Source organism: Pelodiscus sinensis, unplaced genomic scaffold, assembly GCF_049634645.1.
Source record: "Pelodiscus sinensis isolate JC-2024 unplaced genomic scaffold, ASM4963464v1 ctg47, whole genome shotgun sequence".
NCBI lineage: Eukaryota > Metazoa > Chordata > Testudines > Trionychidae > Pelodiscus > Pelodiscus sinensis.
The window spans coordinates 902,933-974,148 of NW_027465886.1; the positions used below are offsets into that span (position 1 = coordinate 902,933).

General features: G+C 49.6%; 2 long non-coding RNA genes across 6 annotated transcripts in view; both read right to left on the reverse strand.

The window, feature by feature from the left end:
• Positions 1-28,982: 28,982 nt before the first annotated feature.
• Positions 28,983-39,736, reverse strand: LOC142824246 (uncharacterized). 2 transcript variants are annotated; one of them, XR_012899169.1, is made up of 3 exons: positions 39,528-39,736; positions 34,267-34,482; positions 28,983-29,651 (listed from the first exon to the last, which is right to left on the reverse strand). It is a non-coding gene; the product is annotated as an uncharacterized LOC142824246 (long non-coding RNA). The 2 variants fall into 2 exon arrangements; XR_012899168.1 differs by having other exon boundaries at positions 39,497-39,736.
• Positions 39,737-53,820: 14,084 nt separating this feature from the next.
• Positions 53,821-71,216, reverse strand: part of LOC142824247 (uncharacterized) — a 19,528-nt gene continuing 2,132 nt past the window's right edge. For 3 of the 4 annotated variants that reach the window (XR_012899172.1, XR_012899171.1, XR_012899170.1), the window contains 2 exons: positions 66,884-67,099; positions 53,821-54,489 (listed from right to left, as the gene is read on the reverse strand). This is a non-coding gene — a long non-coding RNA (uncharacterized LOC142824247). The remainder of the gene's footprint in view (positions 54,490-66,883; positions 67,100-71,216) is intronic. The other variant, XR_012899173.1, reaches the window with a different exon arrangement.

Here is a 71,216-nt window from a genome sequence, read left to right on the forward strand (position 1 = left end):
AAAGTAATGGAAATTGGTCGAATTTGCATTAAAACACTATCTACCTGCATACATTTAGGTCAACATTCCCCTATGTCAGTTTTGGTTACAATTCGGTTTTTCCTCCCTCCAATCAGTAAGACAGGATTTCCCTTTACAGAAACCATGTTGACTTTTTTAAATATTGGTGTCACGTTGGCTACCTTCCAGTCATTAGGCACGGAAGCCAATTTAAAGGATAGGTTACAAACCACAGACAATAGCCCAGCAATTTCCCATTTGAGTTCTTTTAGAACCCTTGGATGAATGCCATCCGGTCCCGGAGATTTGTTAACATTAAGCTTTTCTATTTGTTCCAAAACCTCCTCTAATGACACTTCAATCTGGGACAGTTCCTCAGATTCATCCCCCACAAAGGACAGTGCAGATGTGGGAATCTCCCCAACGTCCTCAGCCATGAAGACTGAAGCAAAGAAATCATTTAGTTTCTCCGCAATGGCTTTATCGTCCTTGATTTCTCCTTTTATAGTTCGATCATCTAGGGGACCCACAGGTTTTGTAGCAGGATTCCTGCTCCTAATCTACTTAAAAAACATTTTGTTATTTCTTTTTGAGTTTTTGGCTAGCTGTTCCTCAAAATCTTTTTTTGCTTTTCTTATTACATTTTTACACTTGATTTGACAGTGTTTATGTTCCTTTCTATTTATCTCACTAGGATTGGACTTCCACTTCTTAAAAGATACCTTTTTGTCCCTCACTGCTTCTTTTATGGGGGGAAAAAGCTGAAATACTGGACCGTCCAGTTCAAAGCCGGTCACCTGGCAACCATAAGCAGAGCGGTGCCTTGTCGGAGCGGTTGCAGCCTCCATAGCCGCTCGGTTACGGTCTCTGGTGTCCCTCCTCAGATCCCCCCGTACCACAGGAGCTGGGGGGTTACACTGGCTGCACCGCCGCAGGAAACCTCCGACCCCAGTCGCTGTCCCAGCCAGGCACCCCGAGTCTGAACCCGTCCCGCCTGGCCCCGTGTCTCCCTCTGCCTGTCACTTGCAGACCCGGTGCCAGCTGAGCGCTCGCCGGAGCCAATCGACTCCGAGCCCTGTTCCCGGGGGGACGCGATTGGGGCACGTACCTGGGCACCTTCCGGTCACGGTTCCCAGTCGGTTGCTGTCAGGCCGTGGACCGAGCAAACATCACTTCCGGTCCGTGGGACGGGGCGTGGGCGTCCACCCCGCGAGGGATGCGAGACGCACAGCTCCTGCCTCGTGCCAGAACGCGCCACGGGAGTTCCAATCCCCCCGCCTACATCAATGCATCATGGGAGACCGAGTGGGGTTCCCATGTGTGAACTGTCAAAACAAGAGACCCCCTGAGAGGGCGTGTGTCCGTCTCAGTGTCTGCCAGCTCCCGCTGCAGTCACGGGTGGGGCCCTGAGCCCGAGTCCCTGTCCCGCCTGCCTCTTCCCTCTGGCCCTCTCAGACTGTCTGGGCCATTGCAGGCTCCGGCTGGGGAGGGCAGGGGTGTTGCTCTCCAGGAGTGGGACCCCAGTATCCGCCTGGCACTGCTGCCATGGCTCCGTCTGACTGTCACGCCCCCTCTCTGCACACTCCTCAGGCACAGGCAGCAGCGTGGGCAGGCAGGCAGGCAGCTCTGCCAAGCCAGCACCAGCTCCTGCCTCCCCCTCTTGCCTCTAGAAGAGGCAGCAAGGGGATTGACAGGTGGGTCCATGAAGCCACCACACACAGTGCTCATGCATATCAGTTCCTGCCTGCCTCCTCCCACCATACTGCTTCCTCTGTATCAGAGGCAGCAGCACAGAGGTGGGGGAACAGGCCGATCCAATGCTTGTGGGGCGCTGATCAACTGTACAACCGCGCCCTCTTGTGACAAGCTGACTTCAAAGCTGGCTTCCCACAGGTATCAGCTCACGCCTCCTCCCTCCTTGCTGCCTCTGACAGAGACAGCGGGTGAGAGGGGAGAATGCGTGTAATCCACAGGATTGACCAATAAGTTGAGGCTTATTGGTTAATCGTGTAGTCCTCTGTACATTGACATTCCTAGAGAAAGCCACTAAATCTGGTGTGGTGAGCTTAGCCCCTAACCAGCCAGCAGCGAGCAATACCTCTGAGCTGATAAGTGCTGGGAACAGAACAGCTAAAAAGTCAGTGATAACATCTAACTCTAAAATGATGAGCAATAAATTAAAACAGAAGCTCTTAAATATGAATAAACTGCAACACCCGTGCAAAAGAATATGAACAGAACACTAGGCATTTAGATTTATTTCAAAATTAAAAGGTTTGTGTATTACTAGGGTAAAACATACATAAAAATGCGATGTTAAACTCATGTAAGCGATTGCTGGAACATGGATTACAGCAGGGGTTCTCAAAATTCGTGATACCACTACCCCCCAAAATGCTAAACGAATTTGTGTGGCCACCCACCCTCACTGCCCTGGGTCGCTTCCTCCCCCCTTCTCACCAGACTCCTTGCCCTCCTGGGGTTCCTTCATGGCATGTGCAGTCCTTAACGCCCTCCCCCCTGCAGGCTCCTTTCCCCCATCTCTTTCTCCTCTGTGCCTCTTTTCTGCTCCGCATCCCACTCTCCAGCTGCCTTGCTCCTGGAGTCCCATGGCCCCGGCCACGCTGTGCGGCTTGCTGGCAGCGGCCTTCCGCCGCCCTGCCGCTCTTCACAGCCCGGGGAAGAGGGGTCGCAAGTGAAAAAGCCAATCCAGCTGCAACCCCCCCCCCCCAAGTTGCTCACAACCCCCCAAATAGGATAGTCAGGGCTCCCTGAAACAACCAGTTTCCTATGCCAGAGAAATTGGACAAGTTACTTAGCCATTTCCACAGGGAACTTGGCTCTTCGTGGGGAAGGTACGCAATCTGTTCCAAGTGGCTAGCGCGATCTATTACATCATTGGTGTTGTCAGGTATATATACACAACGTTCTTTGCCAATGAGAGCTCAGGTCCCTCCTTTTGCTGCCAGAACTATATCCAATGCCTGACGGTTTTGGAGGGCCAGCTGTCAGATCGCTCCTGTTTCTTTGGCCAGGGCCCTTAAACTTTCTCTAGTTTCATTTGCCATGATTTCAACTACTGCTTGTAACCTCACAAGCCTTTTTGCATGATGTATTACTCCCCCAAATGGGATAAAGGAACCACCAATAGTCTCTTCCCAAGTTAAGGGGCTTATGTGATTCACATACCATTGGGCATCTGACAAGTCCCTTCTTTTTCGCCTCAAATGACGGAGGCGTTCTCGTGGGAAGGAATTGTGGGAAGAGTTAGGCCGGATAACAGATACCCGACCAGTTAACTGGTAACGCAGTATAGGCTTTTGTCCCGCAGACCCACTGTGACGTAGGGGGGGTACTTGCTGGGCTGTGGTGACCCCTGCTGTCTGGAGCAAGACCCAGCAGGGAAAACCTCGCTAGGCAGAGGTAAGGCCAAACTTGTTGAACCAGTGGCCAGACACCCCCCATGGAGAGGAACAAAGGAAGGTGGAATGCTGCCCTGACTGCGGGGGCAGGGCTGCAAGGGAATTTAGTTAGTTACTGTGGGAGAGCATGGAGGAGAGCCTAGGAGAAGGGGCTGGAGTTTAGGGGCCCAGTCTCCCCCATCTCAAGGGGGCCTGAGGCATCCTAGCCCAGCTCTGGGACCAGACGACATCTGTGCTGTGCTGTATCCTGGAGAGGCAATAAACTTCCTCTATTCCACCGGCTGGTGAAGTCTGTTTGTGCCCTTTCGGGGTGCAGGAGACGGGGAACCCCCAACACGCCGTCACACTGGTGTCACAAGTGGGATGCACTGCACCCCGTGGATGGAGCTTCCAGCGGCAAGCGACAAGGCGCAGTAGAAGCAAGAGCCCTGGAGCCAGGCGTGCTGGAGACAGAGCGAAGCGGTTCCTGGGAATCGTGGGGCGCTGCAGCACTAGACTGGTGAGTCTGCACCAAGGGGACCAGCGGGCAGATGGCCTACGCCCAACTCTTGAAGGCAGAGCTGGTGGGGCTGTGCAGAGAGAGGGGCTGGGCTGTGCAGAAAGCAACCAAGGCCCAGCTGATTACCCAGCTGGAAGAGAATGACCAGCCACAGGGCCAGGATCTTGTCCCCAGGGGAAGCAGCCAGACCCCCCCTGAGAGTGTGTCAGGCTCAGAGAGGGGGAGGAGCGCTGGAACCCAACGGAGAGATGAGACAGCGTCTCCCGGGAGGCCTGCAAGCCGTAGCCCATCTAGGGCAGGGGCCAACCCAGCGGAGCTGCGGCGGCTGGAGATCCAGCTGCGGATCAGGGAATTGGAAGTAGAGGACCGAGAGAAGGACCGCCAGGACCGAGAGAGGGAGCGCCAAGACCGAGAGAAGGAGCACCAAGATCGAGAAAGGGACCGCCAAGATCGAGAGAGGCAGCGACAGCATGAGCTGGCCATGGCAGAGCGGAGAACCGGCGTGGCACTGGCTGCGCCAAGTGCGGATGAGCCCCAAGGTCCCAGGACTGCCAGACGCTTGGAGAGGCTCGTGGTGGCCCAATTGAAGGACATGGGTGACATAGACGGGTTCCTCAGTGCCTTTGAGAGGGCCTGTGGACTGCAACGGGTCCCCCCGGCTGACTGGCTGCAGGAGCTCGTCCCCGCACTGAACCAGGAGGCGGCTGGAGTGCTCAGTCAGCTGGAGAACCTACAGCCAGGGGATTACAACCGAGTCAAGGAGGCCCTGCTGCACAAGTTCGGGCTGACCCCCGAGATGTACAGGAAGAAGTTCCGGGGGGTACAGAAAGGGCCACGGGAGACCTATGTGGATCTGGCCTCCCGCCTGGCGCAATACTGCCGCAAGTGGGTGTCTGGAGTCGGAGCCCAGACCGCAGAGGAGCTGCTCAAGCTGGTCATGATGGAGCAGTTCTATGAAGTGTGCCCACCCAAACTGAAGCAAAATGCAGGACAATGTAGCACTTTAAAGACTAACAAGATGGTTTATTAGATGATGAGCTTTCGTGGGCCAGACCCACTTCCTCAGATCAAATAGTGGAAGAAAGTAGTCACAACCATATATACCAAAGGATACAATTTAAAAAAATGAACAAATATGAAAAGGACAAATCACATTGCAGAACAGAAGGGGGATGCGGGGGGGTGGGAAGGGGGAGGAAGGAAGGTAAGTGTCTGTGAATTGCTGATATTAAAGGTAGGGAGAGTGGGATGTTTGTGAGTTAATGGTATTACAGGTGATAATTGGGGAAACTGTCTTGGTAATGGGTGAGAAAGTTCAAAGTCTTGTTAAGTCCTTGTTGGTAAGTGTCGAATTTTAACATGAATGACAGTTCAGAGGATTCCCTTTCAAGTGCAGATGTAAAAGGTCTTTGTAGCAGAATGCAGGTGGCTAAGTCATTTAGAGAGTGTCCTTTCTGGTTAAAGTGGCAAGAAACTGTTTTCTCTTTGTGATCTTGTCTGATATCTGTTTTGTGGGCATTAATCCTTTGGCGAAGTGTCTGAGATGTTTGTCCAATGTACATAGCAGACGGACACTTTCGGCACATGATAGCGTAGATTATATTTCTGGATGCGCAGGAATATGTGTTCTTGATCTTATAACTCACTTGGTTAGGTCCAATAATGGTATCAGCAGAATGAATATGTGGACAAAGCTGGCAACGGGGTTGGTATTAGTGTGGTATGTCCTGTGGTGGTTGGTAAGAATCATCTTGAGGTTAGGTGGTTGTCTATAGGAGACTATGGGTCTGTCTCCCAGAGCCTCTTTGAGTATGGTATCCTGTTCCAATATAGGCTGTAGTTTATTGATAATGTGTTGGACAGGTTTAAGTTGGGGGTTGTAGGTGATGACAAGTGGTGTTCTATTGTTGGTTTTCTTGGGTCTGTCTTGAAGTAGATGGTTTCTAGGTATTCGTCTGGCTCTTTCAATTTGCTTTTTTGTTTCTCTGGGTGGGTAGTTGAGATTTATAAATGCTTGGTAGAGATCCTGAAGCTTCTGGTCTCTGTCAGTGGGGTTAGAGCAGATGCGGTTGTATCGAAGGGCTTGGCTATAGACGATGGATCGTGTGGTGTGTTCTGGATGGGAGCTGGATGCATGTAGGTAACTGTATGAGTCAGTGGGTTTTCTGTAGAGAGTGGTGTCTAATTTTCCATTGTTGATTTGTACGGTGGTGTCCAGGAAGTGGATCTCTCGTGTAGAATGGTCCAGGCTGAGGTTGATGGTGGGGTGTAGGTTGTTGAAATCTCTGTGGAATATCTCCAGTGTTTCTTGGCCATGTGTCCAGATCATAAAGATGTCATCGATGTACCGTAGGTAGAGGAGGGGTGAAAGGGGACGGGAGTTGAGGAAACGTTCTAGGTCAGCCATAAAGATGTTAGCATACTGTGGGGCCATGCGTGTACCCATGGCTGTGCCGCTGATCTGGAGGTATAAGTTGTTCTCAAACCGGAAATAATTGTGGGTGAGAACAAAGTTACATAGGTCTGCTATCAGGTTGGCAGTAGTGTCCTCTGGGATAGTGTTTCTAATTGCTTGTAATCCGTCTTCATGTGGGATGTTGGTATATAGAGCTTCTACATCCATGGTGGCAAGGATGGTATTATTGGGGAGGTTATCGATGTTTTGTAGTTTCCTTAGGAAGTCAGTAGTGTCTCGGAGATAGCTGGGGGTATTGGTTACGAAGGGTTTGAGAAGAGTGTCTACATAGCTGGATAGACCAGTAGTGAGCGTGCCAATACCAGAGATGATGGGACGTCCGGGGTGCCCAGGTTTATGGATCTTGGGAAGTAGATAGAACAATCCTGGTCGGGGGTCAGAAGGTGATTCTGTGAGGATTTGTTCCCGAGTAGCTGTGGGGAGGCTTTTAAGGAGACAGTGTAGTTTCTTTTGGTAGTCCAAGGTGGGATCAGAGGGGAGAGGTTTGTAAAATGTGGTGTTCGAGAGTTGTCTGGTTGCCTCCTGGTTATAGTCGGCCTTATTCATAATGACCACAGCACCTCCTTTGTCAGCTGGTTTGATTACAATGTCCAGGTTGTTTTTGAGACTCTGGATGGCATGGTGTTCAGCGCGGCTAAGATTGTGTGTCGCTTGTTGTCGTTTGCGAATAATGTCAGTCTGTGCGTTGTTGCGGAAGCTGTGTATATAGAAATCCAGATTGTAATTCCGACCGTCAGGGGGAGTCCACATAGAATTATTTTTCCTTTGGTGTTGGTAGGGGGGATCTGGTAGGTCAGATTGATGTTCAGTGGTGGTTTGGAAATATTCTCGGAGACGGAGGCGGCGAAAAAAAGCCTCAAGGTCACCACAAAATTGTATCCAGTTTGTGGGGGACTTTGGGCAGAAAGAGAGACCCCGGGACAAGACAGACTCTTCTGCTGGATTGAGTTTGTAGCTGGAGAGGTTAACAATTATCCGGTGGTTTGAGGCAGTTGCTGTAGTAGCCAGTGGTATGGAGCAGGTTAGAAAATTTATTGTCTTTTCTTTGTTGTAGGGAATAGAAGTGTGTATAGTAGATTTCTTGTCTGGTGGAACAAAAGTCTTGCAAGGTGTCAGTCGGTGTGGATGTTTGTCTTGAGATGAGACGATCTAAGTTAGAAATGTCAAACTGACATTGTCAAATTGTCAAACTGACAATGTCAAAACCCAAACTGAGGCTGTGGCTCAAGGACCGGAGACCAGAGAACCCCCAGGAGGCCGGGAGACTGGCGGACGAGTTCACGGAGAGCCGGTCCGGGTGTGAACGGGAGTCCCGGAGAGAGAGGGAACCGCGCAGAGACCGGATCTCGGCTGAGCGACGGAGGGAGTCAACTACGGGGCGAGACCAAGGAACAGGTCGTCTGCGCCCCAGAGAACCAGCCAGGGCCTGGACAGAGACAGCCCAAAGCCTAACTTGCCATCGCTGTGGGCAAAAAGGCCACAAGAGGGCTCAGTGCACCAGGTCCCAGGACCGGGGACTTTCCAGGGTTAACTGGCTGGGGCGGGAGGAAGGGCAGGCTGCCCCAGAGGCAGGGGCTGGCAGGCAAACCTCAGCTCAGAGAGAGGGGAAGGATGCTCAGTGCACCTCCCCTGGGAGGTCTGACCCTCGGGAGGCGGATTTCTCCGTGTACCGGGTGGGGGCAGGACGGCCCCTGCGGAGCGAGTGCCTCATACCCCTGGAGGTGGATGGTAGGAAGGTGACGGGCTTCTGGGACACGGGGGCGGAGGTGACTCTGGCCCGATCCGACATAGTGGCCCCGGAGCGGATACTACCCCACGCGCAGCTGACCCTGAAGGGCATAGACGGGTCCCCGTTTAAGGTGCCTGTAGCCAGGGTGCATCTGAAATGGGGGGCCAAGGAGGGCCTCAAGGAAGTGGGGGTGCACCCGCACTTGCCCACCGAGGTGCTGATGGGGAATGACCTAGAGGAGTGGCCCCATGAATCCCAGCGGGCTCTAGTCACTACCCGGAGCCAGAGCCAGCGGGGGGCTGACAACGTGGGTCCAGGGAAGGACTCCTGGCAGCGTCCTCAGGGTCCCATCCCAGTGGACACGGGGTCCAGCCAGGCTGGGACTCCGGACCTAGGCAGAGGTGGGGGACAGGTCCCGATCCCTGCCTCAGCAGCTGAATTCCAGGCTGAGGTGCAGGCAGACCCCTCCTTGCAGAGGCTGAGGGACCAGGCTGGCCTCCGTGCAGCTCAGCCCCGGGGGAGAGGTGGCCAGGAGAGATTCCTGCGGGAGCGTGGGCTCCTGTTCCGTGAGTGGCTCCCCCCCAGGAAGGCGAGGGCATGGGGGGTCCAGTGGCAGCTGGTCGTCCCCCGAAAGTATCGCCTCAAGCTGCTGTATTTGGCCCACGATGTCCCCGTTGGGGGCCACCGGGGGATCCGGAGCACCCGGCTGAAGCTGCTCCAGCACTTCTATTGGCCGGGAATCTTTACAGCCGTGCAGCGGTACTGCCGGTCCTGTGACTCCTGCCAGAGGGGCGGGAAGGCCCAAGACAGGAGGAAAGCGGCTTGGGGGTCTCTACCCCAGATAGAGGACCCTCTGGGCTTGCTGAGAGAGTTATGGGAGGGGAAGACCTCCCTGGATGGAGCATCGGGGATGGAAGCTGCCCTGGCTGTCCAGAGAAGGCTCGCTGGGCTCATGGCCCCGGCCCGAGAGACCCTGGCCAGAGATCAAGGCCAGCGGAAGGGTGGGTGTGACCCCCGAGGACAGGCCTGCGCCAGTCGCCCTGGAGCGGGGCGGCGAGTGGACAGAGGGAAGCCAGCTCATGTGGGGCCTTGCCACGGCCGGCCTGAGTCAAGGGGAGCACCCATGTCCCTGGGGCGGGTTCCCACGCAGAGGACCCGAACTTCCCTAGGTCACGAGCGGAGTGACCCTGCTCAGTTTGCTCTCGGAGGGGGGAGAACTGTGACGTAGGGGGGGTACTTGCTGGGCTGTGGTGACCCCTGCTGTCTGGAGCAAGACCCAGCAGGGAAAACCTCGCTAGGCAGAGGTAAGGCCAAACTTGTTGAACCAGTGGCCAGACACCCCCCATGGAGAGGAACAAAGGAAGGTGGAATGCTGCCCTGACTGCGGGGGCAGGGCTGCAAGGGAATTTAGTTAGTTACTGTGGGAGAGCATGGAGGAGAGCCTAGGAGAAGGGGCTGGAGTTTAGGGGCCCAGTCTCCCCCATCTCAAGGGGGCCTGAGGCATCCTAGCCCAGCTCTGGGACCAGACTACATCTGTGCTGTGCTGTATCCTGGAGAGGCAATAAACTTCCTCTATTCCACCGGCTGGTGAAGTCTGTTTGTGCCCTTTCGGGGTGCAGGAGACGGGGAACCCCCAACGCGCCGTCACACCCACTGAGGCCCTATCAAAGCTGGGAAGGGTCGGTTGCACCCCTTTGCCATATAGGTGTCTACAAAGGAGGAGTAATATCCCCCGAAGGGCACACGGTGATTCTCCTTACGGGGAGTGGTGTTATTTGCATGGCATTGAAAGATTGTACTGTTCTCACTAGGGTGGCTGTAGGGGGAGCATGAGAGTGATTTCATTCTCCAATCTTAGACAACTGCTCCTCCCCAGATTCAGCCCCGTCCCATTCCACACCCAACACCAGTGACCTTTTCCCTCCTCCACACTTATCCATTTAGATACATTGATTCCCACTACTTCCCAAGTGTCGTTACTGTTCCATGTCTTGTTAAACGGATGAGGTCCTCCGGTGAGGCCTGGGGAATTAAGTGGGATTGCCAAGACAGGAACCAGCTTGTGAGTGGGCTGGGATGTGGCTGCAGACCCAGCAATTAGAGATATTAAGGGTCTGAGCGATCCATACTTGCTGGTGGATAAAAGAATTGTCATTGTGGATTCCCCAGACCTTAAGACACCAGTGGCCAAGGAACAGGCCCCACCAGAGGCACATGTTGGAGGCAAGACCCTTTTGGTTCTGGCAACCTCAGCTGAGGGAACCGCAGTCACGGTTTTATGTCCACCAGGCAGCAGGCGCTAGGCTCACTACTGCTTCTTCTTGGGCCTTCCTTTTGGTCCTCGTCTGCTTCAGGCAACCCTTACGCGAACGTAGGTTGTAAGGTATCGCAGGCTGTTCCTCTACGTCTTCTTCTGGAGTCAAAATTGACTCTGCGTGGTCCTGAGGCGATGATTGGTCCGCAGGGGGTGGTGCCTTCTTACTCTGCGAAGCCTGTATCCATGCTGCGATGCCGGATAGCTTAACAGCCGTCTGGGTAGAGAGCAGCACCTGATGCGGGCCCTTCCACCGGGGTTCCAAGGCGTGTTTGATGGTGGTGTCGTACGTAGACCCAATCATCTGTCTCGAGAGCGTGGCAGGCATCAGAGGCGGGTTCCGTCGGAGGCATCAGAGGTGGGAACCTGTGAATGGAAGGGACTTACAGCTTCCATTAGTCCCTTGCAGTACTGAAGGAGTATACTGTGAGTCAAGTTCAAGTCTGAGACTGGAGTAATGGTAGCCATTGTTCTCAATTTCAAAAGGACTTAATTTATGTCTTTGGGATGGGGTGGATTGAATTTCCATAAAGGCCAATGGTAAGGCTGCTGGCCAGCTTAACCCTGTAGAGTCACAACATTTTTTGCAAGCTTATTTTTTTTATCACACCATTTCATTTTTCAACTGCACCTGCGCTCTGTGGGTGGTAGGGACAGTGCAGCAGGTGTGTGACATGTCACACACGAGCCAGGTGCTGAACAAGTTGTCCAGTAAAATGTGTACCCCGGTCACTGGACAGAGTGGCAGGAATTCCTTTGGCAGGCATAATATGATTTAACAAACATTTGGCAACAGACAGTGAATCAGCTTTGCGACAAGGAAAGGCTTCAATCCATCCTGAAAATAAGCATACCATAACCAAAATAAATTCATATCGTTGACACTTAGGCATTTGTACAAAATCAAGCTGCCAATGCAAGAACGGTGCTTGGGGCAGGCCCCAGAACCCGTGAGCTACCTTTACAGGTTTGCCAACATTGTAGCTTTGGCAAGTGGCATAGGCGGTAAAGTGGCGGGCTGCAAAACAGCTGAAATGTGGGGCTCACCATCCTGCCTTAGTTACAGCAGAGACCATCCCCTCCTTTCCGACATGCGAAACATCGTGAAGGGGGGTAGAGTGAAAAGGGGGCCACAAAGGTACCAGTAGGCGAGCACCGACGGGAATCGGGGTATAGAGAGCAACCCTGGGTGACCCAGGAGTCTTTTTCTGCTTCTGGGACAGAGTCTTGGAGCAGGATGAGGTCAGAAAGGTGGTACAGAAACAGAAAGGGAACCGAGAAACGCACCTGGGGAAGGTTCTAGGGCAGTATTACACCTAGCAACATCAGTATCTGCTGTGGAGTGGCCAGGGCACTTAACAATAGCTAATGCAGATGGGAGTAAAACTGCATACAGGAGAGCAGCAATGTAGGGGCCATTCTTGATAGGGGCACCAGCAGAGGTAAGGAAACCCCGAGCTTGCCAGAGGGTGCCAAAGTCACGTACAACCTGTAGAAGCTATGTTTAGCTAGAAGCCATTTTGTGTATTAGAAACCATTTTAGCTTTTTTTTTTTAAGCACGTAAACCAGAGTGAATTTTTTTACCCCGTGAGAAGAGGCCTACAGGATGGGGCCTATTGGTATGTGTTAATTGGGCTGGTTGGGACAGGAGATGTACTCCCTCGTACCTGTCCGCCATCTTGTTGATAAGGCTTTGTTTTTCCAAATTTAATTAAGAATTTCTGTAATTGGATGCCCTGACGTCAGACTGTTTGGCTAAGGGTATAAAAATACTAGGATTAATTGTATTAGCAGCTTTACTGGGCCCGGCTTTGCTGGGACCACGTTTGGCTCACTTTGCTTTACTAATCAATAAAGCAATCAGTTGTTAGCCGCCTAAACAGAGAGGAGCGTGTTTTTGCTTCGACAGGAATCTCGGTGGAACCTCCAAATTAACGCGCCACTTGCCTGTATGGATGGACCGGCACTCCACTTCCAAACCTCTCAGAGCGCTCAATAAAAGGAAAAGGGAATACCTGTTACGAAATCTCCTGGTGAGGGCTTGGGATTTGGAGTGACGGCCGGCCATCGGGGTAAGGGGAGCTACGAAATTCAAATTTTGTGAAGCGGCTAACATTTTTGTCTGTCAGTGTCTGTCTTTGTCTATTAGGCCTGTCTTATGCGTCACAGTTCCAAAAGGGCACACCGGTGTCTCTAGTAAGGCAGCCATGCGCTGGATCCTCTGTGTTCGGACGCTAAAAGCTGGTGTGGTGCCAGTACTCTCTCTCGGCACACGGAAGCTTTGCTGTCTCTCTCTGTTATTTGTGGGCGTAGTACTGACCTCTGAGGCTAACCCCAGGCCATAGTACCCCATTCCGCCAGGCTGTCTCCAGGCGCCAGGACGTGGTGTTCTGCCGGGCTGGGGCAGGTGCCGGAAACCCTGCGAGCCAGGTGCACTTTAAGTCCAGTGCCTCGCAACCAAAAGGGGGGGGGGGGGGGGACCAGTGCGAGCAGGTAAATTCTTAATTCGGTGACTCGCAGAGCGAGCAGGCAGATTCTGATTCAGTGACTCGCAGAGCAAGCAGGCGAATTCTAATTCGGTGACTCGCAGAGCGAGCAGGCGGATTCTGATTCGGTAACTTGCAAAAGAAGGTGTAAGCAGGCGGACTTTTAGTTCGGTGCCTTACAAAATTAAGCGCGCGCAGAAAATGGGGGTAGGTCAGTCTACAGGAATTCCAGTGTCTTGATAATAAAAGCCTTCTGGTATAGGATCCTAATAAAGCCTGATATTATGTGCCGGATGTCTTAGGGCAGCGCCACTTAATAGAAACACCCATAAGAATTGAACAATACAAAAAAATGCATCTAAATGTGGAAACTGTAGGAAAAATGTAAAAAAAGGAAACAAAAATTGTAAAAAATAAAGAAAAAGTGTGTAAAAAATAAGTATAAATGTAATAAGTGAAAAATAAATGCCTCTGCATAGGTCTAAGACTTAAGCTAATCCCAGCTGCACCAGGGCTCTCCCACAAGGGAGCTCTGAACGCAAGGGGGGGAGGTCAGCAGAACCTCAAGACTCAACGAATATGTGAGAACATAAGAACGGCCGTACTGGGTCAGACCAAAGGTCCATCTAGCCCAGTATCCTGTCTACCGACAGGACACCATTTTAACCCCTGGCTAATAGCCTTTTATGGACCTAACCTCCATGAAATTATCTAGCTTCTCTTTAAACTCTATTATTGTCCTAGCCTTCACAGCCTCCTCTGGCAAGGAGTTCCACAGGTTGACTACACGCTGTGTGAAGAAGAACTTTCTTTTATTACTTTTAAACCTGCTACCCATTAATTTCATTTGGTGTCCTCTAGTTCTTCTATTTAGGGACCTAATAAATAATTTTTCTTTATCAGCCCTCTCCACACCACTCATGATTTTATAGACCTCTATCATATCCCCCCTCAGTCTCCTCTTTTCTAAACTGAAAAGTCCCAGTCGCTTTAACCTCTCCTCATATGGGACCCGTTCCAAACCCCTAATCATTTTAGTTGCCCTTTTCTGAACCCTTTCCAAGGCCAAAATATCTTTTTTGAGATGAGGAGACCACATCTGTACACATTATTCAAGATGTGGGCGTACCATAGTTTTATACAGGGGCAGTAAGATATTCTGGGTCTTATTTTCTATCCCTTTCTTAATAATTCCCGGCATCCTATTTGCCTTTTTGACCGCTGCTGCACACTGCGTGGAAGATTGCAGAGAACTGTCCATGATAACTCCAAGATCCCTTTCCTGATTTGTCGTAGCCAAATTAGCCCCCATCATACTGTACGTATAGTTGGGGTTATTTTTCCCGATGTGCATTACTTTACATTTATCCACATTAAATTTCATTTGCCAACTCCCCTTATTTCATAAGCTGCTAAGGTCTAACACTCTAGACCCGGCAGACTCTCTCTTTGGAGTGTGTAAAGTTAGTTTAAGTGGGGATTAGTCTAAACACCCCCCACTCTGCCAAAAGGCTCCCCTGTGTACTACATGTACGTGCATAATGGTCCAAGGACCTGTAAGCATTTAACAAATTGAAAAAGAGGAAAAATTCAAGCCCTGAGGAATAAAAGTAAAGCTCAGAAAAGCAAAAAAACCTCCCTGCAGTAAAATAGGTAACTTAAAAGTTGCTGCAGCACCTCTGTGACAAAATAATGCACAAAAAGTAAAAAAAAAAAAATCTCAGTTGGCACACCCATATCAACCAAGCTTGGGGGGAAAATGTGGTACAACATCACCCCTCTTGCAGCCTCTTTATAACGCATACACAGGTAAAAAAAAATCATAAAAAAATAACTAAAAGAAATTAGCTCTTCCCTTTAAAAACATGGGCTCCTGTAACAAACTTGCCCAATCCAAAGCAAAACACAAAGTTTAAAATAAGTTTAACAGTTTAAAAAAAGTGTTTCTCCAAATCCTAAGGGGGAGGGAAAAAAAAAACTGCTTTAAAAAATAACTCCTTGTTTCTTGCAGCCTCTTTTAATCATCTTAGCAATAAAACAGTCAAGTTAAACATTTGGCTACAAACACTTTGTTAAATCTATTGAAAAAAATAAAAAATTCTACTAAACCTTAATTGGTTAACCGCATAAAAAAATAAAATCTATACATTGTAAATTTGTAAAACCTGCACCCTAAGGGTTAAATGTGTCTTCCAAGAAACCTAATTATTGTTTAAAAAATCCAAGCCCAAAAACTTCACAGTGTTTCTGTTCAAGGCTAAGCTAATAGCACTTTTGGCTTGCTTTCAAATCCAAGGTCATGTGTGTCTGCAAACTGCCTGTCTGTTCTGGAAGGGGGGGAGCACTTTCCCCTATAAGTAAGTCTGTAACATTGCATGTAATTCTTTTCAGAAAAAAAAAACTTTTTTTGCTTGCTGGAATAGTAACTAGCAACCACCTTGTTCTAAAAAAGTTTCTGTGGCAGTAAAAAAATAAAAAATAAAAAAAAATAAAAAGCCTGGTCTGCAGTACAAGAGGGAAACTAAGGCATGCCACCTTTAACTTAATAATTAAACAATAAAGTAAGTTACTCAAACGCTCTAAAGCTAGTGTTCAAAATAAAAGCATACCATTGGGTAACAGCAGGCTGATCAAAAAGTAGCAAAAAGCTGTAAAAAAAAAAGTGTTCTAAAATATAATGCACCACCCCAACATGGGTAAAAAATGTTTTCTTTGTCTTTCAAATCATCAAGAAGCGCTAATATCATCTAAAAGTTAACTAAAAAAACCCCACGGTTCTGTGTCATAACATAATAATTTTGTGTTCTGTGTTCTGTCCAAATTTGTCTTGTGTGTGTCTTAATTGTAATATATGTATTTCTAACATTGTTGTGTGTACAATATTGTTGTTTTAATAAAAAAATAATTTAAGTCCCTTAAATAATCTTAACTTCGTGCTTTACACAGATGGCTTTTTTGCTTTTATAATTTTAGTAAAGTTTTAGTAGCAGGCTATGCAGTTTGTATTGTCTAAAATGTAGTAAAATCTGCTCCTCTACCTGCTGTTTTTCCCTTCTCTCCTACCATCGCCAGCTCCTTTGCCGTCTCTGTCAGAACTGGCCCTCCTGCAACACCAAGCCCCAGAATCGGAAAAGCAAAAGTAAAAACCGGCAGGGTGCACATTGCACCCAAACCACTTGTGGTGCAGCTCTAATGGCCACATTGTTGGCCCAGTGGTCTTGCTAACTCACCTTGCCCCCGTGCTCCATAAACTTTCGCACGTTGGCAAAGGGGGTAGCAATCCTTAAAACAAAATTGGTTTGCTCCCAAATTCTCCCAAGCAGCCAAAGATTACTGTCTGGCTTGCCCTGTCTGCCAAGCCCACAACGTGGGTAAACCTGTAAAAACAGTTCCGGCAACCAGACCTCCGCCTTTGGGACCATTTCTGAATTTACAAATGGACTTTATTCAATTGCTTAAATGTCAATCTTTTTAATAATGTGCTGGTTATTGTTTGCTTGGTTTTGAGAGGAGTAGAAGCTTATTCCTGCAGGAAAGCTGATGCCATCACAGTGGCAAAGAAACTTCTAAATCATTACATCCCATCATGGGAAATACACCTTGTGATCTCCAGTGATAAAGGTACCCACTTTACTGGGCAAATTGTTCAAAAAAACTGGGAAAGTACTACTCTACCAGACAAGCACTGCACTGTGCACGACACCTGGAGAGCGCAGAAGCAGTAAAAAGATGAAACAGGATTTTAAAGAACGAACTTGCTAAAATATGTAAGAACTCTGGCTTAATATAGACAGTAGCACTCCAGATTGCCCCAATGAGCATGAGAGCCACTCCTAATCAGAAAACTGGACTCAGGCCACATAAAATTGCACGTGGCCGACCTATAAGACTGTTAAGCAGCCCAGAAATTAACCTGGCTGATGCCACACTTGTTAAAGGCAAGAATTGTCAGGAACTTATGAGGTGTGTACAGTCTTATCATTCACAGGTTAAGAACGCCTTCCAGGAGGCCCCGACTGAGCCGTGCCATAAACTACAACCAGGAGACTGGGTTTGCGTGAAAGTTCACAAGCGAAAGACTGCCCTGGAACCCAGGTGAAAGGGGCCCTACCAAGTTCTTCTGACCACTCATACTGCTGTAAAGTGCAAGGAATTGCCCGCCTGGATTCACACCTCCCACTGCAAACCAGTTCCAGCCCCTACAAAGGTTGGCCCCAACAAGGAGCACCGCAGACCTGGTACCAGAGACCCAGGTCCAGAAGCAGATGGGAATCACCACAGACCTGGTACCAAAAACCCAGGTCCAAAAGGAGACAAGGATCAGCGCAGCCTTGGTACCGGCAATCCAGGCCCAAAAGCAAACGAGCCTTAAAAATCCAAGGCTAAGGTACCAGCTGCGGCCCAGAAGAACCTGCCAGCGATAGGTGAAGCAAACTACGAAGTCCTAAAAAACAGCCAGCATAAGGCTGAACAAACAATTCATGTTAAGCTTATGCTTAATCTTGGTTTTAATACCTAGCAGTAATAACCTGTATAGTTTAAATGTGTTTATGCTTTTAATAAACCAAGTTTCCCAAGAATTTAATTCCACAGGTTGCTGGATATGTGCTCACAGTCCTGTACATTCAGAAGGAGGCATCCCAATAATTCCAGTCCCACTAAACAACACTCAAATAAATGGCACACTGTTTAGTAAACTAAGCCAAATAATACTTGGCAGGATAAAGGCTTTACTAACCCAGGGTATATCCGCCTAGCCTTGACCCCAATTGTTAAGTACTGCTGGACATGTAATGGTTCAGAAGCCAGGGTAAAAAAAAGCCAAAACCAAATGGCCCTAAACTATGTCCTAGCTAGTAAGGGCGGGGTTTGTGCCTTAGTAAGAAAAAAATGCTGTGGGTATATTTCTGACACCAGTAAACAAGTAAGAAAAAAGGTCTCAAAATTTTTAAAAAAACTGTGAAACTGTGAAACGCCTAAGGGGGAAGACTGAACCCTCTGGGATTGGTTGGGAGGCTGGTTTGAACATGTGGGAACTTGGATTTTGCAAGGTATAGTTTTAGTATTAGCTATATTCTTTTGTGCCTATTTTTGTTTCTTGCTAATCAATTGCTTTATTTCTTGTATTCTAAAAAACACAAAACAGACCCTTACCAAAGGGAATGTGAAACACGTGATGTTAAAATAGAATAAGCAGAGAAAGGAACAAGAAATTTACATAAATACTTTAATGGAAAATGAAGGTATAAAATGGTTTCAAGGTTAGCCTTTAAAAGGCTAAAAGGGGGGAGTTGTAGAAGCTATTTTATGTTTAGCTAGAAGCCATCTTGTATATCAGAAACCATTTCAGCTTTTCTCTCAAGCACGTAAACCAGAGTGAACTTTCTGTCACCCCGTGAGAAGAGGCCTACAGAATGGGCTATTGGTAAGTGTTATTTGGGCTGGTTGGGACAGGAGATGTACTCCCTCGTACCTGTCCGCCATCTTGTTGATAAGGCTTTGTTTTTCCAAATTTAATTAAGAATTTCTGTAATTGGATGCCCTGACATCAGACTGTTTGGCTAAGGGTATAAAAATACTAGGATTAATTGTATTAGCAGCTTTACTGGGCCCGGCTTTGCTGGGACCACGTTTGGCTCACTTTGCTTTACTAATCAATAAAGCAATCAGTTGTTAGCCGCCTAAACAGAGAGGAGTGTGTTTTTGCTTCGACAAACCCCAAAGGCATAACGAGAATCAGTATAAATGGTGGCGGAGTGCCCGTCAGCCAGAAAGCAAGCGCGGGTTAGGGCAACTAGTTCAGCGACTTGCGCTGTCACAGAAGGTAATGGCACAGCTTCTAGGGTTTCAGAGAGTGATACCGCAGCATATCCTGCAAGGAGACGACCTTGTCTATCCCGAAAGCAGGAACACAAGGTCGGAGTTAGAGAGAGGGACTTCGGAAAGGTCAGGGCGCGGACGGTGACAGCAGAGACAGCTGCAAGGCAGTCGTGGGGTACACCGTCATCAGACAGAGGAAGGAGAGTGGCAGGGTTCAACTGAGAACAGCGCTTTATGGTGATATGCGAAGCCGAAAGCAGGAAAAGTTCGTACCTAGTGAGGTGGGCGGAGGAAAGGTGAGCTGTATTACGTTGTAGCAGGAGAGTTTCTATCGAGCGGGGGACCATGAGAGAAAGAGGAGAGCAGAGGACAAGGGACTCAGCCATTTCGACTAGGCGTGCCGCAGCAGCCACAGCACGCAGGCAGGGGGGTAAACCCTGGGCAACAGGGTCCAAGGTGGCAGAGAAATAGGCCACTGGATGATTTTTGTCACCATGCTCCTGAGTAAGAGCCCCAAGTGCACAACCAGATTGCTCATGGCAGAAAAGAGTAAAAGGCTTACAGTAGTTAGGTAACCCTAAGGTGGGGGGGGGGCAGTGAGAAGCACTAAAGAGTCAGTTTCTGAGGCCGATAATGAAGGGGAACAGAGGAGTAGATCATTTACATATTGGACCAATGTGGACCCAGAGGGGAAGACCAGGTCAGTGAGGTCTCTGGCTAATGCTTGGGAAAAGAAAGACGGGCTTTCTGTATACCCCTAGGGAAGCATGGTCCATGTGTACTGCTGCCCCTTGTAAGAAAAGGCAAAAAGATACTGGGACTTAGGGTGAACCGGGACAGAAAAGAAAGCAGAACACAGATCAACAACAGTAAAAGGAGTTGCATCTGGTTGGATAGGAGCCAGAATAGTTGCTGGGTTAGGGACTACAGGAAAGGTGGGTACAACAATGCAGTTAATGGCTTGAAGATCCTGAACAAACAGCCATGATTTCTCATCAGGCTTTCAAACTGGGAGGATAGGGGCGTTACGGCACTGGAACACGGGACAATAATGTCTTGTTCCCGCAGGGTGAATATGACCGGAGCTGAAACCTCTAAATCCCAAAAACCCAGTCCCACGACCCCTTCTCCGACCTCATCCCCGTTCTTGGTACCCTCCCCGTTCCCGGTACTGTCTGCCCTGCCCTGCCCTGAATAATGCTGTATTTGCAGAGCCATTAACTTTTGTGAGGACTGCTCCTCTTTCCCTTTTAGAGTGCGGTGGCAATGCTCTGCCACTGCTTGCAATTTGTCCATGGTCTTGGCCTCCCATCCAACACTTATTGGCTTTAACATACTGCCAATAGCAGGTAGGAGGCCATTAACAAACGCATGCGCCAGGGCGCCCTGTCCATTTTCACCCGGTCGCTGTATACCAGAATGTTGCAGAAAAAAAGCCCATCGGTCAGTCGGGTGTGATAGTTCCCCGGGTTTTCTCTCTGTTGCTGTTTACAGCAATGTATGGCCGCCCAGTTGGTTTTTGGACTCCATACTTGGGGAATGGCCTCACGCAGGCACTTAGCTTGATTCTTACATTTGTTCCAGTAGGCAGCGTCAGAACCAGTGTCTTGTAAATTAGAAGGATGCTCAGTGGTGGGCCAATTTGCTATCAGGAGCCTTTTGTTTTTCTTGCTCGCTAGGGTTTTTAAGTAGCTTACACAGTTGCAGGAGGTCTGCTTCAGAGGATTCGTAGGCATTGCGCACTAGCAAAAATTCCTCTGCAAATTTGGTAGGGTTTTCCTGGGGCTTTGGAAAACCTTTTACAATTGAGTGGAGCTCCCTGTGGGTCCACGGTTTATAGCTCCAAGTGGGACCGGTCTGAGTCTTCTCGGAGAACGGGGTAAAGGGAAGCGCTTGGTCTGGTGGTGGGAGAGGAGGTTTCCAATAAAGCTTTTCACTTATAATTAGAATTTTTAAGGGAGGCGAGCTTCGATTCAGTCCATCTAAGATTTGCCTCAAAGCAATCTACCTCTCCTCTAGCCAATTCAGCTTTGGGAAGGCCAAGTTTGGCTTTTAAGACGTCCACTTGGTCTTTGTTCCAAGATCCTAACAGTGGCCACTGAGTTTTGGGATCCCCCAGAGTCAATCTAGATCATTTTTCTAGAAATGTACAGGGGTCTGGACCCTTTCTAAAATATATAAACTGAGCCGGGGTCGCTTTAGGGAACTATCCCTGCTTAGACGTCTGCTTACCCATACAGGAGGACTTCATACACCAATCACACAAGGAGGAAATTCGGGTTCGTCAGAGCGGTGCCCAGTGCAACACACAGAAGAAGCCCACAGGCTACTGCCTCAATCGCCCTTGCGTTCACTCCAAGGATTTTATCCAAGGTGCGGTGCGGCTGCGATTGTGCAGATTCCAGTCACACAGACCGCGGGGACAGGAGCCCCTTGGTCAGCCAGTCCCCGGACAGGGATGGCTCCCAGACTCTCTCACACCACAGGGAAGACGGATAGACACAGAGACAAGACAGTCCTCAGTCCGGACAAAACATAGAAATAATTACCTGATCAGAGTCCTGATGTTAGATCCCGGGATCCCTACCAGAACTGAAGCTCTGCCTGCCTACCTGGCCCTGCGCGTGGAACTGGAAGCATTTCCTAGCAGCCTAAATTTGGCCTCCAGGACATCTCTCCTACCCTTCCCTATGTCATTGGTAGGGGACCATGACCACGACCACCGGCTCCTCCCCAGCAGTACACATAAGTCTGTCTAGATGCCTTGAGAGATCCGCAACCTTCGCACCAGGCAGGCAAGTGACCATACGGTTCTCCCGGTCATCACAAACCCAACTATCTATGTTTCTAACGATCGAATCACCCACTACTAACACCTGCCTCTTCCTAACTGGCATTCCCTCCCCCTCAGAGGTATCCTCAGTGCGAGAGGATACCGCAACATCCTCTGGGAGGAGGGTCCCAACTACGGGATGGTTTCCCTCTGCTCCCATTGAATGCTCTTTTCCCTTGAGACTTTCATCCTCCTTAAGAGCACTGGGGCTCTCAGACTGGAGGTGGGACAGTACTACAGTGTCCCAGAAAGTCTCATCAACATAGCTCTCTACCTCCCTTAGCTCCTCCAGTTCAGCCACCCTGGCCTCCAAAGCCCGAACTCGGTCTCTGAGGGTCAGGAGCTCCTTGCAACGGGTGCACACATGCCACCCGCCCACAGGGCAGGTAATCATGCATGTTACACTCGACACAATAAACAGGATAGCCCCCACTCTGCTGCTGGGCTTCTGTCTCCATTTTTCTAATGAATAAGTTTAAGTATAAACTGGGATTCTTTTTACACCTCTGGAATATAGATTATTCTAAGAGTTATGTTTTAAAGAAGGTCAGAAGTCACTAGTGCCCTCTAAACTCCCTCTCCAAACTCTCCTGTTAGCTGTTCCTGGTCGCCGAGTATAGCTCTGGTAGCCCATCCCCCTGACTGAGGCTCAGCCAATTAACAGAGTCGTCTAGATTTCAAACCTTTTAGCCTTCAAACAAACAAACAAACAAACAAACCAGACAAACACAAGCTCAGCACACTTCAAATAACTCCCCCCCCCCCCCCCCCCGACACAAACACACACTCCAGACAGCCACTTACCACAAGGGTCCCGTTGTTCCTCCTCTTTTACCTGGAGAACTCCCTCTCCAAACTCTCCTGTTAGCTGTTCCTGCTCGCGCTCTCCCTGGTCGCCGAGTCACAGAGGCTGGTAGGTCGCAGACCTGGCGAAATAGGGGTGTGCGGGTTGGGAAGGAAGCCAACAGGGAGCTGAGAGGCCCCACGTACGGGGGATGGGAAGGAATAGGGCGGAGGTCGGGGTCAGCTGGGGGGGTGTTGCAGGGAGCAAAATGGGGGAATGGAGAAAGAGGCTAGGGGGGACATGTTGGTTTGGACATTGTGGAGAGGAAGGATAAAAATATGGTTCACGCAAGGGAGGGCCCGCATGGGGAAAAGATTGGCTTGGGGGTGTTGTAATGCACTGGGAAAGTGAGGGAAGGGAGGTGCCGGATTGGCTGCAGCGCAGATAATGGCGGGGGGGGGGGGCGGATTGGGCTGAGGTAGAAGGAGTGGGGGTGCTGTTGGACTGGGGGTGTGATGGATTGGGTGGAGTGAAAGGGGGTGTGGGTTGGGCTGAGGGTGTTGAATGCACTGGGGGCAGATAGGGCTAGGGATGCAGGTTGGACTGGGAAGCGGGGGAACGGGGGTGTACGTTGGACTAGGGGTGCTGAATGGACTGGAGAGTGAGAAGAATGGGGGTGCAGGTTGGGTTGAGGTGTTGAGTGCACAGAGGGTGGGGGAGGGGCTTGCAGGTTGGGTGGGGGGTGTTGAAAGCACTGGGGGGGTAACAGGGGCAGGTTGGGCAGGGGGGTGTTGAATGGAGCGTGGGATTCAGGTCGGGTGGAAGGTGGGGGAGGGGGGTGAAGCTCGGGGGGGCTGTGCAGAGCAGGGGGGGGGGCTGAGGACAGCGGGGGCGGGGGCAGACAGGGGCGGGGCCTGAGTAGCGCAGCGGGGGCGGCCTATGATGCAGTTGGGGCCGGGGAGAGGCTGGAACGCGATGGGCGTGGCTATGATTGGGGCGGGGCGGACGGAGACACGAACCGGGAGGCCGCACTGTAGCAACTACAACTCCCGGGATGCATCGCTCACGCTGGCCAGTGATGTCACTTCCGCTGCGCCCGCCCACACGCTGTGATGTCACTTCCGCTGCGCCCGCCCAGGGAGCTGCGGATTGCGGCACTGAACGTTTCCCACAAGCCACCGCGGCTACTTTCCCTGCTCCCCCCGGACTCTCCCGCCTCAGAAAGCCCCCCCCCCAAACCGCCCATTCGGCTTGTCCTGTGGAATCAGGACTTGCAAACCCCCCCCCCCACTCTGCCCCCCCACCAAAACCCCCTGTAGTCTGCCCCCCAAATCCGCATTCCGCCCCCCCAGCCCCCTCTGCAGTCTGCCTCCCAACCCCCCCACTCTCCTCCCCCCCAGCCCCCTGCAGTCTGCCCCCACAACCCCCCCACTCTGCTACCCCCACCAAACCGCCCTGCAGGCTGCTCCCCCCAACCCCCTACTCTGCTCCTCCCCACCCCCTGCCGCCTGCTCCCCCCAAACCCCCATTCCGCCCCCTTAGCAGTCTGCCCCCCAACCTCCCCACTCTCCTCCCCCCCCACCCCCTGCAGTCTACCCCCACAACCCCCCCACTCTGCTACCCACAAACCCCCCTGTAGTCTGTCCCCCAAACCCCCCACTCTGCTTCCCCCACGAAACCCCCCTGCAGCCTGCTCCCCCATCCCCTCCTGCAGTGTCCCCCAACCCCCCCTCTCTGCTCCCCCCACCAAACCCCACTGCAGCCTGCTCCCCCAAACCTCCACTCTGCTCCTCCCCACCCCCTGCCGCCTGCTCTCCCCAACCCTCCCTCTGCTCCCCCACCCCCTGCAATCTGCTCCCTCCACCCCCCACTCTGCACCCCCCACAAAACCCCCCTGCAGTCTACTCCCGCCTAACCCTCCCACTCTATTCCCCCCACCAAAACCCCCTGCAGTCTGCTCCCCCCAACTCTGCTCCCCCCACCAAAACCCCCTGCAGTCTGCTCCCCCCACAACCCCACTCTGCACCCCCCACCCCACACCAAACTGCCCAGCTGGCTTGTGCGGGACAGGATGTTGCCTTACAAAGTGCAGCGGGGCAACGTGAGGCCGGTTGGGGGGGCTGCCCCGGCTGCTCCCTGTTTGAAAACACTGAGGCTGTGTGTGCGCCAAAACGTCCGCTCTTGCGCAGAAACTTGCTGCCTGTCTACACTGGCCGTGTACAACCAGGGCTTCTGAGCACGAACAAGGATGTTCCTGCTCAGGAAGAAGCCTCTTGCGCAAGAGCCCTTCCAGCACAGGCCAGTGCAGACAGGCACCAGGAATTTCTTGTGCAACAAAGGCCGATGGTTAAAATGTCCGGCAGAGCTTTCTTGCGCAAGAGAGCGTCCACACTGGCATGGATGCTCTTGCGCAAAAACACATGCCAGTGCAGACGCTCTCTTAGAATCCTAGAACCATAGAGTTGGAAGAGACCTCAGAAAGTCATCAAGTCCAGCCCCCTGCGCTAGGCAGGACCAATCCCAACTAAATCAACCCGGCCAGGGCTGTGTCAAGCCGAGACTTAAACACCTCTAGGGATGGAGACTCCACCTCCTCCCTAGGTAACCCATTCCAGTGCTTCCCCACCCTCCTAGTGAAAGAGTTTTTCCTAATATCCAACCCGGACCTCTTCCACCACAACTTGAGACCATTGCTCCTTGTTCTGCCCTCTGTCACCACTGAGAACAGCCTTTCTGCAGCCTCCTTGGAACCTCCCTTCAGGAAGTTGAAGGCTGCTATCAAATCCCCCCTCACTCTTCGCTTCTGCAGACTAAACAGACCCAACTCCCTCGGCCTCTCCACTCCGTCCACATCCTTTTTGTAGTGGGGGGCCGAGAATTGCACACAATACTCCAGATGTGGCCTCACCAGAGCCGAATAAAGGGGAATAATGACATCTCTGGATCTGCTGGCAATGCTCCTCTTAATGCACCCTACTATGCCATTAGCCTTCTTGGCTACCAGAGCACACTGTCGTCTCCTATCCAGCTTCTCATCCCCTGTAGCCCCCAGGTCCTTTCTGCAGAACTACTACTTAGCTGGTTGGTCCCCAGCCTGGAACTCGTCTGGAAGAGCTTATTTTGTTTCCCGAAGAAAAAGCTGAAATACTGGACCGTCCAGTTCAAAGCCGGTCACCTGGCAACCATAAGCAGAGCGGTGCCTTGTCGGAGCGGTTGCAGCCTCCATAGCCGCTCGGTTACGGTCTCTGGTGTCCCTCCTCAGATCCCCCCGTACCACAGGAGCTGGGGGGTTACACTGGCTGCACCGCCGCAGGAAACCTCCGACCCCAGTCGCTGTCCCAGCCAGGCACGCCGAGTCTGAACCCGTCCCGCCTGGCCCCGTGTCTCCCTCTCCCTGTCACTCGCAGACCCGGTGCCAGGTGAGCGCTCGCCGGAGCCAATCAACTCCGAGCCCTGTTCCCGGGGGACGCGATTGGGGCACGTACCTGGGCACCTTCCGGTCACGGTTCCCAGTCGGTTGCTGTCAGGCCGTGGACCGAGCAAACATCACTTCCGGTCCCTGGGACGGGGCGCGGGCGTCCACCCCGCGAGGGATGCGAGACGCACAGCTCCTGCCTCGTGCCAGAACGTGCCACGGGAGTTCCAATCCCCCTGCCTACATCAGTGCATCATGGGAGACCGAGTGGGGTTCCCATGTGTGAACTGTCAAAACAAGAGACCCCCTGAGAGGGCGCGTGTCCGTCTCAGTGTCTGCCAGCTCCCGCTGCAGTCACGGGTGGGGCCCTGAGCCCGAGTCCCTGTCCCGCCTGCCTCTTCCCTCTGGCCCTCTCAGACTGTCTGGGCCATTGCAGGCTCCGGCTGGGGAGGGCAGGGGTGTTGCTCTCCAGGAGTGGGACCCCAGTATCCGCCTGGCACTGCTGCCATGGCTCCGTCTGACTGTCACGCTCCCTCTCTGCACACTCCTCAGGCACAGGCAGCAGCGTGGGCAGGCAGGCGGGCAGGCAGCTCTGCCAAGCCAGCACCAGCTCCTGCCTCCCCCTCTTGCCGCTAGAAGAGGCAGCAAGGGGATTGACAGGTGGGTCCATGAAGCCACCACATACAGTGCTCATGCATATCAGTTCCCGCCTGCCTCCTCCCACCATACTGCTTCCTCTGTATCAGAGGCAGCAGCACAGAGGTGGGGGAACAGGCCGATCCAATGCTTGTGGGGCGCTGATCAACTGTACAACCGCACCCTCTTGTGACAAGCTGACTTCAAAGCTGGCTTCCCACAGGTATCAGCTCACGCCTCCTCCCTCCTTGCTGCCTCTGACAGAGACAGCGGGTGAGAGGGGAGAATGCGTGTAATCCACAGGATTGACCAATAAGTTGAGGCTTATTGGTTAATCGTGTAGTCCTCTGTACATTGACATTCCTAGAGAAAGCCACTAAATCTGGTGTGGTGAGCTTAGCCCCTAACCAGCCAGCAGCGAGCAATACCTCTGAGCTGATAAGTGCTGGGAACAGAACAGCTAAAAAGTCAGTGATAACATCTAACTCTAAAATGGTGAGCAATAAATTAAAACAGAAGCTCTTAAATATGAATAAACTGCAACACCCGTGCAAAAGAATATGAACAGAAGACTAGGCATTTAGATTTCTTTCAAAATTAAAAGGTTTGTGTATTACTAGGGTAAAACATACATAAAAATGCGATGTTAAACTCATGTAAGCGATTGCTGGAACATGGATTACAGCAGGGGTTCTCAAAATTCGTGATACCACTACCCCCTAAAATGCTAAACGCATTTGTGTGGCCACCCACCCTCACTGCCCTGGGTCGCTTCCTCCCCCCCTTCTCACCAGACTCCTTGCCCTCCTGGGGTTCCTTCATGGCATGTGCAGTCCTTAACGCCCTCCCCCCTGCAGGCTCCTTTCCCCCATCTCTTTCTCCTCTGTGCCTCTTTTCTGCTCCGCATCCCACTCTCCAGCTGCCTTGCTCCTGGAGTCCCATGGCCCCGGCCACGCTGTGCGGCTTGCTGGCAGCGGCCTTCCGCCGCCCTGCCGCTCTTCACAGCCCGGGGAAGAGGGATCGCAAGTGAAAAAGCCAATCCAGCTGCAACCCCCCTCCCCCAAGTTGCTCACAACCCCCCAAATAGGATAGTCAGGGCTCCCTGAAACAACCAGTTTCCTATGCCAGAGAAATTGGACAAGTTACTTAGCCATTTCCACAGGGAACTTGGCTCTTCGTGGGGAAGGTACGCAATCTGTTCCAAGTGGCTAGCGCGATCTATTACATCATTGGTGTTGTCAGGTATATATACACAACGTTCTTTGCCAATGAGAGCTCAGGTCCCTCCTTTTGCTGCCAGAACTATATCCAATGCCTGACGGTTTTGGAGGGCCAGCTGTCAGATCGCTCCTGTTTCTTTGGCCAGGGCCCTTAAACTTTCTCTAGTTTCATTTGCCATGATTTCAACTACTGCTTGTAACCTCACAAGCCTTTTTGCATGATGTATTACTCCCCCAAATGGGATAAAGGAACCCAAGTTAAGGGGCTTATGTGATTCACATACCATTGGGCATCTGACAAGTCCCTTCTTTTTCGCCTCAAATGACGGAGGCGTTCTCGTGGGAAGGAATTGTGGGAAGAGTTAGGCCGGATAACAGATACCCGACCAGTTAACTGGTAACGCAGTATAGGCTTTTGTCCCGCAGACCCACTGAGGCCCTATCAAAGCTGGGAAGGGTCGGTTGCACCCCTTTGCCATATAGGTGTCTACAAAGGAGGAGTAATATCCCCCGAAGGGCACACGGTGATTCTCCTTACGGGGAGTGGTGTTATTTGCATGGCATTGAAAGATTGTACTGTTCTCACTAGGGTGGCTGTAGGGGGAGCATGAGAGTGATTTCATTCTCCAATCTTAGACAACTGCTCCTCCCCAGATTCAGCCCCGTCCCATTCCACACCCAACACCAGTGACCTTTTCCCTCCTCCACACTTATCCATTTAGATACATTGATTCCCACTACTTCCCAAGTGTCGTTACTGTTCCATGTCTTGTTAAACGGATGAGGTCCTCCGGTGAGGCCTGGGGAATTAAGTGGGATTGCCAAGACAGGAACCAGCTTGTGAGTGGGCTGGGATGTGGCTGCAGACCCAGCAATTAGAGATATTAAGGGTCTGAGCGATCCATACTTGCTGGTGGATAAAAGAATTGTCATTGTCATAGTGGATTCCCCAGACCTTAAGTAGGCTCACTACTGCTTCTTCTTGGGCCTTCCTTTTGGTCCTCGTCTGCTTCAGGCAACCCTTACGCGAACGTAGGTTGTAAGGTATTGCAGGCTGTTCCTCTACGTCTTCTTCTGGAGTCAAAATTGACTCTGCGTGGTCCTGAGGCGATGATTGGTCCACAGGGGGTGGTGCCTTCTTACACTGCGAAGCCTGTATCCATGCTGCGATGCCGGATAGCTTAACAGCCGTCTGGGTAGAGAGCAGCACCTGATGCGGGCCCTTCCACCGGGGTTCCAAGGCGTGTTTGATGGTGGTGTCGTACGTAGACCCAATCATCTGTCTCGAGAGCGTGGCAGGCATCAGAGGCGGGTTCCGTCGGAGGCATCAGAGGTGGGAACCTGTGAATGGAAGGGACTTACAGCTTCCATTAGTCCCTTGCCGTACTGAAGGAGTATACTGTGAGTCAAGTTCAAGTCTGAGACTGGAGTAATGGTAGCCATTGTTCTCAATTTCAAAAGGACTTAATTTATGTCTTTGGGATGGGGTGGATTGAATTTCCATAAAGGCCAATGGTAAGGCTGCTGGCCAGCTTAACCCTGTAGAGTCACAACATTTTTTGCAAGCTTATTTTTTTTATCACACCATTTCATTTTTCAACTGCACCTGCGCTCTGTGGGTGGTAGGGACAGTGCAGCAGGTGTGTGACATGTAACACACGAGCCAGGTGCTGAACAAGTTGTCCAGTAAAATGTGTACCCCGGTCACTGGACAGAGTGGCAGGAATTCCTTTGGCAGGCTGTGACGGACCGGGCGCTGGGGTGTCGGAGGGGTTTTGCTCGGGAGGCTTCAGGCAGGCAGCTGAAGCGCTCTGTGAGACTGGTTTGTGGCCTGTGTGGAGAGGTCGCCAGTCGGGGGCTGTAAGGAACCCCGGATTTGAGCAATTCGCCCTGAGCGGATGCCCTTAGCTGTGCCCAGACACGGCCCGGTCCGTCACACAGGCATAATATGATTTAACAAACATTTGGCAACAGACAGTGAATCAGCTTTGCGACAAGGAAAGGCTTCAATCCAACCTGAAAATAAGCATACCATAACCAAAATAAATTCATATCGTTGACACTTAGGCATTTGTACAAAATCAAGCTGCCAATGCAAGAACGGTGCTTGGGGCAGGCCCCAGAACCCGTGAGCTACCTTTACAGGTTTGCCAACATTGTAGCTTTGGCAAGTGGCATAGGCGGTAAAGTGGCGGGCTGCAAAACAGCTGAAATGTGGGGCTCACCATCCTGCCTTAGTTACAGCAGAGACCATCCCCTCCTTTCCGACATGCGAAACATCGTGAAGGGGGGTAGAGTGAAAAGGGGGCCACAAAGGTACCAGTAGGCGAGCACCGACGGGAATCGGGGTATAGAGAGCAACCCTGGGTGACCCAGGAGTCTTTTTCTGCTTCTGGGACAGAGTCTTGGAGCAGGATGAGGTCAGAAAGGTGGTACAGAAACAGAAAGGGAACCGAGAAATGCACCTGGGGAAGGTTCTAGGGCAGTATTACGCCTAGCAACATCAGTATCTGCTGTGGAGTGGCCAGGGCACTTAACAATAGCTAATGCAGATGGGAGTAAAACTGCATACAGGAGAGCAGCAATGTAGGGGCCATTCTTGATAGGGGCACCAGCAGAGGTAAGGAAACCTCGAGCTTGCCAGAGGGTGCCAAAGTCACGTACAACCTGTAGAAGCTATGTTTAGCTAGAAGCCATTTTGTGTATTAGAAACCATTTTAGCTTTTTTTTTTAAGCACGTAAACCAGAGTGAATTTTTTTACCCCGTGAGAAGAGGCCTACAGGATGGGGCCTATTGGTATGTGTTAATTGGGCTGGTTGGGACAGGAGATGTACTCCCTCGTACCTGTCCGCCATCTTGTTGATAAGGCTTTGTTTTTCCAAATTTAATTAAGAATTTCTGTAATTGGATGCCCTGACGTCAGACTGTTTGGCTAAGGGTATAAAAATACTAGGATTAATTGTATTAGCAGTTTTACTGGGCGGGCCCGGCTTTGCTGGGACCACGTTTGGCTCACTTTGCTTTACTAATCAATAAAGCAATCAGTTGTTAGCCGCCTAAACAGAGAGGAGCGTGTTTTTGCTTCGACAGGAATCTCGGTGGAACCTCCAAATTAACGCGCCACTTGCCTGTATGGATGGACCGGCACTCCACTTCCAAACCTCTCAGAGCGCTCAATAAAAGGAAAAGGGAATACCTGTTACGAAATCTCCTGGTGAGGGCTTGGGATTTGGAGTGACGGCCGGCCATCGGGGTAAGGGGAGCTACGAAATTCAAATTTTGTGAAGCGGCTAACATTTTTGTCTGTCAGTGTCTGTCTTTGTCTATTAGGCCTGTCTTATGCGTCACAGTTCCAAAAGGGCACACCGGTGTCTCTAGTAAGGCAGCCATGCGCTGGATCCTCTGTGTTCGGACGCTAAAAGCTGGTGTGGTGCCAGTACTCTCTCTCGGCACACGGAAGCTTTGCTGTCTCTCTCTGTTATTTGTGGGCGTAGTACTGACCTCTGAGGCTAACCCCAGGCCATAGTACCCCATTCCGCCAGGCTGTCTCCAGGCGCCAGGACGTGGTGTTCTGCCGGGCTGGGGCAGGTGCCGGAAACCCCTGTGAGCCAGGTGCACTTTAAGTCCAGTGCCTCGCAACCAAAAGGGGGAGGGGGACCAGTGCGAGCAGGTAAATTCTTAATTCGGTGACTCGCAGAGCGAGCAGGCAGATTCTGATTCAGTGACTCGCAGAGCAAGCAGGCGAATTCTAATTCGGTGACTCGCAGAGCGAGCAGGCGGATTCTGTAATTTCTGTAATTGGATGCCCTGACGTCAGACTGTTTGGCTAAGGGTATAAAAATACTAGGATTAATTGTATTAGCAGCTTTACTGGGCCCGGCTTTGCTGGGACCACGTTTGGCTCACTTTGCTTTACTAATCAATAAAGCAATCAGTTGTTAGCCGCCTAAACAGAGAGGAGTGTGTTTTTGCTTCGACAAACCCCAAAGGCATAACGAGAATCAGTATAAATGGTGGCGGAGTGCCCGTCAGCCAGAAAGCAAGCGCGGGTTAGGGCAACTAGTTTAGCGACTTGCGCTGTCACAGAAGGTAATGGCACAGCTTCTAGGGTTTCAGAGAGTGATACCGCAGCATATCCTGCAAGGAGACGACCTTGTCTATCCCGAAAGCAGGAACACAAGGTCGGAGTTAGAGAGAGGGACTTCGGAAAGGTCAGGGCGCGGACGGTGACAGCAGAGACAGCTGCAAGGCAGTCGTGGGGTACACCGTCATCAGACAGAGGAAGGAGAGTGGCAGGGTTCAACTGAGAACAGCGCTTTATGGTGATATGCGAAGCCGAAAGCAGGAAAAGTTCGTACCTAGTGAGGCGGGCGGAGGAAAGGTGAGCTGTATTACATTGTAGCAGGAGAGTTTCTATAGAGCGGGGGACCATGAGAGAAAGAGGAGAGCAGAGGACAAGGGACTCAGCCATTTCGACTAGGCGTGCCGCAGCAGCCACAGCACGCAGGCAGGGGGGTAAACCCTGGGCAACAGGGTCCAAGGTGGCAGAGAAATAGGCCACTGGATGATTTTTGTCACCATGCTCCTGAGTAAGAGCCCCAAGTGCACAACCAGATTGCTCATGGCAGAAAAGAGTAAAAGTCTTACAGTAGTTAGGTAACCCTAAGGTGGGGGGCAGTGAGAAGCACTAAAGAGTCAGTTTCTGAGGCCGATAATGAAGGGGAACAGAGGAGTAGATCATTTACATATTGGACCAATGTGGACCCAGAGGGGAAGACCAGGTCAGTGAGGTATCTGGCTAATGCTTGGGAAAAGAAAGACGGGCTTTCTGTATACCCCTAGGGAAGCATGGTCCATGTGTACTGCTGCCCCTTGTAAGAAAAGGCAAAAAGATACTGGGACTTAGGGTGAACCGGGACAGAAAAGAAAGCAGAACACAGATCAACAACAGTAAAAGGAGTTGCATCTGGTTGGATAGGAGCCAGAATAGTTGCTGGGTTAGGGACTACAGGAAAGATGGGTACAACAATGCAGTTAATGGCTTGAAGATCCTGAACAAACAGCCATGATTTCTCATCAGGCTTTCAAACTGGGAGGATAGGGGCGTTACGGCACTGGAACACGGGACAATAATGTCTTGTTCCCGCAGGGTGAATATGACCGGAGCTGAAACCTCTAAATCCCAAAAACCCAGTCCCACGACCCCTTCTCCGACCTCATCCCCGTTCTTGGTACCCTCCCCGTTCCCGGTACTGTCTGCCCTGCCCTGCCCTGAATAATGCTGTATTTGCAGAGCCATTAACTTTTGTGAGGACTGCTCCTCTTTCCCTTTTAGAGTGCGGTGGCAATGCTCTGCCACTGCTTGCAATTTGTCCATGGTCTTGGCCTCCCATCCAACACTTATTGGCTTTAACATACTGCCAATAGCAGGTAGGAGGCCATTAACAAACGCATGCGCCAGGGCGCCCTGTCCATTTTCACCCGGTCGCTGTATACCAGAATGTTGCAGAAAAAAAGCCCATCGGTCAGTCGGGTGTGATAGTTCCCCGGGTTTTCTCTTTGTTGCTGTTTACAGCAATGTATGGCCGCCCAGTTGGTTTTTGGAGTCCATACTTGGGGAATGGCCTCACGCAGGCACTTAGCTTGATTCTTACATTTGTTCCAGTAGGCAGCGTCAGGACCAGTGTCTTGTAAATTAGAAGGATGCTCAGTGGTGGGCCAATTTGCTATCAGGAGCCTTTTGTTTTTCTTGCTCGCTAGGGTTTTTAAGTAGCTTACACAGTTGCAGGAGGTCTGCTTCAGAGGATTCATCGGCATTGCGCACTAGCAAAAATTCCTCTGCAAATTTGGTAGGGTTTTCCTGGGGCTTTGGAAAACCTTTTACAATTGAGTGGAGCTCCCTGTGGGTCCACGGTTTATAGCTCCAAGTGGGACCGGTCTGAGTCTTCTCGGAGAACGGGGTAAAGGGAAGCGCTTGGTCTGGTGGTGGGAGAGGAGGTTTCCAATAAAGCTTTTCACTTATAATTAGAATTTTTAAGGGAGGCGAGCTTCGATTCAGTCCATCTAAGATTTGCCTCAAAGCAATCTACCTCTCCTCTAGCCAATTCAGCTTTGGGAAGGCCAAGTTTGGCTTTTAAGACGTCCACTTGGTCTTTGTTCCAAGATCCTAACAGTGGCCACTGAGTTTTGGGATCCCCCAGAGTCAATCTAGATCATTTTTCTAGAAATGTACAGGGGTCTGGACCCTTTCTAAAATATATAAACTGAGCCGGGGTCGCTTTAGGGAACTATCCCTGCTTAGACGTCTGCTTACCCATACAGGAGGACTTCATACACCAATCACACAAGGAGGAAATTCGGGTTCGTCAGAGCGGTGCCCAGTGCAACACACAGAAGAAGCCCACAGGCTACTGCCTCAATCGCCCTTGCGTTCACTCTAAGGATTTTATCCAAGGTGCGGTGCGGCTGCGATTGTGCAGATTCCAGTCACACAGACTGCGGGGACAGGAGCCCCTTGGTCAGCCAGTCCCCGGACAGGGATGGCTCCCAGACTCTCTCACACCACAGGGAAGACGGATAGACACAGAGACAAGACAGTCCTCAGTCCGGACAAAACATAGAAATAATTACCTGATCAGAGTCCTGATGTTAGATCCCGGGATCCCTACCAGAACAGAGCGGGAACCAACAGGTTCGATGGAGTAGACTTCGCTGTGGTTGTGCACCTTTCCACTCTGGCAGAGAACCGCTCCGGCCAAATGCCCAGGTGCCGGCTACCACGGTCATCCTGCAAGATAGTCAGGGATCACACAGTTCCAGCGAAGACAGTTGCCATCTCGGTGGAACCTGCAAATTGTCAAAGTCAGAAAGAACTCACAGATTTGTCTGTTTATTAGCAAAGCTGCTCTGCTAAATGCACTCAGAAAATGTGAGTGCCATTCAAGTTTCAAACCCCTTGATTTATACAGTCAAAAGAAAGTCAAAAGTATCGCTGTCCTGGTCAGGTGGTCGGTAATATATCCCTACTGCTAATTTCTTATTATTGGAGCATGGAATTACTATCCATAGCGATTCTACTGAACATATTTTTATTTCATTTGATTCTACATTATCTTTCACATACAGTGCCAGTCCGCCACCCACCCGGCCCGCTCTATCCTTTCTATATATTTTATATCCCGGTATGATTGTGTCCCACAGATTTTCCTCATTCCAGCAGGTTTCAGTGATGCCTATTATGTCAATCTCCTCATTTAATACGTAGTACTCTAGTTCACCCATCTTATTAGTCAGACTCCTAGCATTTGTATACAAGCACTTTCAAAATTTGCCACTGCTTCTTTGTCTGCCCTTCCCTGATGCATTGGATTCCTTTGGATGCGGTTGTTTGTCTGCTCTGGCCCATGGTTTGCCCTCTCCCCTCCTCTCTTTCTGCCTACAGCTTAGAGAATCTCTATCTATGGATTCCCCTCTAAGAGAAGTCTCCCTCCGATTGACGTGCATCTCCGCACCAATCGGCTTTCCCCCATCTCTTAGTTTAAAAACTGCTCTACGGCCTTTTTAATGTTTAGTGCCAGCAGTCTGGTTCCACCCTGGTTTAGGTGGAGCCCATCCTTCCTCTATAGGCTCTCCCTCTCCCAAAAGTGTCCCCAGTCCCTAATAAATCTAAACCCTTCTTCCCTACACCATCGTCTCATCCACACATTGAGACTCTGAAGCTCTGCCTGCCTACCTGGCCCTGCGCATGGAACTGGAAGCATTTCCTAGCAGCCTAAATTTGGCCTCCAGGACATCTCTGCTACCCTTCCCTATGTCATTGGTAGGGGACCATGACCACGACCACCGGCTCCTCCCCAGCAGTACACATAAGTCTGTCTAGATGCCTCGAGAGATCCGCAACCTTCGCACCAGGCAGGCAAGTGACCATACGGTTCTCCCGGTCATCACAAACCCAACTATCTATGTTTCTAACGATCGAATCACCCACTACTAACACCTGCCTCTTCCTAACTGGCATTCCCTCCCCCTCAGAGGTATCCTCAGTGCGAGAGGATACCGCAACATCCTCTGGGAGGAGGGTCCCAACTACGGAATGGTTTCCCTCTGCTCCCATTGAATGCTCTTTTCCCTTGAGTCTGTCATCCTCCTTCATCTCCTTGGCGGAGATGGAGTTCACCTTTCCAGGAGCGGGAAGGCCTTGTTTGGACACAGACTGGCTAACCTTGTGAGGAGGGCTTTAAACTAGGTTCGACGGGGGCAGGTGAGCAAAGCCCACAGGTAAGTGCTGCATGTGCGGGACTGGGAGATGGGTTGGAAATGGGGGGGACTACGGGCTATAATGGCAAGGAGAAAGGAGGGTCAGGGCACAACAGGGAGGCAAGATCAAATCAGTATCTCAGATGCCTATATACAAATGCGAGAAGTATGGGTAATAAGCAGGAAGAACTGGAATTGTTAACCAATAAATACAACTATGATATCATTGGTATTACAGAAACCTGGTGGGATGGGACACATGATTGGAATGTTGGTATGGAAGGGTATGGCTTGCTCAGGAAGGACAGACAGGGAAAAAAGGGAGGAGGGGTTGCCTTGTATATTAAAAATTTACACACTTGGACTGAAGTGGAGATGAACGTAGGAGATAGCTGTGTAGAGAGTCTCTGGGTTAAGCTAAAAGGAGTAAAAAACGAGGGTGATATCATGCTAGGAGTCTACTACAGGCCACCTAGCCAGGTGGAAGAGGTGGATGAGGCCTTTTTTAAACAATTAACAAAACTACCCAAAGCCCAAGATTTGGTGGTGATGGGGGACTTCAACTATCCAGACATATGTTGGGAAACTAACACAGCGAGGCACAGGCTATCCAATAAGTTTCTGGACTGCATTGGAGACAACTTTCTGTTTCAGAAGGTTGAAAAAGCTACCAGAGGAGAAGCTGTTCTGGATTTGGTTTTAACAAATAGGGAGGAACTAGTTGAGAACTTGAAAGTGGAAGACAGCATAGGGGACAGTGATCACGAAATAATAGAGTTCATGATCTTAAGGAAAGGTAGAAGGGAGACCAGCACAATTGAGGTAATGGATTTCAGGAAGGCAGATTTTGATAAGCTCAGAGAACTTGTAGGTAAGGTCCCATGGGAAGCAAGACTGAAGGGAAAAACAACTGAGGAGAGTTGGAAGTATTTCAAAGGGACGTTGTTAAGGGCCCAAAAGCAAACAATTCCGCTGTGTAGGAAAGATAGAAAATATGGCAAAAGACCAGCTTGGCTTAACAAGGAGATCTTGCATGATCTCAAAATAAAAAAGGAGTCATATAAAAAATTCAAACTAGGACAACTAACAAAGGATGAATATAAGCAAGCAACACGGGAATGCAGGGGCAAGATTAGAAAGGCAAAGGCACAAAATGAGATCAAACTAGCTACAGGCATAAAGGGAAACAAGAAGACCTTTTATAAATACATTAAAAGCAAGAGGAAGACCAAGGACAGGGTAGGCCCACTGCTTAGTGAGGAGGGAGAAGCAGTAACAGGGAACTTGGAAATGGCGGAGATGCTCAATGACTTCTTTGTTTCGGTCTTCACCGAGAAGTCTGGAGGTGTGCCTAACGTAGTGAATACAAGCAGAGAGAGGGTAAGTTTAGAAGATAGGATACACAAAGAACAAGTTAAAAATCACTTAGGAAAGTTAGATGTCAGCAAGTCACCAGGTCCTGATGAAATGCATCCCAGGATACTCAAGGAGCTGATAGAGGAGGTATCTGAGCCTTTAGCTATGATCTTTGAAAAATCATGGCAGACAGGGGAGATTCCAGAAGACTGGAAAAGGGCAAATATTGTACCCATCTATAAAAAGGGGAATAAGAACAACCCAGGAAACTACAGACCGGTCAGTTTAACGTCTGTCCCAGGGAAGATAATGGAGCAGGTAATTAAGGAAATCATATGCAAACACTTGGAAGGTAATAAAGTGATAGGGAATAGCCAGCATGGGTTTGTGAAGAACAAGTCATGCCAAACTAATCTGATAGCTTTCTTTGATAAGATAACGAGCCTTGTGGATAAGGGAGAAGCGGTGGATGTCATATACCTAGACTTTAGTAAGGCATTTGATACGGTCTCGCATGATATTCTTATTGATAAACTAGGCAAATATAACTTAGACAGGGCCACGATAAGGTGGGTGCATAATTGGCTGGATAACCGTAGTCAGAGAGTTGTTGTTAATGGTTCTAAATCCTGCTGGAAAGGGATAGCAAGTGGAGTTCCTCAAGGGTCTGTTTTGGGACCCGTACTGTTCAATATCTTCATCAATGATGTAGATATTGGGATAGAGAGTACGCTTATTAAGTTTGCAGATGATACCAAACTGGGTGGGGTTGCAACTTCTTTGGAGGATAGGGACATAATTCAAAATGACCTGAGCAAGTTAGAGAAATGGTCAGAGGTAAACAGGATGAGGTTTAATAAAGAGAAATGCAAAGTGCTCCACTTAGGAAGGAACAATCAGTTCCATACATACAAGATGGGAAGCGACTGTCTAGGAAGGAGCATGGCGGAAAGGGATCTAGGGGTCATAGTGGACCACAAGTTGAATATGAGTCAACAGTGTGATGCTGTTGCAAAAAAAGCAAATATGATTCTAGGTTGTATCAACAGGTGTGTTGTAAGCAAAACTCGTGAAGTCATTCTGCCGCTCTACTCTGCACTAGTTAGGCCTCAGCTGGAGTACTGTGTCCAGTTCTGGGCGCCACATTTCAAGAAAGATGTGGAGAAATTGGAAAGGGTACAGAGAAGAGCGACAAGAATGATTAAAGGTTTAGAGAACATGACCTATGAAGTCAGGCTTCATGAACTGGGCTTGTTTAGTTTGGAAAAAAGAAGATTAAGGGGGGACATGATAGCGGTTTTCAAATATCTAAAAGGGTGTCACAAGGAGGAAGGAGAAAATTTGTTCCTCTTGGTTTCTGAGGACAGGACAAGGAGTAATGGGCTTACAGTGCAGCAGGGGAAGTTTAGATTGGACATTAGGAAAAAATTCCTAACTGTTAGGGTGGTCAAATATTGGAATAAATTGCCAAAGGAGGTGGTGGAATCTCCCTCTCTGGAGATATTTAAGAACAGGTTAGATAGACATCTGTCAGGGATGGTGTAGACGGAGCGTGGTCCTGCCTTGAGGGCGGGGGGCTGGACTCGATGACCTCTTGAGGTCCCTTCCAGTCCTATTATTCTATGATTCTATGATTCTAAGAGCACTGGGGCTCTCAGACTGGAGGTGGGACAGTACTACAGTGTCCCGGAAAGTCTCATCAACATAGCTCTCTACCTCCCTTAGCTCCTCCAGTTCAGCCACCCTGGCCTCCAAAGCCCGAACTCGGTCTCTGAGGGTCAGGAGCTCCTTGCAACGGGTGCACACATATGCCACCCGCCCACAGGGCAGGTAATCATACATGTTACACTCGACACAATAAACAGGATAGCCCCCACTCTGCTGCTGGGCTTCTGTCTCCATTTTTCTAATGAATAAGTTTAAGTATAAACTGGGATTCTTTTTACACCTCTGGAATATAGATTATTCTAAGAGTTATGTTTTAAAGAAGGTCAGAAGTCACTAGTGCCCTCTAAACTCCCTCTCCAAACTCTCCTGTTAGCTGTTCCTGGTCGCCGAGTATAGCTCTGGTAGTCCCTCCCCCTGACTGAGGCTCAGCCAATTAACAGAGTCGTCTAGATTTCAAACCTTTTAGCCTTCAAACAACAAAGCAAACAAACCAACCAACCAACCAGACAAACACAAGCTCAGCACACTTCAAATAACTCCCCCCCCCACACACAAACACACACTCGAGACAGCCACTTACCACAAGGGTCCCGTTGTTCCTCCTCTTTTACCTGGAGAACTCCCTCTCCAAACTCTCCTGTTAGCTGTTCCTGCTCGCGCTCTCCCTGGTCGCCGAGTCACAGAGGCTGGTAGGTCGCAGACCTGGCGAGATAGGGGTGTGCGGGTTGGGAAGGAAGCCAACAGGGAGCTGAGAGGCCCCACGTACGGGGGATGGGAAGGAATAGGGCGCAGGTCGGGGTCAGCTGGGGGGGTGTTGCAGGGAGCAAAATGGGGGAATGGAGAAAGAGGCTAGGGGGGACATGTTGGTTTGGGCATTGTGGAGAGGAAGGATAAAAATATGGTTCATGCAAGGGAGGGCCCGCATGGGTGATGTGTAAAAGGGAAATCAAATCCCCCGGAGCTATTGATTCCCCTATGAGGGGCACGTACAATATGCATACATTGCTAATGCTTAGATATATTTGCTATTTGTATAGGAGTAAGACATGACAAAGGTCAAGGCCTGTCACAGGTAATAACTTATAATAAGGAGACGAGGGGAAGTGAAACCAGTCTTCTGTTAAGTGGAGATATGGATAGATTCCACATCCTTTAAACTTGTGACCGGCTCAAGCAGGAAAGGAAAAAGGGAAGTATGGCTTGCCCATTGTTCAGCAAGTAGGCACTGTATTTAACCTCATTTGGAAAATTAACCTGACCTATAGGAATGCTAAATGTCAAAGATGAAGTAACCTATCATGTTAAGGCACCTAAACCAGGAAAGATGTGAACCCTATAAAAACCCCTGCCTATGAGATGTTGGGGGTCGGCTCTGATTTGAACATTGAGTTCCTTAGCCGTACCCTGGTTGCAACCAATAAACTTGAGTTGGACCCAGCCTGAAAGTGTGACTCTCTTCTTGGGGTAAATCAGACTAGCCTCCAAGGGGACGAAACCTTGCAATTTATGCAACAAATTGGCACCCCAGATGGGACATCCCTTGGACTACTCCGGAGTCGGACGACAAGATTCGCCGTAGGTGACCGTGAAGTGCGCACCGGACTGTTTGAGTCCGTCACGGCACCGAAAGCGTGAGTCGGGACATCCGGAAAGTTAAAGGAGTCTCTATTGAATGAGTCAACTAGGCTGTAAGGTCCGAAGAGAAGGCGCCGGGGCAGAGACAGAGTGAGTATACCGATAATTCCCTGTGTTTTGGGTAGTGTTGGTAATTCGAGAACTGTCCTTCGAGGACAGTAGGAACTTCGAATAAACACGGTGTATCCGGTAGGAAAACACGTATAGGGTAGGCGGGTCGCACCCGAATGGTAAAAGCCTCTGTAAGCCCCAGAAGGAACACCATGAACCCGTGGGTTGCGTGGGGAAGTTATGAGGAGTTAGGAAAACTCCAGTGGATTGCTTTTGTTTTTAGTAGGAGTACTCTTGTTCTTTGTTTTAATGATTTGTTGGAAACCTAAATTGTGAAACCACAGGTTTGTGTGTAAGCATGACTGTCGCTGACCAGGTCTGAGACTTAAGCTGACTCCAGCCGCCCCAAGAATCCTGCAAGGGGAAACCCGATGACCAGGATTTCTTGATTGCAAGGGGGGTCAGCCGAACCTCGTGACCCAGCGAGTCTCCAAGCCCCCTGTTTGTCTATATTTGTTGCTGTCTAATAGGCCCGTCTTAAGTGTCACGGCTCCATAAGGGCACACCGGTGTCTCTAGTGAGGCAGCCAAGCGCTGGACCCCTCTCTGAGTTCGGACGCTAAAAGCTGGTGTGGTGTCATTCCATCGACACACGGAGCCGCGATAAAAGCTTGTTGACTGTGTATGTGTGTGCGCGCGCAATATATATAAATAGATAGATATGGATTCGGGAAGTTCCCGGATAGAAAACTCCGCAACCCCATTGGGATGCATGTTACAGAATTTTAGTAATTTTAAAAGTGACTATAGAGTAAAAATGGCAAAAGATGAGTTAATTAAATTTTGTCAACTTGAGTGGCCTACTTTTGGTGTCAGATGGCCAGATACGGGCTCCTTTGATGTAAACCTGGTATCCCTAACACATAGCGTTGTGACGCGGGATGGACAGTGGGATCACTTCCCATATATTGATTGTTGGTTATTCCACGTCCAGATCGACCAAAATGGATATTAAAATGTAGTATGGGTGTGTGTAAGGTCATGGCTGCAAAGGCAAAGACCTTGGGAGGTAAAAGCCCTGGAATACTGGCTCCCTCTAGTGATGAGGAATTTGAGTCCTATGGAAAAAAAGAGGAAACCCTCTTCTTCTTCAGGAGGGTCTAGCCCTATTAGAGAGAATGAGAATTGTTCCTCTCCTGCCACTTCAGGAGGAAACAGTAACTCTGAAATCATAAGTGAACTTACATCTGAAAAGTTACCCCCCCCCCTTATCAGACTCCTGCTGGTCCTGGATTCACTACAGCCCCCCCTGCAGAGGCTGAAGTGAGGGGGGCTGAGCCAACAGGGTGGACTACTCAATTCGGGCAAAAAAATACTTCTTGCGAAAAGGCCCATCAGATCCGGGATCATCATACCATCAGTACCCCCTTAGAGAAGTAATAGAGGAGGGAAGATAAGAGAGCGCAGAAGCAGATGGCAGTGCTGGCTGCAGCACTCTCCAGCAACCAGAGGCCGGACCATAAGGGGCCCCCTCAGAAAGGAAAGGGACGGGTAGCAGTTGATGGATGTGTGCACTGACGGGAAAAAGGACATTGGAAGAGAGACTGCCCAAAAATAGAAGGCAAAGGGGAAGAAAAGACAACCGGAGAACCGCCAGATGCGGGCAGAATCCTCCGGAGAAGAATCTAGTTGAAGGGGACGGGAATCTAAGGCCACCACCCTACGAGCTAAAGCTTGAAAGGATCCCATGGTAAAAATAAGGGTGGGTGGCAGGGACTATGAGGCTCTGGTGGATATTGGAGCCACGTTCTCTATGATCCCCATAAAACCCCCTTCAGCTAAAGAAAGTGGAAAGCATGTGACGATAGAAGGAATTGAGGGAAAGAGAAGCAGGCTACCCGTATGTAGACCCCTCCTCACGAAGATTAGAAAAAAATTATGTTAGAGCATGCCTTTGTTGTTTCATCTGCATGCCCAGTTGCCCTGCTAGGGCGAGATATGCTAATTAAGCTGCAAGCTAAAATTTTCTTCCGTAATGATCAGAATGTAGTGCAGCTGCCAGTGAAACAGGGCTCAAATTACCAGATGGCCCTCTGTGCAGCTGAGATGCTGTTAGAGACAAAAGGGACTGAGTTCTTAGAAGGAGTCAATCCATGTGTTTAGGCAGATGAGACCCCTGCCCGAGCAAAGTTTGTGACTTCAGTAAGAATTCCTTTCATTAAAGGAGAAGGCTCTGTGGGTGTAAAGCCATATCCCCTGAGAGAGAAAAAAAGAGCCACCTGGATAGGCTTAAAGCCATTAATCGAACAATTCAAAAGATATGGCTAGGTAGTAGAAAGTTCCTCTCCCTTCAACACCCCTATTTTAGGGATGCCAAAACCGGATAGCGTCTCTTATAGACTCGTGCAAGACTTACGGGCAATAAATAAGAAAGTTCTTGTAGACCATCCTATGGTCCCCAACCCACACACTATCTTAACACAAATTCCAGCAGACACAACAGTGTTTATGGTATTAGACTTGAAAGATGCTTTCTTTTCTATACCTTTACACAAAGATAGTTGGAAATTATTTGCTTTTGAATGGGAAGACCCGGACACCCATCACAAAACCCAGCTGTTGTGGACTGTGTTGCCCCAGGGTTTTGTGTCATCCCCCCATATTTTTGGGACGACATTGCAAAAAGACTTAGAAGACTGGAGGGGGCAGCACCCTGAGGTAGCTCTCCTCCAGTATATTGATGATTTGTTGATTACCAGTCCTGATATGCAAAAGGGGAAAAAGGGCAACGGAGCCCCTGATGAATGCCCTAGGGAAGAAGGGATATAAAGTTTCACAAGAGAAGGCCCAAATATACACCTTCCTAAGCTATGAGATTGAAAAGGGAATGCGGGCTTTGAGCAAGGATCGAATCCAAGCAACTTCAGGAAATTCTCAAGCCCTTCTTAGCAAATAGATAATGACAGCCTCTACGGCTAGAAACACAGGCAACCCAAAGATGTTTCACAACATATGAGTGGGGGCCATCCAGAGGAAAAAGAGCCCGGTCTGCAATACGAGAGGGAAACAGAACCATGCCACTGTTGGGGAGGGCTAGCAACTCTAAGGTAATTCAAGGGAGTGGAAGGTCATGAGCACCGATGAAGCGCTCTTGTTCTCAGAAAGTTGCAGCTCACTCGCACATGAAAATGGTAAGGAACTAGCTGTAACCTGTTCCCCTAGCAGATCTTAGGCAGTATTTTAAGTTATAATAGGCCACCCCGATGGGGGGGGAGAAATGTTTTCTTGTCTTTCAGATCATCAGAAAGCGCTGGTGCCAGTTGAAGAAAAACAACAACAAAATGCCATGGTTCTGTGTCATGACATAATGAGTTTGTGTTCTGTCCAAGTTTGTCTTGTGTGTCTTAATTGTAATACGTATTGCAAATGTTGTGAATAGGAAATTGTTTAGGCTAGGAGAATGTTAACAATGTCTCCACAGGTGAACAAAAAGAACTGGAAGGAAGCAAGGAGTACATCACGTGAACAGAAGGATGGGAGACAGTACTAGCTCCTTCCCACCAGACTAGTTTTGCTTTAATGGCCATTGCTAACTTGCCCTCATTTGGATATCATCAACCAGGACTTTAAGGACAAAATAGAGCCTCCCAATTGTGCATCATGCCCTGAACAGGCCTCTGTTCCAGAACCAGGACAACTGTCACTGATCCTTACCTTGATGATGTTCCACACTGGTACAGACCAGCTGTGTGCTAAACTGGCTAATCAAATTGGCAAATGCCTGAGTAGGCAGTGACAAGGCTTAGCAGATACCATCGCAGATTGGTTTGAGCCTGGAAAAATTGTATGAGAATCCAGACTTGTAAATGCAGTAATATCCAGTGCCCGTAAAGGCCTACACACCAGCCAAGCTAATCAATTGATCCTAAATAGTTTGAAGGATCTGTCCAGCTCTGTGTCTACTTCACTAGACCTAACCTGATGTTTGGACCAGAAGCTAATTGGATTGGAAGTGAAATAAAGAAATTAGAAGGCCAGTATTGAAGAATAAGGTAAGCTTTAGCCACTACCACTTAGTTCTTATGGTGGTGAGTCCCCAATCTCCCCTGTGCCTACCCATTGGAGTAGGGAAAGAGAGAATCCATGAGGACCCAAAGGCCCACCTGGACAGGGCATAGTACAACCATTTGTTTTTGGTCCCTCTGAGGATTCCTCACTCAGATCAGATCAGAATGGTAACCTCCCTGCCTGTACCAAAGCAAGAGCATATAAATAGAATAGAAGGCATTGCTTATTCTGAAGGTGTGGGAGCCTCCCTATACCCAGGGATTGTTGTACCCACTTTGATAAGGAAATTTTATGTACCTGCCCATTTAACATCATGACGAATCTGCCTAGGCTTGATGTGGTTGTCATAGAAAAACAAATGAACATCGAGCTGGTCCAAATGAACGGTACCTACTGGTGTTTGACTACCCAGACAGATCACTCCATCCTGCCCCTCTGTATATCCGTCTGTGTGCATAACAGTCCCTCATCAAGCGGCCTAACCGTCAATAGAATGTGGACATATCGCACTTTGGTAGTGGAGATAACTACACATGAGATGCTGAGTGGCACGGCGGAAGTAAGTACCAAGAGGAGGGTTTACTGGCCCTGCAGGCAAAGATCAAGAAGTTGGTGGCCAATGCCCAAAGATATATCGGGGCTGGCCGTCTGAGGTACACACAGATAGGGAAACACCGTGGACCATGCCAAACACCTATCTCTGCAGCACTCAACCAGGCAGTAGAGGTCAAACCTATAATCATGGGCAGTGCCAGTAAGGCGACGAGATATCTTGGGGATAGATTTGAATAGTGTTTGCCAAATTATGTAGAGAGTTTTGATTTTAACATTTATAATAATGATAGTGCTGTACCAGCACTTCCAGAGTAAATTAAAATCCCTTAAATTGTTGTATTTAACCTAGTAGATTAAGAAGAACCCCAAAGTCAAGAGAAAAGAACTATAGGAGTAAACTGAGGCAGTCCATGGTATCTTGCTAAGGACTGACAAACTCAAATCATTAAGTCAGCCTGAGAAGCGTATGCTACAGCAGTAACTGCGACCCTGGTTCCCCTGACAACCACATGCCAAAAAGGCCTCACTTTGATAAGGCCGGTATCAAGCAACCGCGTGGGATTGTTTTTACGGTTTGCTTTATTCCTAGGAAATAACCTTGGTTCCAAAAGAGCTAGCTGGCTTTTGGCTCAGAGAATAAAGACTCTTATGTCCATCAGCGCTGTGAAGTGCCAAGAACTGACTGTTAGCCAATGCTTCCCATTGCAAAATGATCCTACCCCGACTGCTGATAAGCCTCTCTCTTCTGGTCCTGCTTTCCCACCTGTTGGACACCAGAAGAATCGAAATATTACAGGGTGATGTGCTAGTAACCTCTCCCCTGCATGATGCTGAACCACGACTGTTTCAAAGAAAAAGAGGAAAACTCTTGTTGTGCTATGTTGGTACACAATTCTGTTTAGTTTTGTTTTGTTGTGATTATATTATGCTTAATGCCCTGTTTTATACCTTGTATAATTGCCTCTATATGTCGCACTGTATTGACTACTGTCAACCGTGAAATGCTTGTACATTACCAAAGATTAGCCAAAGAAGAAACTGATGAGGTATAAGAAAGAGAAAGCCTCTTGAGGGGGGAATTGATGTGTAAAAGGGAAATCAAATCCCCCGGAACTATTGATTCCCCTATGAGGGGCACGTACAATATGCATACATTGCTAATGCTTAGATATATTTGCTATTTGTATAGGAGTAAGACATGACAAAGGTCAAGGCCTGTCACAGGTAATAACTTATAATAAGGAGACGAGGGGAAGTGAAACCAGTCTTCTGTTAAGTGGAGATATGGATAGATTCCACATCCTTTAAACTTGTGACCGGCTCAAGCAGGAAAGGAAAAAGGGAAGTATGGCTTGCCCATTGTTCAGCAAGTAGGCACTGTATTTAACCTCATTTGGAAAATTAACCTGACCTATAGGAATGCTAAATGTCAAAGATGAAGTAACCTATCATGTTAAGGCACCTAAACCAGGAAAGATGTGAACCCTATAAAAACCCCTGCCTATGAGATGTTGGGGGTCGGCTCTGATTTGAACATTGAGTTCCTTAGCCGTACCCTGGTTGCAACCAATAAACTTGAGTTGGACCCAGCCTGAAAGTGTGACTCTCTTCTTGGGGTAAATCAGACTAGCCTCCAAGGGGACGAAACCTTGCAATTTATGCAACATGGGGGATAAGATTGGCTTGGGGGTGTTGTAATGCACTGGGAAAGTGAGGGAAGGGAGGTGCCGGATTGGCTGCAGCGCAGATAATGGGGGGGGGGGCAGATTGGGCTGAGGTAGAAGGAGTGGGGGTGCTGTTGGACTGGGGGTGTGATGGATTGGGTGGAGTGAAAGGGGGTGTGGGTTGGGCTGAGGGTGTTGAATGCACTGGGGGCAGATAGGGCTAGGGATGCAGGTTGGACTGGGAAGCGGGGGAACGGGGGTGTACGTTGGACTAGGGGTGCTGAATGGACTGGAGAGTGAGAAGAATGGGGGTGCAGGTTGGGTTGAGGTGTTGAGTGCACAGAGGGTGGGGGAGGGGCTTGCAGGTTGGGTGGGGGGTGTTGAAAGCACTGGGGGGGTAACAGGGGCAGGTTGGGCAGGGGGGTGTTGAATGGAGCGTGGGATTCAGGTCGGGTGGAAGGTGGGGGAGGGGGGTGAAGCTCGGGGGGGCTGTGCAGAGCAGGGGGGGGGGGCTGAGGACAGCGGGGGCGGGGGCAGACAGGGGCGGGGCCTGAGTAGCGCAGCGGGGGCGGCCTATGGTGCAGTTGGGGCCGGGGAGAGGCTGGAACGCGATGGGCGTGGCTATGATTGGGGCGGGGCGGACGGAGACACGAACCGGGAGGCCGCACTGTAGCAACTACAACTCCCAGGATGCATCGCTCACGCTGGCCTGTGATGTCACTTCCGCTGCGCCCGCCCACACGCTGTGTTGTCACTTCCGCTGCGCCCGCCCAGGGAGCTGCGGATTGCGGCACTGAACGTTTCCCACAAGCCACCGCGGCTACTTTCCCTGCTCCCCCCGGACTCTCCCGCCTCAGAAAGCCCCCCCCCAAACTGCCCATTCGGCTTGTCCTGTGGCATCAGGACTTGCAACCCCCCCCATTCTGCCCCCCCACCAAAACCCCCTGTAGTCTGCCCCCCAAATCCGCATTCCGCCCCCCCAGCCCCCTCTGCAGTCTGCCTCCCAACCCCCCCACTCTCCTCCCCCCCAGCCCCCTGCAGTCTGCCCCCACAACCCCCCCACTCTGCTACCCCCACCAAACCGCCCTGCAGGCTGCTCCCCCCAACCCCCTACTCTGCTCCTCCCCACCCCCTGCCGCCTGCTCCCCCCAAACCCCCATTCCGCCCCCTTAGCAGTCTGCCCCCCAACCTCCCCACTCTCCTCCCCCCCCACCCCCTGCAGTCTACCCCCACAACCCCCCCACTCTGCTACCCACAAACCCCCCTGTAGTCTGTCCCCCAAACCCCCCACTCTGCTTCCCCCACGAAACCCCCCTGCAGCCTGCTCCCCCATCCCCTCCTGCAGTCTCCCCCAACCCCCCCTCTCTGCTCCCCCCACCAAACCCCCCTGCAGCCTGCTCCCCCAACCCCCCCACTCTCCTCCCCCCCAGCCCCCTGCAGTCTGCCCCCACAACCCCCCCTCTCTGCTCCCCCCACCAAACTGCCCTGCAGCCTGCTCCCCCCAAACCCCCATTCCGCCCCCTTAGCAGTCTGCCCCCCAACCTCCCCACTCTCCTCCCCCCCAGCCCCCTGCAGTCTGCCCCCACAACCCCCCCACTCTGCTACCCCCACCAAACCGCCCTGCAGCCTGCTCCCCCAAACCCCCACTCTGCTCCTCCCCACCCCCTGCCGCCTGCTCCCCCCAACCCTCCCTCTCTGCTCCCCCACCCCCTGCAATCTGCTCCCTCCACCCCCCCACTCTGCACCCCCCACAAAACTCCCCTGCAGTCTGCTCCCGCCTAACCCTCCCACTCTGCTCCCCCCACCAAAACCCCCTGCAGTCTGCTCCCCCCAACTCTGCTCCCCCCACCAAAACCCCCTGCAGTCTGCTACCCCACAACCCCACTCTGCACCCCCCACCCCACACCAAACTGCCCAGCTGGCTTGTGCGGGACAGGATGTTGCCTTACAAAGTGCAGCGGGGCAGCGTGAGGCCGGTTGGGGGTCTGCCTCGGCTGCGCCCTGTTTGAAAACACTGAGGCTGTGTCTACACCGGCGCGATGTCGCGCCAAAACGTCCGCTCTTGCGCAGAAACTTGCTGCCTGTCTACACTGGCCGTGTACAACCAGGGCTTCTGAGCACGAACAAGGATGTTCCTGCTCAGGAAGAAGCCTCTTGCGCAAGAGCCCTTCCAGCACAGGCCAGTGCGGACAGGCACCAGGAATTTCTTGCGCAACAAAGGCCAATGGTTAAAATGTCCGGCAGAGCTTTCTTGCGCAAGAGAGCGTCCACACTGGCATGGATGCTCTTGCGCAAAAACACATGCCAGTGCAGACGCTCTCTTAAGAATCCTAGAACCACAGAGTTGGAAGAGACCTCAGAAGGTCATCTAGTCCAGCCCCCTGCGCTAGGCAGGACCAATCCCAACTAAATCAACCCGGCCAGGGCTGTGTCAAGCCGAGACTTAAACACCTCTAGGGATGGAGACTCCACCTCCTCCCTAGGTAACCCATTCCAGTGCTTCCCCACCCTCCTAGTGAAAGAGTTTTTCCTAATATCCAACCTGGACCTCTTTCACCACAACTTGAGACCATTGCTCCTTGTTCTGCCCTCTGTCACCACTGAGAACAGCCTTTCTGCAGCTTCCTTGGAACCTCCCTTCAGGAAGTTGAAGGCTGCTATCAAATCCCCCCTCACTCTTCGCTTCTGCAGACTAAACAGACCCAACTCCCTCGGCCTCTCCACTCCGTCCTCATCCTTTTTGTAGTGGGGGGCCGAGAATTGCACACAATACTCCAGATGTGGCCTCACCAGAGCCGAATAAAGGGGAATAATGACATCTCTGGATCTGCTGGCAATGCTCCTCTTAATGCACCCTACTATGCCATTAGCCTTCTTGGCTACCAGAGCACACTGTCGTCTCCTATCCAGCTTCTCATCCCCTGTAGCCCCCAGGTCCTTTCTGCAGAACTACTACTTAAGCTGGTTGGTCCCCAGCCTGGAACTCGTCTGGAAGAGCTTATTTTGTTTCCCGAAGAAAAAGCTGAAATACTGGACCGTCCAGTTCAAAGCCGGTCACCTGGTGTGACGGCGCGTTGGGGGTTCCCCGTCTCCTGCACCCCGAAATGGCACAAACAGACTTCACCAGCCGGTGGAATAGAGGAAGTTTATTGCCTCTCCAGGATACAGCACAGCACAGATGTAGTCTGGTCACAGAGCTGGGCTAGGATGCCTCAGGCCCCCTTGAGATGGGGGAGACTGGGCCCCTAAACTCCAGCCCCTTCTCCTAGGCTCTCCTCCATGCTCTCCCACAGTAACTAACTAAATTCCCTTGCAGCCCTGCCCCCCAGTCAGGGCAGCATTCCACCTTCCTTTGTTCCTCTCCATGGGGGGTGTCTGGCCACTAGTTCAACAAGTTTGGCATTACCTCTGCCTAGCGAGGTTTTCCCTGCTGGGTCTTGCTCCAGACAGCAGGGGTCACCACAGCCCAGCACGTACCCCCACTACCTCACACCTGGCAACCATAAGCAGAACGGTGCCTTGTCGGAGCGGTTCCAGCCTCCATAGCCGCTCGGTTACGGTCTCTGGTGTCCCTCCTCAGATCCCCCCGTACCACAGGAGCTGGGGGGTTACACTGGCTGCACTGCCGCAGGAAACCTCCAACCCCAGTCGCTGTCCCAGCCAGGCACCCCGAGTCTGAACCCGTCCCGCCTGGCCCCGTGTCTCCCTCTGCCTGTCACTCGCAGACCCGGTGCCAGCTGAGCGCTCGCCGGAGCCAATCGACTCCGAGCCCTGTTCCCGGGGGACGCGATTGAGGCCTGTACCTGGGCACCTTCCGGTCACGGTTCCCAGTCGGTTGCTGTCAGGCCGTGGAACGAGCAAACATCACTTCCGGTCCGTGGGACGGGGCGCGGGCGTCCACCCCGCGAGGGATGCGAGACGCACAGCTCCTGCCTCGTGCCACAACGCGCCACGGGAGTTCCAATCCCCCAGCCTACATCAGTGCATCATGGGAGACCGAGTGGGGTTCCCATGTGTGAACTGTCAAAACAAGAGACCCCCTGAGAGGGCGCGTGTCCGTCTCAATGTCTGCCAGCTCCCGCTGCAGTCACGGGTGGGGCCCTGAGCCCGAGTCCCTGTCCCGCCTGCCTCTTCCCTCTGGCCCTCTCAGACTGTCTGGGCCATTGCAGGCTCCGGCTGGGGAGGGCAGGGGTGTTGCTCTCCAGGAGTGGGACCCCAGTATCCGCCTGGCACTGCTGCCATGGCTCCGTCTGACTGTCACGCCCCCTCTCTGCACACTCCTCAGGCACAGGCAGCAGCGTGGGCAGGCAGGCAGGCAGCTCTGCGAAGCCAGCACCAGCTCCTGCCTCCCCCTCTTGCCTCTAGAAGAGGTAGCAAGGGGATTGACAGGTGGGTCCATGAAGTCACCACACACAGTGCTCATGCACATCAGTTCCCGCCTTCCTCCTCCCACCATACTGCTTCCTCTGTATCAGAGGCAGCAGCACAGAGGTGGGAGAATAGGCCGATCCAATGCTTGTGGGGCGCTGATCAACTGTACAACCGCGCCCTCTTGTGACAAGCTGACTTCAAAGCTGGCTTCCCACAGGTATCAGCTCACGCCTCCTCCCTCCTTGCTGCCTCTGACAGAGACAGCGGGTGAGAGGGGAGAATGCGTGTAATCCACAGGATTGACCAATAAGTTGAGGCTTATTGGTTAATCGTGTAGTCCTCTGTACATTGACATTCCTAGAGAAAGCCACTAAATCTGGTGTGGTGAGCTTAGCCCCTAACCAGCCAGCAGCGAGCAATACCTCTGAGCTGATAAGTGCTGGGAACAGAACAGCTAAAAAGTCAGTGATAACATCTAACTCTAAAATGGTGAGCAATAAATTAAAACAGAAGCTCTTAAATATGAATAAACTGCAACACCCGTGCAAAAGAATATGAACAGAAGACTAGGCATTTAGATTTCTTTCAAAATTAAAAGGTTTGTGTATTACTAGGGTAAAACATACATAAAAATGCGATGTTAAACTCATGTAAGCGATTGCTGGAACATGGATTACAGCAGGGGTTCTCAAAATTCGTGATACCACTACCCCCTAAAATGCTAAACGAATTTGTGTGGCCACCCACCCTCACTGCCCTGGGTCGCTTCCTCCCCCCCTTCTCACCAGACTCCTTGCCCTCCTGGGGTTCCTTCATGGCATGTGCAGTCCTTAACGCCCTCCCCCCTGCAGGCTCCTTTCCCCCATCTCTTTCTCCTCTGTGCCTCTTTTCTGCTCCGCATCCCACTCTCCAGCTGCCTTGCTCCTGGAGTCCCATGGCCCCGGCCACGCTGTGCGGCTTGCTGGCAGCGGCCTTCCGCCGCCCTGCCGCTCTTCACAGCCCGGGGGAGAGGGGTCGCAAGTGAAAAAGCCAATCCAGCTGCAACCCCCCTCCCACAAGTTGCTCACAACCCCCCAAATAGGATAGTCAGGGCTCCCTGAAACAACCAGTTTCCTATGCCAGAGAAATTGGACAAGTTACTTAGCCATTTCCACAGGGAACTTGGCTCTTCGTGGGGAAGGTACGCAATCTGTTCCAAGTGGCTAGCGCGATCTATTACATCATTGGTGTTGTCAGGTATATATACACAACGTTCTTTGCCAATGAGAGCTCAGGTCCCTCCTTTTGCTGCCAGAACTATATCCAATGCCTGACGGTTTTGGAGGGCCAGCTGTCAGATCGCTCCTGTTTCTTTGGCCAGGGCCCTTAAACTTTCTCTAGTTTCATTTGGCATGATTTCAACTACTGCTTGTAACCTCACAAGCCTTTTTGCATGATGTATTACTCCCCCAAATGGGATAAAGGAACCCAAGTTAAGGGGCTTATGTGATTCACATACCATTGGGCATCTGACAAGTCCCTTCTTTTTCGCCTCAAATGACGGAGGCGTTCTCGTGGGAAGGAATTGTGGGAAGAGTTAGGCCGGATAACAGATACCCGACCAGTTAACTGGTAACGCAGTATAGGCTTTTGTCCCGCAGACCCACTGAGGCCCTATCAAAGCTGGGAAGGGTCGGTTGCACCCCTTTGCCATATAGGTGTCTACAAAGGAGGAGTAATATCCCCCGAAGGGCACACGGTGATTCTCCTTACGGGGAGTGGTGTTATTTGCATGGCATTGAAAGATTGTACTGTTCTCACTAGGGTGGCTGTAGGGGGAGCATGAGAGTGATTTCATTCTCCAATCTTAGACAACTGCTCCTCCCCAGATTCAGCCCCGTCCCATTCCACACCCAACACCAGTGACCTTTTCCCTCCTCCACACTTATCCATTTAGATACATTGATTCCCACTACTTCCCAAGTGTCGTTACTGTTCCATGTCTTGTTAAACGGATGAGGTCCTCCGGTGAGGCCTGGGGAATTAAGTGGGATTGCCAAGACAGGAACCAGCTTGTGAGTGGGCTGGGATGTGGCTGCAGACCCAGCAATTAGAGATATTAAGGGTCTGAGCGATCCATACTTGCTGGTGGATAAAAGAATTGTCATTGTCATAGTGGATTCCCCAGACCTTAAGTAGGCTCACTACTGCTTCTTCTTGGGCCTTCCTTTTGGTCCTCGTCTGCTTCAGGCAACCCTTACGCGAACGTAGGTTGTAAGGTATTGCAGGCTGTTCCTCTACGTCTTCTTCTGGAGTCAAAATTGACTCTGCGTGGTCCTGAGGCGATGATTGGTCCACAGGGGGTGGTGCCTTCTTACACTGCGAAGCCTGTATCCATGCTGCGATGCCGGATAGCTTAACAGCCGTCTGGGTAGAGAGCAGCACCTGATGCGGGCCCTTCCACCGGGGTTCCAAGGCGTGTTTGATGGTGGTGTCGTACGTAGACCCAATCATCTGTCTCGAGAGCGTGGCAGGCATCAGAGGCGGGTTCCGTCGGAGGCATCAGAGGTGGGAACCTGTGAATGGAAGGGACTTACAGCTTCCATTAGTCCCTTGCCGTACTGAAGGAGTATACTGTGAGTCAAGTTCAAGTCTGAGACTGGAGTAATGGTAGCCATTGTTCTCAATTTCAAAAGGACTTAATTTATGTCTTTGGGATGGGGTGGATTGAATTTCCATAAAGGCCAATGGTAAGGCTGCTGGCCAGCTTAACCCTGTAGAGTCACAACATTTTTTGCAAGCTTATTTTTTTTATCACACCATTTCATTTTTCAACTGCACCTGCGCTCTGTGGGTGGTAGGGACAGTGCAGCAGGTGTGTGACATGTAACACACGAGCCAGGTGCTGAACAAGTTGTCCAGTAAAATGTGTACCCCGGTCACTGGACAGAGTGGCAGGAATTCCTTTGGCAGGCTGTGACGGACCGGGCGCTGGGGTGTCGGAGGGGTTTTGCTCGGGAGGCTTCAGGCAGGCAGCTGAAGCGCTCTGTGAGACTGGTTTGTGGCCTGTGTGGAGAGGTCGCCAGTCGGGGGCTGTAAGGAACCCCGGATTTGAGCAATTCGCCCTGAGCGGATGCCCTTAGCTGTGCCCAGACACGGCCCGGTCCGTCACACAGGCATAATATGATTTAACAAACATTTGGCAACAGACAGTGAATCAGCTTTGCGACAAGGAAAGGCTTCAATCCAACCTGAAAATAAGCATACCATAACCAAAATAAATTCATATCGTTGACACTTAGGCATTTGTACAAAATCAAGCTGCCAATGCAAGAACGGTGCTTGGGGCAGGCCCCAGAACCCGTGAGCTACCTTTACAGGTTTGCCAACATTGTAGCTTTGGCAAGTGGCATAGGCGGTAAAGTGGCGGGCTGCAAAACAGCTGAAATGTGGGGCTCACCATCCTGCCTTAGTTACAGCAGAGACCATCCCCTCCTTTCCGACATGCGAAACATCGTGAAGGGGGGTAGAGTGAAAAGGGGGCCACAAAGGTACCAGTAGGCGAGCACCGACGGGAATCGGGGTATAGAGAGCAACCCTGGGTGACCCAGGAGTCTTTTTCTGCTTCTGGGACAGAGTCTTGGAGCAGGATGAGGTCAGAAAGGTGGTACAGAAACAGAAAGGGAACCGAGAAATGCACCTGGGGAAGGTTCTAGGGCAGTATTACGCCTAGCAACATCAGTATCTGCTGTGGAGTGGCCAGGGCACTTAACAATAGCTAATGCAGATGGGAGTAAAACTGCATACAGGAGAGCAGCAATGTAGGGGCCATTCTTGATAGGGGCACCAGCAGAGGTAAGGAAACCTCGAGCTTGCCAGAGGGTGCCAAAGTCACGTACAACCTGTAGAAGCTATGTTTAGCTAGAAGCCATTTTGTGTATTAGAAACCATTTTAGCTTTTTTTTTTAAGCACGTAAACCAGAGTGAATTTTTTTACCCCGTGAGAAGAGGCCTACAGGATGGGGCCTATTGGTATGTGTTAATTGGGCTGGTTGGGACAGGAGATGTACTCCCTCGTACCTGTCCGCCATCTTGTTGATAAGGCTTTGTTTTTCCAAATTTAATTAAGAATTTCTGTAATTGGATGCCCTGACGTCAGACTGTTTGGCTAAGGGTATAAAAATACTAGGATTAATTGTATTAGCAGTTTTACTGGGCGGGCCCGGCTTTGCTGGGACCACGTTTGGCTCACTTTGCTTTACTAATCAATAAAGCAATCAGTTGTTAGCCGCCTAAACAGAGAGGAGCGTGTTTTTGCTTCGACAGGAATCTCGGTGGAACCTCCAAATTAACGCGCCACTTGCCTGTATGGATGGACCGGCACTCCACTTCCAAACCTCTCAGAGCTCTCAATAAAAGGTAAAGGGAATACCTGTTACGAAATCTCCTGGTGAGGGCTTGGGATTTGGAGTGACGGCCGGCCATCGGGGTAAGGGGAGCTACGAAATTCAAATTTTGTGAAGCGGCTAACATTTTTGTCTGTCTGTGTCTGTCTTTGTCTATTAGGCCTGTCTTATGCGTCACAGTTCCAAAAGGGCACACCGGTGTCTCTAGTAAGGCAGCCATGCGCTGGATCCTCTGTGTTCGGACGCTAAAAGCTGGTGTGGTGCCAGTACTCTCTCTCGGCACACGGAAGCTTTGCTGTCTCTCTCTGTTATTTGTGGGCGTAGTACTGACCTCTGAGGCTAACCCCAGGCCATAGTACCCCATTCCGCCAGGCTGTCTCCAGGCGCCAGGACGTGGTGTTCTGCCGGGCTGGGGCAGGTGCCGGAAACCCCTGTGAGCCAGGTGCACTTTAAGTCCAGTGCCTCGCAACCAAAAGGGGGAGGGGGACCAGTGCGAGCAGGTAAATTCTTAATTCGGTGACTCGCAGAGCGAGCAGGCAGATTCTGATTCAGTGACTCGCAGAGCAAGCAGGCGAATTCTAATTCGGTGACTCGCAGAGCGAGCAGGCGGATTCTGATTCGGTAACTTGCAAAAGAAGGTGTAAGCAGGCGGACTTTTAGTTCGGTGCCTTACAAAATTAAGCGCGCGCAGAAAATGGGGGTAGGTCAGTCTACAGGAATTCCAGTGCCTTGATAATAAAAGCCTTCTGGTATAGGATCCTAATAAAGCCTGATATTATGTGCCGGATGTCTTAGGGCAGCGCCACTTAATAGAAACACCCATAAGAATTGAACAATACAAAAAAATGCATCTAAATGTGGAAACTGTAGGAAAAATGTAAAAAAAGGAAACAAAAATTGTAAAAAATAAAGAAAAAGTGTGTAAAAAATAAGTATAAATGTAATAAGTGAAAAATAAATGCCTCTGCATAGGTCTAAGACTTAAGCTAATCCCAGCTGCACCAGGGCTCTCCCACAAGGGAGCTCTGAACGCAAGGGGGGGAGGTCAGCAGAACCTCAAGACTCAACGGATATGTGAGAACATAAGAACGGCCGTACTGGGTCAGACCAAAGGTCCATCTAGCCCAGTATCCTGTCTACCGACAGTGGCCAGCACCAGGTGCCCCAGAGAGGGTGGACCGAAGACAATGATCAAGCGATATGTCTCCTGCCATCCCTCTCCAGCCTCTGACAAACAGAGGCCAAGGACACCATTTTATCCCCTGGCTAATAGCCTTTTATGGACCTAACCTCCATGAAATTATCTAGCTTCTCTTTAAACTCTATTATTGTCCTAGCCTTCACAGCCTCCTCTGGCAAGGAGTTCCACAGGTTTACTACACGCTGTGTGAAGAAGAACTTTCTTTTATTACTTTTAAACCTGCTACCCATTAATTTCATTTGGTGTCCTCTAGTTCTTCTAATTAAGAAATAATTTTTCTTTATCAGCCCTCTCCACACCACTCATGATTTTATAGACCTCTATCATATCCCCCCTCAGTCTCCTCTTTTCTAAACTGAAAAGTCCCAGTCGCTTTAACCTCTCCTCATATGGGACCCGTTCCAAACCCCTAATCATTTTAGTTGCCCTTTTCTGAACCCTTTCCAAGGCCAAAATATCTTTTTTGAGGTGAGGAGACCACATCTGTACACAGTATTCAAGTGGGGGGTACCATAGTTTTATACAGGGGCAGTAAGATATTCTGGGTCTTATTTTCTATCCCTTTCTTAATAATTCCCGGCATCCTATTTGCCTTTTTGACCGCCGCTGCACACTGCGTGGAAGATTGCAGAGAACTGTCCACGATAACTCCAAGATCCCTTTCCTGATTTGTCGTAGCCAAATTAGCCCCCATCATACTGTACGTATAGTTGGGGTTATTTTTCCCGATGTGCATTACTTTACATTTATCCACATTAAATTTCATTTGCCAACTCCCCTTATTTCATAAGCTGCTAAGGTCTAACACTCTAGACCCGGCAGACTCTCTCTTTGGAGTGTGTAAAGTTAGTTTAAGTGGGGGTTAGTCTAAACACCCCCCACTCTGCCAAAAGGCTCCCCTGTGTACTACATGTACGTGCATAATGGTCCAAGGACCTGTAAGCATTTAACAAATTGAAAAAGAGGAAAAATTCAAGCCCTGAGGAATAAAAGTTAAGCTCAGAAAAGCAAAAAATCCTCCCTGCAGTAAAATAGGTAACTTAAAAGTTGCTGCAGCACCTCTGTGACAAAATAATGCACTAAAAGTTAAAAAAAAAAAAATTCTCAGTTGGCACACCCATATCAACCAAGCTTGGGGGGAAAATCTGGCACAACATCACCCCTCTATCCCTCTTTATAACGCATACACAGGTAAAAAAAAAATCATAAAAAAATAACTAAAAGAAATTAGCTCTTCCCTTTAAAAACACGGGCTCCTGTAACAAACTTGCCCAATCCAAAGCAAAACACAAAGTTTGAAATAAGTTTAACAGTTTAAAAAAAGTGTTTCTCCAAATCCTAAGGGGGAGGGAAAAAAAACTGCTTTAAAAAATAACTCCTTGTTTCTTGCAGCCTCTTTTAATCATCTTAGCAATAAAACAGTCAAGTTAAACATTTGGCTACAAACACTTTGTTAAATCTATTGAAAAAAATAAAAAATTCTACTAAACCTTAATTGGTTAACCGCATAAAAAATAAAATCTATACATTGTAAATTTGTAAAACCTGCACCCTAAGGGTTAAATGTGTCTTCCAAGAAACCTAATTATTGTTTAAAAAATCCAAGCCCAAAAACTTCACAGTGTTTCTGTTCAAGGCTAAGCTAATAGCACTTTTGGCTTGCTTTCAAATCCAAGGTCGTGTGTGTCTGCAAACTGCCTGTCTGTTCTGGAAGGGGGGGGAGCACTTTCCCCTATAAGTAAGTCTGTAACATTGCATGTAATTCTTTTCAGAAAAAAAAAAAACTTTTTTTGCTTGCTGGAATAGTAACTAGCAAGCACCTTGTTCTAAAAAAGTTTCTGTGGCAGTAAAAAAATAAAAAATAAAATAAAATAAAAAGCCTGGTCTGCAGTACAAGAGGGAAACTAAGGCATGCCACCTTTAACTTAATAATTAAACAATAAAGTAAGTTACTCAAACGCTCTAAAGCTAGTGTTCAAAATAAAAGCATACCATTGGGTAACAGCAGGCTGATCAAAAAGTAGCAAAAAGCTGTAAAAAAAAAAAAGTGTTCTAAAATATAAAGCACCACCCCAACATGGGTAAAAAATGTTTTCTTTGTCTTTCAAATCATCAAGAAGCGCTAATATCATCTAAAAATTAACTAAAAAAAACCCACGGTTCTGTGTCATAACATAATAAGTTTGTGTTCTGTGTTCTGTCCAAATTTGTCTTGTGTGTGTCTTAATTGTAATATATGTATTTCTAACATTGTTGTGTGTACAATATTGTTGTTTTAATAAAAAAATAATTTAAGTCCCTTAAATAATCTTAACTTCGTGCTTTACACAGATGGCTTTTTTGCTTTTATAATTTTAGTAAAGTTTTAGCAGCAGGCTATGCAGTTTGTATTGTCTAAAATGTAGTAAAATCTGCTCCTCTACCTGCTGTTTTTCCCTTCTCTCCTACCATCGCCAGCTCCTTTGCCGTCTCTGTCAGAACTGGCCCTCCTGCAACACCAAGCCCCAGAATCGGAAAAGCAAAAGTAAAAACCGGCAGGGTGCACATTGCACCCAAACCACTTGTGGTACAGCTCTAATGGCCACATTGTTGGCCCAGTGGTCTTGCTAACTCACCTTGCCCCCGTGCTCCATAAACTTTCGCACGTTGGCAAAGGGGGTAGCAATCCTTAAAACAAAATTGGTTTGCTCCCAAATTCTCCCAAGCAGCCAAAGATTACTGTCTGGCTTGCCCTGTCTGCCAAGCCCACAACGTGGGTAAACCTGTAAAAACAGTTCCGGCAACCAGACCTCCGCCTTTGGGACCATTTCTGAATTTACAAATGGACTTTATTCAATTGCTTAAATGTCAATCTTTTTAATAATGTGCTGGTTATTGTTTGCTTGGTTTTGAGAGGAGTAGAAGCTTATTCCTGCAGGAAAGCTGATGCCATCACAGTGGCAAAGAAACTTCTAAATCATTACATCCCATCATGGGAAATACACCTTGTGATCTCCAGTGATAAAGGTACCCACTTTACTGGGCAAATTGTTCAAAAAAACTGGGAAAGTACTACTCTACCAGACAAGCACTGCACTGTGCACGACACCTGGAGAGCGCAGAAGCAGTAAAAAGATGAAACAGGATTTTAAAGAACGAACTTGCTAAAATATGTAAGAACTCTGGCTTAATATAGACAGTAGCACTCCAGATTGCCCCAATGAGCATGAGAGCCACTCCTAATCAGAAAACTGGACTCAGGCCACATAAAATTGCACGTGGCCGACCTATAAGACTGTTAAGCAGCCCAGAAATTAACCTGGCTGATGCCACACTTGTTAAAGGCAAGAATTGTCAGGAACTTATGAGGTGTGTACAGTCTTATCATTCACAGGTTAAGAACGCCTTCCAGGAGGCCCCGACTGAGCCGTGCCATAAACTACAACCAGGAGACTGGGTTTGCGTGAAAGTTCACAAGCGAAAGACTGCCCTGGAACCCAGGTGAAAGGGGCCCTACCAAGTTCTTCTGACCACTCATACTGCTGTAAAGTGCAAGGAATTGCCCGCCTGGATTCACACCTCCCACTGCAAACCAGTTCCAGCCCCTACAACGGTTGGCCCCAACAAGGAGCACCGCAGACCTGGTACCAGAGACCCAGGTCCAGAAGCAGATGGGAATCACCACAGACCTGGTACCAAAAACCCAGGTCCAAAAGGAGACAAGGATCAGCGCAGCCTTGGTACCGGCAATCCAGGCCCAAAAGCAAACGAGCCTAAAAAACCAAGGCTAAGGTACCAGCTGCGGCCCAGAAGAACCTGCCAGCGATAGGTGAAGCAAACTAAGAAGTCCTAAAAAACAGCCAGCATAAGGCTGAACAAACAATTCATGTTAAGCTTATGCTTAATCTTGGTTTTAATACCTAGCAGTAATAACCTGTATAGTTTAAATGTGTTTATGCTTTTAATAAACCAAGTTTCCCAAGAATTTAATTCCACAGGTTGCTGGATATGTGCTCACAGTCCTGTACATTCAGAAGGAGGCATCCCAATAATTCCAGTCCCACTAAACAACACTCAAATAAATGGCACACTGTTTAGTAAACTAAGCCAAATAATACTTGGCAGGATAAAGGCTTTACTAACCCAGGGTATATCCGCCTAGCCTTGACCCCAATTGTTAAGTACTGCTGGACATGTAATGGTTCAGAAGCCAGGGTAAAAAAAAGCCAAAACCAAATGGCCCTAAACTATGTCCTAGCTAGTAAGGGCGGGGTTTGTGCCTTAGTAAGAAAAAAATGCTGTGGGTATATTTCTGACACCAGCAAACAAGTAAGAGAAAAGGTCTCAAAATTTTTTAAAAAACTGTGAAACTGTGAAACGCCTAAGGGGGAAGACTGAACCCTCTGGGATTGGTTGGGAGGCTGGTTTGAACATGTGGGAACTTGGATTTTGCAAGGTATAGTTTTAGTATTAGCTATATTCTTTTGTGCCTATTTTTGTTTCTTGCTAATCAATTGCTTTATTTCTTGTATTCTAAAAAACACAAAACAGACCCTTACCAAAGGGAATGTGAAACACGTGATGTTAAAATAGAATAAGCAGAGAAAGGAACAGGAAATTTACATAAATACTTTAATGGAAAATGAAGGTATAAAATGGTTTCAAGGTTAGCCTTTAAAAGGCTAAAAGGGGGGAGTTGTAGAAGCTATTTTATGTTTAGCTAGAAGCCATCTTGTATATCAGAAACCATTTCAGCTTTTCTCTCAAGCACGTAAACCAGAGTGAACTTTCTGTCACCCCGTGAGAAGAGGCCTACAGAATGGGCTATTGGTAAGTGTTATTTGGGCTGGTTGGGACAGGAGATGTACTCCCTCGTACCTGTCTGCCATCTTGTTGATAAGGCTTTGTTTTTCTAAATTTAATTAAGAATTTCTGTAATTGGATGCCCTGACATCAGACTGTTTGGCTAAGGCAGTGGTCGGCAAGCCGCGGCTCGCGAGCCACATGCGGCTCTTTACACTCTTTAATGCGGCTCTTCTGTGTGCCGGGCGCCCGCTCCCCTCCCTCCTCTCGGGCGGCCGCCCCAAAAGTCTAGTTACTAGACCAAACCGCAATTCAAACCGCATTTGGAGTGGGGCGGGGCCACAGGGGGCGGGTGGGCGTGGGCCGGGATCCAATGGGGCTCCGGGGGCGGGGCCTCACCTGGGAAGGGGGCCGGGTGGTGTTTCTCGGCACCTCCTGCTGCTCAGCGCCGCTTCGTGTGAGTGCCGGGCCGGGGGGCAGTGAGACGGGGGGGCGGGAATAGGAGGGTATAGAGATAGTGGGGGGGGGGTAAAGGAAGGGAGCTAGAGGCGGGGACGGGGGGTCGCCGCCCGGGCAGAGTGGCGGGTGGAGGAACCGTGGGACGGAGGGGAAGATGGGGCGGGGGGGAGAAGGAGGGGGCAGGGGCGGGGAAAGGAGGGCAGTGGGGCGGGGGGGGAATGGAGGGGGCAGGGGCAGGGGCGGGGGGGGAGAATAGAGGGGGCAAGGGCAGTGGGACGGGTGGGGAGAAAGGAGGGGGCAAGGGCAGTGGGGGGGTGGCGCCCGGGGCAGCACGGCGCCCGGCCGGACACACAGCGGGGCGGGGGAGTGGACGAGACAGGGGCACTGGGAAGGGGTAGAGGACGGGGCGGGTCAGTGAGGCGGGCGGGGACGGAGAGGGCAGACGGGGAAGTGGCAGGAAGGGCGGGGTGCGGGAAAGGACAGTGCGGACGCGTGGAGGAGGGGCAGATCAGACACTTCTTTTCGTTGCGGGAAGTCGGGGTGTCTGCATTGTATGGTCGGGGGGTGGTGGCGTTGGGGTCTCTACACGGAGCTGCCTGTCTCTGGTGCTGGGACCCCAGTCTCTTGGGGCGGGCTGCCTTTGCTCGCGGGTCTCACTCCTTGCTTCACAGCTCGTTTGTTTTGTTGCGGAGCCTTTTCTCAGCTGAGACCCCCACCCTGGCTGGCCTGTGCTGCTGTTGCGCTTTGAACGTTATGCTAAGCATTTTGGAGCATTTAGTTTGAACCTGTGTAAAACACTCCTGGGCAGATAAACGGCCCGGGAGAGTAGAGGGGTGGATTTTAGCGATGCTTCATTCTGAATTTTTGCTTGGTCTGAAATGAGAGAAGTTTCTTTCTGTGTGAATTAAACAGTCTGTAAAATACTAGTTCTTTCTTATCGTAATCACTCGGAGGGGCCTGTGCAAAGATACTCAGTGCAGAAGGTCCCTTATCATGATAGCCAGAGACCCGACAACACACAGATACCTCTAAGAAGTGTTAACAAGAACAGCCGGGATTCTGGAAACTGGAAGCTCTCTAAAAATCCAGTGCAGTCTTCACCCTTGAGGTTACTCACTTCTTGCAATTGAACAATGAAAATAGGGCGATTGGGTTGCAGGATTTGGTTTTTTTTATTGTAGCCTTTCTGTAATTGTTCCAGTGAGTTAATGCACTTCCTCATGTTTGGATTGCAGATACTGCTGGGGAAGCTTTGTTTATTTAAAACTGACCTGCTGGGAGGGGGTTGTTCCTTTTGTGCTGCTTTGTGATGTGTAACTGTAGCCTGAACATTTTAAGGTTTTATTTGCTTTCTGTGACCTTATAGTTAGGAATTTCAAGCTTGAGATGTGAATTTGGACAGAGGGAGACTGATCTGAAATACTGAGCTGGCAGCATAGAGATGGTAGTTGAACTTCTTTGCAATTTAGTTTACTTGGCTATAAGGTATAGATGAAGAGCCCTATACAACTTCCACAGAAAGATGGAGTGGGGATGAGGATTTTCAGAAAGACCTATTGATGGAGGATTAGAGATGTAGGGGAATCAGAAGAGAACAGTTCACTGCTGAGGAAAAGGGTTTTAACTCATGCTCACTAAGGCACAGCAATTTAGCTTTAAACTTGGGTTAGCAGTGCTAGCTCATCTGAGGCTGCCCTATAGACTTTAACAGTATACTAATAAGAGTTAAATGCTGTGTTGCTGTATCTTCACTGTTTTGTCCTAAATTAGCTACCCTTGAGTTAAGCATACTTTTTTTATGTAGACATACCCAAGAGTGGTGAAAAGGCATACTTGCATGCAGAATATTCTCAATAAAAACTTATTGAAACTAAAAACAGTGTACCATCCTATGTATTTTCGGGTTTAAAAATGTGGCTCTCAAAATAAATTTCAATCGTGGTTTTGGCGAGATTTGGCTCAGTTGAAAAAAAAGGTTGCCCACCACTGGGCTAAGGGTATAAAAATACTAGGATTAATTGTATTAGCAGCTTTACTGGGCCCGGCTTTGCTGGGACCATGTTTGGCTCACTTTGCTTTACTAATCAATAAAGCAATCAGTTGTTAGCCGCCTAAACAGAGAGGAGTGTGTTTTTGCTTCGACAAACCCCAAAGGCATAACGAGAATCAGTATAAATGGTGGCGGAGTGCCCGTCAGCCAGAAAGCAAGCACGGGTTAGGGCAACTAGTTCAGCGACTTGCGCTGTCACAGAAGGTAATGGCACAGCTTCTAGGGTTTCAGAGAGTGATACCGCAGCATATCCTGCAAGGAGACGACCTTGTCTATCCCGAAAGCAGGAACACAAGGTCGGAGTTAGAGAGAGGGACTTCGGAAAGGTCAGGGCGCGGACGGTGACAGCAGAGACAGCTGCAAGGCAGTCGTGGGGTACACCGTCATCAGACAGAGGAAGGAGAATGGCAGGGTTCAACTGAGAACAGCGCTTTATGGTGATATGCGAAGCCGAAAGCAGGAAAAGTTCGTACCTAGTGAGGCGGGCGGAGGAAAGGTGAGCTGTATTACGTTGTAGCAGGAGAGTTTCTATAGAGCGGGGGACCATGAGAGAAAGAGGAGAGCAGAGGACAAGGGACTCAGCCATTTCGACTAGGCGTGCCGCAGCAGCCACAGCACGCAGGCAGGGGGGTAAACCCTGGGCAACAGGGTCCAAGGTGGCAAAGAAATAGGCCACTGGATGATTTTTGTCACCATGCTCCTGAGTAAGAGCCCCAAGTGCACAACCAGATTGCTCATGGCAGAAAAGAGTAAAAGGCTTACAGTAGTTAGGTAACCCTAAGGTGGGGGGCAGTGAGAAGCACTAAAGAGTCAGTTTCTGAGGCCGATAATGAAGGGGAACAGAGGAGTAGATCATTTACATATTGGACCAATGTGGACCCAGAGGGGAAGACCAGGTCAGTGAGGTATCTGGCTAATGCTTGGGAAAGGAAAGACGGGCTTTCTGTATACCCCTAGGGAAGCATGGTCCATGTGTACTGCTGCCCCTTGTAAGAAAAGGCAAAAAGATACTGGGACTTAGGGTGAACCGGGACAGAAAAGAAAGCAGAACACAGATCAACAACAGTAAAAGGAGTTGCATCTGGTTGGATAGGAGCCAGAATAGTTGCTGGGTTAGGGACTACAGGAAAGGTGGGTACAACAATGCAGTTAATGGCTTGAAGATCCTGAACAAACAGCCATGATTTCTCATCAGGCTTTCAAACTGGGAGGATAGGGGCGTTACGGCACTGGAACACGGGACAATAATGTCTTGTTCCCGCAGGGTGAATATGACCGGAGCTGAAACCTCTAAATCCCAAAAACCCAGTCCCACGACCCCTTCTCCGACCTCATCCCCGTTCTTGGTACCCTCCCCGTTCCCGGTACTGTCTGCCCTGCCCTGCCCTGAATAATGCTGTATTTGCAGAGCCATTAACTTTTGTGAGGACTGCTCCTCTTTCCCTTTTAGAGTGCGGTGGCAATGCTCTGCCACTGCTTGCAATTTGTCCATGGTCTTGGCCTCCCATCCAACACTTATTGGCTTTAACATACTGCCAATAGCAGGTAGGAGGCCATTAACAAACGCATGCGCCAGGGCGCCCTGTCCATTTTCACCCGGTCGCTGTATACCAGAATGTTGCAGAAAAAAAGCCCATCGGTCAGTCGGGTGTGATAGTTCCCCGGGTTTTCTCTCTGTTGCTGTTTACAGCAATGTATGGCCGCCCAGTTGGTTTTTGGAGTCCATACTTGGGGAATGGCCTCACGCAGGCACTTAGCTTGATTCTTACATTTGTTCCAGTAGGCAGCGTCAGAACCAGTGTCTTGTAAATTAGAAGGATGCTCAGTGGTGGGCCAATTTGCTATCAGGAGCCTTTTGTTTTTCTTGCTCGCTAGGGTTTTTAAGTAGCTTACACAGTTGCAGGAGGTCTGCTTCAGAGGATTCGTAGGCATTGCGCACTAGCAAAAATTCCTCTGCAAATTTGGTAGGGTTTTCCTGGGGCTTTGGAAAACCTTTTACAATTGAGTGGAGCTCCCTGTGGGTCCACGGTTTATAGCTCCAAGTGGGACCGGTCTGAGTCTTCTCGGAGAACGGGGTAAAGGGAAGCGCTTGGTCTGGTGGTGGGAGAGGAGGTTTCCAATAAAGCTTTTCACTTATAATTAGAATTTTTAAGGGAGGCGAGCTTCGATTCAGTCCATCTAAGATTTGCCTCAAAGCAATCTACCTCTCCTCTAGCCAATTCAGCTTTGGGAAGGCCAAGTTTGGCTTTTAAGACGTCCACTTGGTCTTTGTTCCAAGATCCTAACAGTGGCCACTGAGTTTTGGGATCCCCCAGAGTCAATCTAGATCATTTTTCTAGAAATGTACAGGGGTCTGGACCCTTTCTAAAATATATAAACTGAGCCGGGGTCGCTTTAGGGAACTATCCCTGCTTAGACGTCTGCTTACCCATACAGGAGGACTTCATACACCAATCACACAAGGAGGAAATTCGGGTTCGTCAGAGCGGTGCCCAGTGCAACACACAGAAGAAGCCCACAGGCTACTGCCTCAATCGCCCTTGCGCTCACTCCAAGGATTTTATCCAAGGTGCGGTGCGGCTGCGATTGTGCAGATTCCAGTCACACAGACCGCGGGGACAGGAGCCCCTTGGTCAGCCAGTCCCCGGACAGGGATGGCTCCCAGACTCACTCACACCCCACAGGGAAGACGGATAGACACAGAGACAAGACAGTCCTCAGTCCGGACAAAACATAGAAATAATTACCTGATCAGAGTCCTGATGTTAGATCCCGGGATCCCTACCAGAACAGAGCGGGAACCAACAGGTTCGATGGAGTAGACTTCGCTGTGGTTGTGCACCTTTCCATTCTGGCAGAGAACCGCTCCAGCCAAATGCCCAGGTGCCGGCTACCACGGTCATCCTGAAAGACAGTCAGGGATCACACAGTTCCAGCGAAGACAGTTGCCATCTCGGTGGAACCTGCAAATTGTCAAAGTCAGAAAGAACTCACAGATTTGTCTGTTTATTAGCAAAGCTGCTCTGCTAAATGCACTCAGAAAATGTGAGTGCCATTCAAGTTTCAAACCCCTCGATTTATACAGTCAAAAGAAAGTCAAAAGTATCGCTGTCCTGGTCAGGTGGTCGGTAATATATCCCTACTGCTAATTTCTTATTATTGGAGCATGGAATTACTATCCATAGCGATTCTACTGAACATATTTTTATTTCATTTGATTCTACATTATCTTTCACATACAGTGCCAGTCCGCCACCCACCCGGCCCGCTCTATCCTTTCTATATATTTTATATCCCGGTATGATTGTGTCCCACAGATTTTCCTCATTCCAGCAGGTTTCAGTGATGCCTATTATGTCAATCTCCTCATTTAATACGTAGTACTCTAGTTCACCCATCTTATTAGTCAGACTCCTAGCATTTGTGTACAAGCACTTTCAAAATTTGCCACTGCTTCTTTGTCTGCCCTTCCCTGATGCATTGGATTCCTTTGGATGCGGTTGTTTGTCTGCTCTGGCCCATGGTTTGCCCTCTCCCCTCCTCTCTTTCTGCTTACAGCTTAGAGAATCTCTATCTATGGATTCCCCTCTAAGAGAAGTCTCCCTCCGATTGACGTGCATCTCCGCACCAATCGGCTTTCCCCCATCTCTTAGTTTAAAAACTGCTCTACGGCCTTTTTAATGTTTAGTGCCAGCAGTCTGGTTCCACCCTGGTTTAGGTGGAGCCCATCCTTCCTCTAGAGGCTCTCCCTCTCCCAAAAGTGTCCCCAGTCCCTAATAAATCTAAACCCTTCTTCCCTACACCATCGTCTCATCCACGCATTGAGACTCTGAAGCTCTGCCTGCCTACCTGGCCCTGCGCGTGGAACTGGAAGCATTTCCTAGCAGCCTAAATTTGGCCTCCAGGACATCTCTGCTACCCTTCCCTATGTCATTGGTAGGGGACCATGACCACGACCACCGGCTCCTCCCCAGCAGTACACATAAGTCTGTCTAGATGCCTCGAGAGATCCGCAACCTTCGCACCAGGCAGGCAAGTGACCATACGGTTCTCCCGGTCATCACAAACCCAACTATCTATGTTTCTAACGATCGAATCACCCACTACTAACACCTGCCTCTTCCTAACTGGCATTCCCTCCCCCTCAGAGGTATCCTCAGTGCGAGAGGATACCGCAACATCCTCTGGGAGGAGGGTCCCAACTACGGAATGGTTTCCCTCTGCTCCCATTGAATGCTCTTTTCCCTTGAGACTGTCATCCTCCTTCATCTCCTTGGCGGAGATGGAGTTCACCTTTCCAGGAGCGGGAAGGCCTTGTTTGGACACAGACTGGCTAACCTTGTGAGGAGGGCTTTAAACTAGGTTCGACGGGGGCAGGTGAGCAAAGCCCACAGGTAAGTGCTGCATGTGCGGGACTGGGAGATGGGTTGGAAATGGGGGGGACTACGGGCTATAATGGCAAGGAGAAAGGAGGGTCAGGGCACAACAGGGAGGCAAGATCAAATCAGTATCTCAGATGCCTATATACAAATGCGAGAAGTATGGGTAATAAGCAGGAAGAACTGGAATTGTTAACCAATAAATACAACTATGATATCATTGGTATTACAGAAACCTGGTGGGATGGGACACATGATTGGAATGTTGGTATGGAAGGGTATGGCTTGCTCAGGAAGGACAGACAGGGAAAAAAGGGAGGAGGGGTTGCCTTGTATATTAAAAATTTACACACTTGGACTGAAGTGGAGATGAACGTAGGAGATAGCTGTGTAGAGAGTCTCTGGGTTAAGCTAAAAGGAGTAAAAAACGAGGGTGATATCATGCTAGGAGTCTACTACAGGCCACCTAGCCAGGTGGAAGAGGTGGATGAGGCCTTTTTTAAACAATTAACAAAACTACCCAAAGCCCAAGATTTGGTGGTGATGGGGGACTTCAACTATCCAGACATATGTTGGGAAACTAACACAGCGAGGCACAGGCTATCCAATAAGTTTCTGGACTGCATTGGAGACAACTTTCTGTTTCAGAAGGTTGAAAAAGCTACCAGAGGAGAAGCTGTTCTGGATTTGGTTTTAACAAATAGGGAGGAACTAGTTGAGAACTTGAAAGTGGAAGACAGCATAGGGGACAGTGATCACGAAATAATAGAGTTCATGATCTTAAGGAAAGGTAGAAGGGAGACCAGCACAATTGAGGTAATGGATTTCAGGAAGGCAGATTTTGATAAGCTCAGAGAACTTGTAGGTAAGGTCCCATGGGAAGCAAGACTGAAGGGAAAAACAACTGAGGAGAGTTGGAAGTATTTCAAAGGGACGTTGTTAAGGGCCCAAAAGCAAACAATTCCGCTGTGTAGGAAAGATAGAAAATATGGCAAAAGACCAGCTTGGCTTAACAAGGAGATCTTGCATGATCTCAAAATAAAAAAGGAGTCATATAAAAAATTCAAACTAGGACAACTAACAAAGGATGAATATAAGCAAGCAACACGGGAATGCAGGGGCAAGATTAGAAAGGCAAAGGCACAAAATGAGATCAAACTAGCTACAGGCATAAAGGGAAACAAGAAGACCTTTTATAAATACATTAAAAGCAAGAGGAAGACCAAGGACAGGGTAGGCCCACTGCTTAGTGAGGAGGGAGAAGCAGTAACAGGGAACTTGGAAATGGCGGAGATGCTCAATGACTTCTTTGTTTCGGTCTTCACCGAGAAGTCTGGAGGTGTGCCTAACGTAGTGAATACAAGCAGAGAGAGGGTAAGTTTAGAAGATAGGATACACAAAGAACAAGTTAAAAATCACTTAGGAAAGTTAGATGTCAGCAAGTCACCAGGTCCTGATGAAATGCATCCCAGGATACTCAAGGAGCTGATAGAGGAGGTATCTGAGCCTTTAGCTATGATCTTTGAAAAATCATGGCAGACAGGGGAGATTCCAGAAGACTGGAAAAGGGCAAATATTGTACCCATCTATAAAAAGGGGAATAAGAACAACCCAGGAAACTACAGACCGGTCAGTTTAACGTCTGTCCCAGGGAAGATAATGGAGCAGGTAATTAAGGAAATCATATGCAAACACTTGGAAGGTAATAAAGTGATAGGGAATAGCCAGCATGGGTTTGTGAAGAACAAGTCATGCCAAACTAATCTGATAGCTTTCTTTGATAAGATAACGAGCCTTGTGGATAAGGGAGAAGCGGTGGATGTCATATACCTAGACTTTAGTAAGGCATTTGATACGGTCTCGCATGATATTCTTATTGATAAACTAGGCAAATATAACTTAGACAGGGCCACGATAAGGTGGGTGCATAATTGGCTGGATAACCGTAGTCAGAGAGTTGTTGTTAATGGTTCTAAATCCTGCTGGAAAGGGATAGCAAGTGGAGTTCCTCAAGGGTCTGTTTTGGGACCCGTACTGTTCAATATCTTCATCAATGATGTAGATATTGGGATAGAGAGTACGCTTATTAAGTTTGCAGATGATACCAAACTGGGTGGGGTTGCAACTTCTTTGGAGGATAGGGACATAATTCAAAATGACCTGAGCAAGTTAGAGAAATGGTCAGAGGTAAACAGGATGAGGTTTAATAAAGAGAAATGCAAAGTGCTCCACTTAGGAAGGAACAATCAGTTCCATACATACAAGATGGGAAGCGACTGTCTAGGAAGGAGCATGGCGGAAAGGGATCTAGGGGTCATAGTGGACCACAAGTTGAATATGAGTCAACAGTGTGATGCTGTTGCAAAAAAAGCAAATATGATTCTAGGTTGTATCAACAGGTGTGTTGTAAGCAAAACTCGTGAAGTCATTCTGCCGCTCTACTCTGCACTAGTTAGGCCTCAGCTGGAGTACTGTGTCCAGTTCTGGGCGCCACATTTCAAGAAAGATGTGGAGAAATTGGAAAGGGTACAGAGAAGAGCGACAAGAATGATTAAAGGTTTAGAGAACATGACCTATGAAGTCAGGCTTCATGAACTGGGCTTGTTTAGTTTGGAAAAAAGAAGATTAAGGGGGGACATGATAGCGGTTTTCAAATATCTAAAAGGGTGTCACAAGGAGGAAGGAGAAAATTTGTTCCTCT